The sequence below is a fragment of the Anser anser genome, assembly GCF_964211835.1.
Source record: "Anser anser genome assembly, chromosome: 2".
Classification (NCBI taxonomy): Eukaryota; Metazoa; Chordata; class Aves; order Anseriformes; family Anatidae; genus Anser; species Anser anser.
In genome coordinates, this window is record NC_139721.1 from 40,240,551 (window position 1) to 40,312,639 (window position 72,089).

The 72,089-nt window shown below is 41.1% G+C and overlaps 2 protein-coding genes and 1 long non-coding RNA gene across 6 annotated transcripts in view; 2 read left to right on the forward strand and 1 right to left on the reverse strand.

Moving 5' to 3' along the window:
- LOC310894562 (uncharacterized protein) overlaps positions 1-11,029 on the reverse strand; it is a 16,444-nt gene extending 5,415 nt beyond the window's left edge. The window contains exons 1-3 of one of the 3 annotated variants that reach the window (XM_083824810.1): positions 10,974-11,029; positions 1,676-1,858; positions 1,326-1,400 (exon numbers count right to left, since the gene is read on the reverse strand). In XM_083824810.1, coding sequence (XP_083680936.1) covers positions 1,326-1,400; positions 1,676-1,777 — 177 coding nt within the window. In that variant the 5' untranslated portion in view covers positions 1,778-1,858; positions 10,974-11,029. The other 2 variants (XR_014580008.1, XR_014580009.1) reach the window with 2 other exon arrangements.
- Positions 11,030-27,484: 16,455 nt separating this feature from the next.
- BPNT2 (3'(2'), 5'-bisphosphate nucleotidase 2) lies at positions 27,485-48,645 on the forward strand. The gene is made up of 5 exons (XM_083826591.1): positions 27,485-27,997; positions 40,559-40,718; positions 41,663-41,758; positions 43,408-43,569; positions 44,908-48,645. Exons 1-5 carry the CDS (start codon positions 27,617-27,619, stop codon positions 45,183-45,185), a joined length of 1,077 nt encoding a protein of 358 aa, XP_083682717.1. The 5' UTR covers positions 27,485-27,616; the 3' UTR covers positions 45,186-48,645.
- On the forward strand, positions 28,016-39,214 carry LOC310895352. Of its 2 annotated transcripts, none has more exons than XR_014580629.1 (2): positions 28,016-31,313; positions 32,225-39,214. It is a non-coding gene; the product is annotated as an uncharacterized lncRNA (long non-coding RNA). The 2 variants fall into 2 exon arrangements; XR_014580630.1 differs by having other exon boundaries at positions 28,016-31,283.
- Positions 48,646-72,089: the final 23,444 nt, after the last annotated feature.

A 72,089-nucleotide genomic window follows, 5' to 3' on the forward strand; every position in this document is an offset into this window, starting at 1 on the left:
TGCTCATTTTCTGTCTCCCTTTCTACAGCATATACCTCTGGAATGCAAGAGGTCCAGTCTGAACATCAGGGAACACTACTGTGCAGTTGACAAAGCAATGGAGCAGGCTGCCCAGGGAGGCTGTGGAGTCTCCCTCCTTCGGAGCTGATTCAAAAGATGGTGTGGTCACCCCCAATGGACATCTTGCACTTTTTTGAAGGGGCCTCACTTCACAGTGCAGTATTCCCGTGGGTGCATGACACACCATTCATCAGTGGGGGCTCCTCAGCCTGGAGTGGGCAGCTCCCCTCTAGGCTTGCAGGCACTGCCGCAGCCACCCATTCTAGCCCTGGCACAATGAGATGCAGAAGGAGCTGGGGGGCAGCTTTTCAGACTGGGGCACCGCAGGCCTGTGTGAGATATAGCTCAGAGAAATGATGGGAAAGAAGAGCAAGCGAAGAAGTAACTTCTTTCTGCCAGGGTTTCTTCTGCCCTTACGAGAAATATTTCAGCAGATAGCCCTCCGGCAACCTTCTGGGCTGTGAGGCTTTTCTTTTGAAACTTGTCTTCCCCTGTATTATTCTTGCAGGAATTTTGTTTGATTAACCTATGCACTTTCCATTTTTCCTTATTATGTATCATCTGGTGTTGGGAAAACCAAACACACAAGATACTAATGCTAGGAAGAGGCATAGAAGCTACTTGAACTCTGCTTCTTCTGTACCCAGTGTCCACAGTGCAGAGACATATTTCTCAGCATAGGAATTTCTGTCTGAGAAAACAAAAACTACTGCTTATGGAGAAGCAAGCACCTGCCTTCCTGATATCCTCACAGTAGACACTGGAACAGACACATTTTACCATTCTGGAGAGGAGAAGACCCCATATATTTCAGCCTCAGCTTTACACCAGAAACTACCCTTATACAAAAGACATGTTGTTACACTGTTTGTGGATCTGACATCTCTCCCGTGTTTCTGCTTCCACCACTGCATCTCCCCCTGCTTCTGGGGACAGGCCGAGCAGAGGGGATGGTGCCTCCAGAAATATGTCTGCCTGTCAATCCATACCTGTTTCCCCCTCACAGATGCTTTGCTCTTCCAAACAAACTAGAAAGCAAAAGTGCGTGCAGAGAGATGACTTCTTGGAAGTAAAAAACTGCTAAAACAAAACCTACCTGAAGCCCTACACCGGTTTTCTTCTTGACCATTTCTCTCAGTAGGAAAACATGTTTGTCTTGTCTTGAATGCTCATAAGCTCTGTTTGCACAAGGTGTCCAGGCAGTAACACACTAAGAATACAACCAGAAGCCCCAGCCTGTCACAGTCCTCAGTCCATCTTCATACCTGTGGGGTTGTCGAGTACTGGTGACTTCTCAGCAGAAGGTCTGAAAAAGTTGCCATCTCCTCCCCAATATTTGTCTGCAGTTCTCAACAAAAAAAAAACACTCCATTAGCACATCCACCTGCACACATAAAACCATTGCTTTCAAGCTATGTGGCTGAAAATATATCCAACGTCCTTTCCTATTCATGAGCCTTGCTACAACTACAGAAAGTTGTAGCAGTGTGGCTGCTCTTCCAGGAAGCACCTCCACAAGTATTTGTTCAAGGGAGATTTGCTCAGCAAGGTACCTCTGAAAAGGAAAGGTCTGATGGGCCCTCAAGGCTATAGCCACTTGGTAAATTCAGCTTACCTTGTCAGGGAACTCCATCAGTGCTTCTTGTAGGAGCAGATTGTCCTCAGCTGGGCTCAGTAGATTTGGTGCAACACAGATGGTGAGGTTGCTGGAGCTCATTGTGCTGGCTGAGGAGTTTTGGCTGGTGTTGTGAAGCAATGAATGCAATTGCTTGAGGAGGATGAGACTGGCTCTCAGCAACTTGTCAGCCACCCCGAGGGAACAGGAACATAACATTCATAAATTAGATATTGGCAAGATACATCACCAAGGCTTTCCTAAGGTACATGGAAGCCAGCAGCAGTGTTGCATATTTTTCAAGGTGCTTAGAAGCCAGCGTTCAATGCTTCAGTGCCTCAAGAAGGCGGTGTTGTTTCCCACCTCCTGATTTCACCCCAGCCCACTCAAGGGAAGCCTTCAAGCCTGGTCCACAGCAGAGGGACTGCCTTCACAAAGATGCTGTCCTTTCTCTCCCCTTTTGATATGAATTGTTTCTGTGGAGTAATCTCAAATGCTCTAGGAAGTGCCCTAACTAAAGGCATTCCTGCAACCACGACCCACACCCCCCAATTCAAACCTGCCAGAGGAGGTCTTTTGGAGTCCGCTTTGCTTAAATATTGTCTAATGTGATCCTGTTCCAAATGATCTAACCTCATCCTCTTTCACTGAAGGTCCATTTTCTTTGCTCCAGACTTTCTCCCAGGTCTCCATGGCCTGGATTTCTGAAGGCCAGTCTTGCTAGGACCATCATTGCCCAGGGAGATTGGCCTGAAGTGCTGGCAGAGCATAATGAAGGCCAAGAGAGTTTGAAGATGGAGCAAACTAAATTCATAATTGTGATCATATGATGGGGTCTTGTGGCAATGGGGAGTTGGGCACTGAAACTGTTTTAGGTACCCTGTCCTGTGTACAATCCTGTCTTCCAGTGTTAAACAATTATAAGTGTTCACTTTTCAGTCAGCAATTCAGTGAGGAAGATGCGGTCTGGCTTTCAAATCAGCAGGAAGGCCATTTTGCTGGTCAGCAAGGAGGTCCCTAAGCCACTGTGTTTCAGTCATGAGCTTGTGTGGCTTTCCCGGGATTCTTCATGACCGTACCTTTGCCATCCACAGTCACTCCCAACATTTTGTTATCTCTTCCTGTGACACTATGATGAGGATTAAGTGTATATTTACTCTAGCCATAGCAACCGTCAAAAAAAGGAAGGCTATGTCTTGTTTTGGAACTGGTAGAGAGAGGATGAACCTTGGCAATAGAGTCCAGTCCACGTACAGAATCTCTGCAGAACTCTATATTTATATTTATTTTCTTAACCCCAGCTTTTTAATGCCAATTTTGTACGTCCTCATATAATGTCCAGGTAGAAGGTAGAAGAAAACAAAAGGTAGAAGAAATATAAAGTCCTCTCCGCAGAGGAGAGAAACGCTAAGCAAAGCAGACGCAAATAGTGCAGCACAGGGTGCTGCAGACATGTCCTGCACGCTTCCCACTCTTCCTGGGATGCTTACACTGTTGGCAGAAAGAGCAAAGCAGTCCTGCCTGCTCAAGCCACCTATGTTCTCTCTTTAGCTCAGAATTTATGAAGCACAATAAGTCAATGTTGCACCATTTACTTTGCCCTGAAACTATCCTGGAAAGCAATTACAGTGAAATTTGCCTGGAAAACATACTACCTGCTATGTTCACTGATTAAATATTTCTGTCACATGAGAGAGCCAGAGTATGAATAAGTGCTGTAACTCTTTTAAAATAAACCTACACAATTTTATGATTGACAGAAAATACATCAGCCCATACAGATGCTGAAAAATGTAAAATTATAGTAGGCTTATGCAAACTGCATGGTGTGTTTGAAAAATACTCAGCAAATTTTCTGTAAAACCCACAGGACACCCCAAACTACACCACAGGAAGAGAGAAAATTTTAACTAATTTTATAGGTGATATGTAATCACAAATCAACAAATTCAATTTAGATAATAAAAGCTCCCTGATGAGTATTTTTAAATAAGTCAAAAAGAAAATACAGTGAGCAAGAACAACTATAGCATTTAACAGGAAAGCAGGTTCTTTTTTTAGAGGTGTTGTAAATCACCAGTGATTAACCTTCATATAAATAATGTATTAATAAGCCAAAACCTGCTCTCTCATGATGCATAGCTAACCCTTACTTAAAAATTACATATATCAGAATTTCAAAAATAGTAAGTCAGAGAAATTGAAAACGTAGAAAAAGTTTATGCAGTGCAATGAGTTGTAACGTAACGCTTTGTTCAATTCCATATGTCAAGAGAGTTGGTTGAATTTTCACACCGACAATACTTGGGAGATAAAGGCCAGAACTTTTATATGACATTGCTTGACAGATGTTTTAGAAATTTAGGGGGAAAATCCATATTTTGTGTTACATATACAGTGCTTCCCCTTTTTATTTCTACAAGCTATTAAAAGGCATTCAAGCAGTCTCATTTTTCATTTGAATGTCACATCTCTTCATGATGCTGACGTTACGTGTAACATCGGATCAGGTTTTGCTCTCACACAGATTATTAGACAGTAGATTGCATAGATTAGTAGACAGCAAATAGTAGATTATCTGCATTACTTGTGCTAACATCAGTGAAATTAGTTTGCTTTTGTTCCTTGAGCCAAAGGACATAAATCGAATTGATCTATTGAACTCAGTGAACTATTGATCAGCACATTTAATTCACCGTGTTCAAAAAACAAAAGGGTATACAAGAAAGGCATATTCTACCTTGACTACTACAACACCTGTTTTAGGAGTTATGAAGTTAAATAGTCCATGACAAAGCCCTTTCCCACCCCAGCCCCACCAGCAAGGATTGGAGAAAAAAACATTAAACTTTTAGAGCAATAAGGTTTTTAATAGCCTAGTAAATTTCCCTATACCATTCCCATTCAATGAGCCACTTTGTCTGACTTTCTATTTCTACCGAGTACCAATACAGGATTTCTTCAGGAAAAATTAAACAAACAAAAAAGTTGTTGTATAGCCTATAGTTACCTATGATATGCTATGGAAGATGTAGAATTCCTCGCTAATACAGAACTTTCCATTTACATCTAAAAACATATAGAGTATTGTTACTTTACAATCTACAGGCACTTATCTACACACAGACAAATCTGTGATAACAGACAGAGTGGTTGGCAACTCAACTCCACCCCAAAGGTAAGAAAGGCTCTAATTAAGATTCCCTGTGCAGCTTTAATGAAGCTTCTTTCGGTACACTTTTAATGACATGTCTATGTGGTCACTCCTTTTCTTGAGACACAAGTACGCTTTGTGCCTAGGATGAGCCATGATCACTGACAGGAGATATTTAGTGTTTGTGCTTCCTGCGTTGCTCAGCGTGCATCCCATATTTTCTGCATCACATTGAATAAGAGCATCTCTGCTCTGCCCATTCCTGTCTGTTCTCCTCTGCACTAGATTTCTTATCTCATCTGTCCTAGGCCCCACCTTTAGTCTTCTCATCTTGTTCTCAATTTTCTCATCCAGGCTCAGCCTCATCAGGTCTCAGACTCCCTCGCACCCATTCCAGGTCAATCTATATTGCATTTGCTTCTGCAGATGCAGCTTCTGCTAGCATAGCCAAGCTAGCTTTATGATAATTAATACAGGTAGCATTGAGTGAAACCAGGACTGAAAACCTCTTAAGACACTGAGTAGACACTTATTGGGCACCTGTGGCTGAACCCCATGTTGGCACAGCATTCAGTGCTGACATGGCACTGATGTCTGTGCACTGCCTCTCCCTTTTGCTAGTGCCAACCGCTCCCAGCCTCCCTCTCCACAACTGTTTTCTCTTCCATGGACCACATCAGTTTCCATCTCTTCTGCATACAAACTGGAGATTTCTTTTTCCTCAGTGCTGCCTGGATGTCATCATGAGAGATACTGAGACGTCCTTCTCTAGACAACAGCAGAAATGGCAGTAAGATTGCTGTTCATCTCTGTGTCTCCTAAACAGTTCTGATTTCCCTTTATGGCAGAGATTTCCATTTTGTCTCAAGACCAAAAATGTTGACCTGTTCAATCTAGTTAACTTTCACATGTGTTTCTCCCCTGACATTAGCTAAGAATCAAAAGCTAAGATCTTGTGTGACTTTGCCTTGATATTTTGGGGGTAGACAAACCAGAAGGCAGATGCTCATGACAAACCATCAAGCAGAGGAGAAGAGCTCCATCTCAGACTGCTCCCAAGCCCTCAATCAGCTTTGAGCATTGCCCAGCTAACAAACACATGCAAGGGACTTCTGCAAAAATGCAGTGCAAATGGGAAAGCTCAGTGCAAATGAACACTTTGTAATCAACATCACTGCAGTAAATGCTTATACTCAGTCTGACATAAGCTCATTTTATATTTGCTTACCCAGGATTTACAGTGTCAAAAATAATACCAAAATACAAGACTTCCTTCAGCTTTTTCATAGAGTTAAATTTCAATCTCCAGTTTTTATTACTTTGCACTCATTACAATTAGTCATGCATGTTGCTTTCATAAAAGCTATATCCAGGGAAAAAAAACCCTCCCTAAATAATCTCTAATTTAGTCCCTTAGAAGGAATTTGGCAGCCATTTCACATGATTAAACAGTGATTAAGTAGCTGCCCAAAATTGAGAAGCAAAATGCTTCTCGGTGGCCTCTGAAGTTTTCTCATAAAGAGCTGAGGCTTGTGTTATCCCTGTTACCCAGGGAGGAAGCCAATCTGCTGCATGGTGTACACTGGAAATAAGACTCCACACTTTCCTCATTTTCCCATCATCTGCAAATGTGGAGTATGTCTGGCTCCACGTTTTATTGTTTTCAAACTCACCCTGTGAGGAGCCCTCAGGCCGTGTTTCTGTTCTCTGCCATGTGTTAGTGCTCAGCCTGGGCCAGTACAGATCAAGTTGATGCTACTACCCTGGTGGGTTGCCTGTGCCTATTCTCACCAGAAGACTGATATGAACAGTTTCCATCAATCTGTTTATCAGATTTGGGATTCAATTAGCTCTTTCATTTGAAGTATCTGCTTCACTTAAAACTGGGTTTTGTTTATTTTTTTTTCTTGTGGTTAAAAAAGTTTTTGGCAGGTTTCAGCCAAGCTTTGGGGGATTTTTGTTTTTCAGAAGCTTTTAGGCTGATATACATACATATGTCTAAACCTGCTGATAGTTTTTTTTTTTTTTTTTTTTATAAGAGGAAGCTGATAATGATTTTTGCATCCAGCTACGCATTGCGTGGGTTGAGGGTATGGGGTTTTCCCATTAATTTTTATTCGCAAAGAATATATTTTTCTCCATCTCTAATTTGCAAGTTGATATGCTGTTAACATTATTGGGCCTGCTGTTCACTCCAATTTGTGCTTGACCTGATGTACACAGCGGGGCCTCCTGGTATTCCCCTGTCAAACCCAGCAGGACTCTGTCAAGGACTGTTTGCATGGATTCAGTTGCAGTGATAATGCAATGATTGAGATCAGAAACTGGTTCACAAGGGAAGTGTAGGGTTTACCTAAAGGCTAACCTGCCTGCATTTAATGAACTGCATGACACAAAACTGCCTCAGGAAATCCCATATACAGAGGAGAAAAGTAACTCAAGCCAGACGTGTGCATGGTATCATGATATCCTGGAGAACCTGGGAGCTATCTGCAAGAACTTTGTTATTTATGATGTAGTTAGCATTGATGTTTCATCAGCTCCATGATACATACTAGGAAGTTTCTACTCCTGAAATCATAGCATTAAATGCTATAATTTAATAGTTATTTAATGATATGAGAGGTTACTTATGACATCAGGTAAAAGTTAATACAGACAGATTTGTATGTTTATCCAGAAAATGAATTATTCTACCAATTAAATCATCAAATACTTGTTTATGATTTTCAGAATTCTATTTATAGGCAGTTAGATTTTTAATTGCTAACCATTAGGTTGCTGTTCTCACACTATAAACTCCTCTGCAGGGAGATAAGAGTTTCACATACAGTAAGACAGAAATTCTACATACAAGGCATAAAGAGGGCATCATTAATTTATAGCAATCTTAGTCTCAGTTTCTTTAATTCCCTCTGCATGAATGCTACCTATGCAGGTTGTTCCTGACTTTGAACGAGCAAAACATTGATCTGAGAAGTAAGGAAAGAAGACAAACTAACATTTCAATGGCTACAGAATATGACAGATTTACCTGCAGTCTGCAATCAGACACCAAGTACCTAAATGCCAAATAAATAACCTTCCTACTGTTTGCTCTGTTTTTTATCTAGACAGACTTCCCGATGAAAATCTTCATGGCCTTGGTTTATCTGCTGAACCTAGGAACAAAGATGTTATGCTGAAGCCAGTTATAATTGTGATTTTTTTCTATGGCTAACAAACCCGCCAGGCTACTAATCCCAAGTCAGCAACATGACTAGATGGTATTAAAGTCAGTGTAATTGATAGGAAAATATTCTCAGGGGTACAGCCAGGGGCTCTGGCTTCGGCAGTGGCTTCTACAGGTCCGAGGGGAGAAAGGGACCGTGTTGTCTCCAGGCAGGTTGAAGGAATTGGTCTGAGTTTAGTTCAGTTCCTTGTTTGAAGGTGCCTTTTGCTCTTTCTCTGGGGGGTGGAGGTGTAGAAAAGAGAAAGCAAAACTGAAGGGAATGCACCCAGCCTGCAAAAATCTGCTGGGGAAGGGCTACTTCATTCTTACATCTATTTGGCTCAGTGTGCTTCACCAAGCAGATGGGAGGGGTTTTTGTTCTGGTTTACACGTTGTGTGTGCTAAAATCCTACCTGTGTGGAGACGTGGAACCATTTGGCTGATGCCTTCAGACAAGAGATGGCACGGTGCTATCTCACAGCTCTGGCTGACGCAGGATCCCTCCCAAACAGTTTGAACAATTTTTGCATAAATATGTGAAGGAAAGATACTGAGGTGGTAGGTGGGTGAAGTTTTCCTTAGGGACATGGTATAATGTGAGTAGAATTCATTTCAACTTACATTAGCTGTTTAAGAACTAGCTCGTCCTCTGGGTTGCATGCATATTCAATAGAGAAAAAACGAGTTGCTTAGGAGAAGCATTCACTTGATCTTATGAACAAACAAATGCAATCCAAAGGTTTCACTCTGCTTCCACTGACAAGAGATAGAGCATAATTAATGGGAATTACAAAGTTAGGTGAGATGAATCCCACAATTGTTGTCTCAATTTGAAAAATGTGTATGGATTTGATATGGCTCTCCAAAATATAAGTTGGCATCATGAGGTACCTTGAAATCAGACTGCAGGGTGGTGAACGCAGGCATGTTACCTTGTCTTACTGTGTTACAAAATACACTGTCATGCTTCCTAGATAACTGAGTGCAAGATCTTTGCCCTTTATAAAATGCACGTGCTTAACTTCCTCTGTAACATGGAGCTCTCACTCCTCACTGTCTCTCACTATCCACAAAACACTTGGCTTCAGGATAAAGCAAACTAGCATCATTTGTCTCTGAAATAGTTTTGCATTCCTACAAAGAAGCAATGATCCTTGGAATTAGTGCTAGAAAATCTAGGGGATGTGTGAAAGGGAGCAAAGAAAAACACTCCTTACTGCTGCAATCAGACTCGTTGCTTTCAAGCAGCTTGACCCAACAGCAGCTTGGAGTCCAGCTCTTCCCATCCCACTAGTATTATCTACCCTGCTCTTCTGCTGTTTGCTTTTCTCATCCCCTGGCTCTCTCACTGCAATTTTCATCTGCTACTACTTAGTGGCAGTGCTGGCAAAAGCCTTGCACTGAACAACTCCCTCTTGGCATGGGGGCCCTCCTGCCGGTGCTCCACTTCCCAGCTGCTTTGAAACTGCAAAAATTAAAGGCTTGGCTGAACCACACGCTGAGAATGCCAGCAGTTTGGGGGGCTCCAAGTAGACAACATATCAATAAACTGTGCTAAGTCTCAAAAGCATATTAAACGCTAATGGCCTTCCATAACATAACAGCTCTGACAGTCTTGCCTGAGTTGGTCTTCTCTGCCTGAGAAACATCAGCATCACTTAATATGAATGAGGAAGTTATATGACATTAAAACCACAGCTTCCAAAGCCAGATTCTGTTCAGATCGAAGGTGGCATAAATCTGAAGTAATTTCATTGTTATCATACCCTAGGTTCAAGTCAATATAACAGGGAATAAAATATATTCCAGCAAGCACTGCTAGCCCTTACTTTAACAACACATTTTAATTTTACAGAGAATGTTAACTAATGCAATCTGAAGAGGAAGATGGAAATAGAGTGTGGAGACAAGTCACTTTCAAACGAATGAATATATAATGTCTCCCTGTGAAGCAGCTTGCAAGCAATGCAATTGCTCATCCAGAATAGGCTTTTTAAAAATTTTTAGCTAATGTTAATTTAAATACCATTTTAATAGCTTTGAAAGAAATTTAATACTTGATTAAACTTTATTGTGATTAATTATTCCAGTATTTCTTAAGCTTGATGTATTAGATTCTGATTTCACTTGCATTTTGTTTTCTACTACTTTAATTTCATTAGCTTCAAAGAAATAACTCCAGATTTTTATAAGGAAAACTTGGAAAAGAAATAGGCTCTGTATAATTTTAAATATCATTAAATTGTGCATGATACAACTGTTATTCACACCTCCTTTCATTTATTCTGAAAACAGGAAAAACATAGCAACTCCACTGAGCTGAACAGCATGCAGAGCATGATTTAAGCACTACTAAAATATAGATCTAAACAGGTGACTTTCATGTGATTCATTTTCTCTTTTATTGGGTAAACTGTTAAATAACCAGCCCAAGAGAAGCCAACAGGACAAGTGAGTTAAAAGGAGGCTTCTGGGAGACTGGTTTAAAGCTTTTACCTTTAACCCTGCAATCACATAATTTCATTAGAATAATAAAAATTAAAAGGTTAAATCATAATAATAATAATGATAATAATAAACAAACAAACCACAACTGAGTGCTTTTGGTTCTGCATCTTGCATTTACAATGAGACCTACCAGCCCTACTGAGCCTCAGCAAAGATGCTGAGCGGAGCCTGCATGAGTGAGACTTGTTTTCTCTGGAGTGAATGAGTGAATAACCCTTTTCTCAGGTGTGACTAAGTCTCTCAGTCACTCCAAGATCTCCAGATGGCAATGTTACCTAAGTAACATTCAAGAATGATGCTAAATTTGCCAGGTGCCCACAGATATGTAGAGAGACATCTGTGTTTCAGTGATACTTCAGCACTAGTTAAAATTATCAGCAATAACTATACAGGAAAAATAATGCTCCTTCGTGGATATTGCTTACCACATCTCTGACTGGTAAGATATTGCCATTCAGTCTTCACTACGTGAATATTCTGGAGGCATTCAGAACATTGCCCTCACAAATTAATGATGTCCTCCTTTAGAAGCTCAGGAAATGAAGCACGATTGGTCACACGGGAAATACAAAGTGCTCAACTGTGACCACAAAGCTCCAGTGACTTATTTCAAACCCGTGAAACACACGTGACAGACAGGAACACGGTGAGAACCAAGGCTCGAGCGCACAAGGAAGTTTTCTCAAAGACCCAGAAACATCCAGGTGCACTTGTTCTTGCCCAGTAAAGCATATAACATAATTTCTAAGCTCATGGTGTCTATATTGGGAGTTTACAGCTCTATGATTTTTCAGTGCATTGGTTAATAGACACATGACATTCTGGATTTGTAATACCTGACAGGTTGTGCTGCCATGTTATACTTCAATACATTATATATCTTTCTATATATACATACATAGAAAGATTTTCTTTGATTCAGAGCAGTTAATGAGAGAGATTCCTGACGTAAGAAGCTATGCCATAATATGCTTGAGGCTTGCAAAGTAGAGAACTGGAAAGGATTAGACTTTAAGGGACAAGTTCATGCCTGAGTCTGCCCCCAAGTGCAAATGGCCAGGGTGTCCCAGCAATGGCTAACATGGAATGACTCCAGTGCATGAGCTCTTCTGTTGTTCTACCTTCTCTGACAGGCAGTTTCCAAAAGTATTGTATCAATATTTAAAGCTCAGCCCATTCTTGGATGTAACATTTTGTCCAGCAAAGCATACCGTCTTCACTGCACAACACTATTTGAAAAAGTTTTAATAATACTGATCCTATAATTAGTTTAAGAAATAGTTAGCATTTTCCCCTTTTCTTTAGGTTTGTTTTCTGGCCTGATCTCCACTTACTCAACTAATTTTTATTTCTGTTATTGGATTTCTTTAGCAATTCAATTTCCCATCAAATAGAGCTCTTATACACACCATTAAGAACAGAGGGTTAGTTACGTTGCATTAGGAAAGAAGAACATTTATTGTACTACACTAACAAAAACATTCAGTTTACCTCTTTGGTCAGTTTAACATCTGTCTTTACAAAAGTCCCATTAATTTACAGCCTGTGATTCATTTATTTTTGCTAATCCTTCTGCTGCTTGTGAAGGGTTGTAGCATGCACCACAGCCCTAGATTGTTAATGTTCCCATCTTTTCTCTGCTTTTAATCCCTCTCAGTGGTGGATGTTTCAGATGCCACTAACAGATTCCATTAGTATTGACTGTTTACCACACCAAATGCTTTATGTGCACTGTCAGATCTAATCGGGTGTGTGCTTGAACAAAATCCATTATTACCTTTGCTTGTACTGCAAAGAGCGAGACTAGTAAATTTTCTTACCTCACGGATTACTGAATCTTTTTGATGAACGGTGCTGTTTGTTGATGGACTGAGATTTAAATTATTACGAATCCTGAAGAATTTTGAATGATACATGATAAAGGGACTCTGACTAGATCCAGCATCTCTTGCCTGCCCTGTGGAGCAAGTCTCATAGCACAATGAACAAAAGCATCAACTATTCTCTGTGTAATACATATAGACTTACAGAGAGAGAGAGAGAGATCCCAAAGCTCTGGCTAAACCAGTTTGAGCTTAGGCAGGGTAGTGTGACAAATTTAAACATGGATATGGCTTATAATATTTCCTTTTAATTTTCTTTCTGGACAAATCCACCTCTGTTCAGCTCCATCATCAGCATGTTAAAGTGTTTGTTAGGATTGCATGTAGCCCTCTGGTGACTGCGTTGATGGATGATAGCTTTCTGCTGTGGGAAGAGATCGAGTGCCTAGGGCTGATTCTTTCATACGTGTTAGCATTTTTTTTGACCATGAGGTTTTGTTCATATGCCAGTATCTTAGCAACAGCAGACAGCCTGATCAGTGAAGTTCACTGTTTCCTCCCTGGGAAATTAATACAATGGTGACATTCCAGTTTAATCCTCTATTTCACTGCATTTTGAGGTATAGAAGATCAATTTATTTAGTGCTGTACTCTACAAAGCATCCGCTTCTGGAGCAACCAGCCCACAAAGGATTTGAATAATGTTGCTGTGATAGGGAAAGCAACCGGTGCACTAGAAATACAGTGCCAGTTAACACATAGCTCTTTGGTAGGCTGGTAAGTTCATAACCTAGGGGGTTTAATGACTTAAAATCAGGGAACAATAATAAACAAGGTAACCTGCAACTTGATGAAATATAGGCCAATAGTTTAAAATGCACCTGCAAAAAATTAAAAGTTCAGGAGATCATATATTACTCAGGGTACAGTGGAATAGAAATAAGCTCTTTTGGAAATTATACCTGTACAGCAATATGACTGCAAATACATTTGGCACAATACTATTTGAATTGTTTGGAAGACAGTATTCAGATATATATCCATGTATTTTTTGCTTAAACAAAGGTTAGAAGCCAAGTATAAGGCTCCATTTCCTATGACACTGTTGGCTCTTCTGTTTAAGGATATCTCTTACTGTGTTGGAAGGCACTGCTCTAATGTAAAATGGAAGTATAACATGACTGCACATTTCTAGATATCAATCTAAATGTTTAGCATTAAAAAAAAGGAAAAAAGAAAAAAGAAAAAAAAAACAACAAAGAAAGAAAGAAAGTGTTGAGTGCTATAGCTAGATAATATTGTCTTTAGGGTCCTACTTTAAAAAACAGGCTTCTCCCTACTTTCTCTTCAATATCTAAAAGTTCAACATTACACTGCAGGATATGCTCTGAAAGCCCAGTTCTGCAGCCCTTACTCACAGGAGCAGCCCCAAGGAAGAAACCTGAAAAACACCTGTGAAGGTTGCTCCTCTCATGAACACCAGACGGAAGGAAGGAGGGAAGGAAGGAAGGAAGGAGGGAAGGAAGGAAGGAAGGAAGGAAGGAAGGAAGGAAGGAAGGAAGGAAGGAAGGAAGGAAGGAAGGAAGGAAGGAAGGAAGGAGGGAAGGAGGGAAGGAGGGAAGGAGGGAAGGAGGGAAGGAGGGAAGGAGGGAAGGAGGGAAGGAAAGTATTGATTCCAGGCTGATAGGTTCTTGTTCAAACAAGCATATGGTGCATAAAGTATGCTTAATATCTGAACAGCACTGCCAGTCTCCTGTTGTTCAGATTTTCCAGATCTATAGTCTGGAGCCATGCATTCAGTTGTATTCACGCCCCAATATTTTTGTGCAAGTTTCAACAACACTACACGTCTGTGATGTTAATGCAAGAATCTCACTGCTCAGAGACCTGCAGAGTATGTGCTAACTGACCACAGCAGACTTGCACAGGAACCTGGTCAGCATCACTCTCTCTTCTGAAACTGATACGCATTTGATGGCTCCTTGGCTGTTAATTTTCTGCAAAACTCAACATTTACACACTGCGATTGAAGAGAAATTACAAGAGGCCTTACTGGCAGTGTTTTAAAATTGCTACGGAACTCTGAAGACTTAAATGTCTTCTTGATCATGAGACCACACACTGAAGAAAGGATTAGCATGAGATGCAACGTGTTTTATCGGGGTGGCTGTATATAGATTCTGACGTTCAGAGAGCTAACTTGTTCTTCAGGAAACATTTACTTACAAGTAAAAAGGAGATAAAAAAAAAAAAATGGGATTTGAGGGGGAAATCCTTATTGTGTTAGATTCAATGTGCCTGAGGCCTTGGCTCTGTAAGTGCCTTGGATTTTTTTCAGTTTATTTCAGAGAAACATTGTAATTGGCAGGAAATTCGCCGAATTTTGTTTGGAGAGAGTTATTTCTTAGAACCAGAAGTCAAATTGTGATTGGAGAAAAATAAATGAGATAACAGCATTCTTTTCTGTTTACAAATAATTAACATTTCTTTTTGTAAATGATATTTTTATTAAGATTAAGAAAAAATAATATTTTTATGAGGAAAAAAATCTTTTTTAATACTTTTGAAGCTCTTTAATGTTAAAAAATATTTAACAGTCAACAGCATTTCCTTTGCCTGACCAGGAAAAAATGTTTGAGCCTTCAAAGTTTAGTATATCTAAGAAATATTCTTACTCTTAGTGCTCACAAGAATATTTATAATAAAACCCCATATTTCTATTCCAGAATCATAACCACATAGAAAGACAAAATGTCAGACTGCAATATTCCAACAAAATGCAGTTGTTTGGGAAAAAATATCAAATTTTGTAAAACTACTTTTAAAAAATGTTAATGACTGATGCAATGCCTGCATGTAGTGCTACTCTGTTTACCAGAATATTTTATTTGAATACATGAATATGCTTTTTCATGGACCTGAGAACATTGCCTCATGTCTGATAGCACATTTTTTGCAGCTGTGGGGAATGAGAACCTGAATTTCTGCTGCTTATATCCTCAGCCCATTATTTCCAGAAAAATCTTCATGGAGCAACTTACTCACATTCAAGATACATTAAAGGCAGGCAGCCAAAACTTTGAATCTTTTGAAGCAAAAGGATTTTTTGAAGCAAAAGGCTTTTTGACACAAAAGATAGGCAAACATGAAACCCTTTATTTACAGACATTTTGTTGATGTGCAGATACCACAGTAGTGCACAGTGTTCTTTAAGAAGTGGAGAGAGAGACACTGCCTACATATTACCAGTAAAATAAAAGGACAGATGCCCTATCAGATGCCCACAATTAGCCATACATAACAATAACAATATTATCACAAGCAAAAGGATCACATTTTTAACAGTCTGTTACTTAGGAATGTTTCAGCAAAATGTTTTTCAGAATTCCCAGTGATATCTACAGAGATAAAAAGTTTCCCACAAATAAATATTTGAGAACAGCTGGTGATGCTATTTTACTCTCTCCGCTCCCCTACTACTCCTTTTTATCTGTCTGGTCTTACAACTAAAAAAAGTATTAAAAGGACAAAACAACAATTACCGTTTCAGTTATGTGTTCCCGGGTAGTCTAAATCTCACCTGTAATTTTCTCATTTTCCTAATTAAAGTCATAAGAATTTACAATTTAAAAACATGTATTGGAAATTAAGTACTTCAATCAGGATCTTACTAGGAAATAGTGGAGCATAAATATTTCATACAACTAGGACCAAAACTACCATTATTAATATTACCATTAATAACAAGGTAAACCAGTGAGGACTTGATTAAGGATTTAGAAGATACGGAAAATGATACAGGTGTGGCTGAAGGGTAATGCCAAAAGCAACTAATTACCATGGGTTTCAAGAAGAGACTTAGAATGTGATTAAGCTGGTGACCATTTAATCTCACTTCTTCATTTGTGAATATACCCTCCCCAAACCTTACAATGAGTAGGAAAACCATCATGGAATTTACAGAAGATGAGAATGGAAACTTTAACGTGAGCCTCGTCTTTAACCATTAACTGGATCTCTGTCATGCTGACCATCTTCAATTCACATCAAAACCAATGAGAAATGTCAAGCTGCATAACAGAGCCTTGTGTGGGGAGCGCGGACAAGTAGTTCTGATATGGCACTGCAAACAGAGTCAAAGACAGCCCCCTTACACATCCATGAAAAGACAGACAAATCCAAACCCAGGCCCAGCTCTGGATACTGAGCTGCTGGACAGCTAGATCTACAGCAGCTCTTCCAGTTTGTAACTGCTCCAAGTCCCACAGGCCATTTGCACTGACAATCCTCATTACTATAAGAGAAGATCTGGGGGCTACCTCTAATGGAGGAGTCCTCCAAACTATGTGGAACCAGAACAGAGACCTTTTCTCCTGCAGGCAGAGAGAAACCACTCAGCCATTGTATAATTCTTATAAAAGCTGTCTTTCGTGTGTTACTAGGAAGTGAGCAAGTAAAAACAGCATGCTCTGAAGTCTTCATAATGAGCGAAGAGACCAGTAGACCAGCAGAGGTAAGACACATTGTCCTTAGCAAGATAAGAATGAAACATAGGTAATTCACCTTTGATAATTATGTGGTGCACAGGCACCAGCTTCTGCCTGCCAACAAGCCTCCCTTTGTGTTTCTCCTGGCATTAGCCAGCACGTTAAGTGCTTATGTGATCTAGACCTCCAGCCTATCTCAGCAGTCGTATTAAGGAAGAGTAAACTAGAGTCAGCAAAGTCATCGTGCTGACTCCTTTCTCTTTAAAGACTTGGTTTGAAAAGCTGCCTACTGCTCCTCAGAATAAAACTTTTGTATAATGGGGGCTGGCTTGCTCATAGAGAATATCAATGTAATAGAAACTCCTGTACACAAACTGCACATCAGTTTAATGTAATAGTTATGTTTAAATCATCATTGCTTACAGGAAAGTGAAATTTGCTCAAATAGCTGGCCAACTAGTACCTGTAGAAATATCACCTCCCCAAAAATAATCTAACAAGGACTTGTTTCATTAACTTCTCACAGAGCACAAGAATTAAATTAAGTAATATTGGTTCATCCACTTTTCCAATGGGAAATCAATCTCCGCTTAAAAACACGATCCTCTCACATAGAATTGTGTTTCCAGCCACCCTGATGCTACTTTCCAGTTGGCAGAATAGCAGCAGTGGTAGCAGAATAAAGGTAGCAGCTATGAGATTTTCAAAGAAACCCAAGAAAATACAGCTTGTAGTTTCCAGGGAACTTCAGTGCCAGCTGGTTGTCTATTGGCCTTAGGCACACAGAAATTCAAGGTGAGAACTAACTGGCCTACAGCAGCCAAGGGAAGCAATTTTATGCAGGCTAATTTAATATTCATATTCTTAATGACCTTTCTGTTAAAGCCAAGACTACAAAGTCTATTACTCACTTAAGATGAGTCTACAGAATAATAATAAAAAAAAAGATTTAAAAGTAGTAGATGGGATGTAGAACATTATAATATTATCTCTGTCTATAGTCTCATGCAATGTCACCAGACTTTCTACCAGTAGAAACTCTGGACTGTAAATTACTTAAGAATCGATTTTAAGTTTAACTGATGTATACAGGATAGACACTTGTCTCTAGCTTTTGGTTAAGAATATGTATAAAAATAAGCATTTTCTACTTAACGCTTTCTGCTTGATATTGCTCTCTAATGTTCACAAATAAATCACTGATATCACAGATGGGATGATTAATGGTTATTGAGATGAGTAAAACCGAGTAATTATCAGTAACATCTGGATTCCCTCAAAATAATCTAGTAAGGTTTCCCATTTCAGTTTCCTCTAAACCTCAAAACTAGACTGCTGGCCAGTTTAAGAATACCAGTTATAAAAGTTTATAAGCATTAAGTATTAAAAAGTATTAAAGTATTGAGTATTATAAGTTATAGGCTGAGAATAATTTTGAAAAAACTACCATAAAATCATAAACTTTTCAACAGTGTTCTTCATGATCAAAGATAAAAATAATCATTTTATTTCAACCTGCATCAACATTCATCAAAATAAACACATCACTTCAATACACCATAGTAAACTTCCCTCATGCAGGTGTTAAACAAGTTTAAAAGAATAGACTAGAGGACCCAAATAATTGCTCATTGCCACAAACTAGAGAGAAGTTTAAGGGATAATGGAGCTTGTTCAAGCTCCAGAACTTTCAAAGCAGAACTTTCCCTAAATTCTGATCTATTAACCCTTCATAAAAAGTTCATAGGCAAAGTATGCTGCGAGGCTTTAGGGCAGAATCCTCTCCCCGCCTCTGCAGAAGGGTATCCACAGTGAGGAGGCACTAGCCACTCAGGTGTTTCTCATCAAGCATAAAGCATGAGTGTCTTGAAACCAGATGTTAATTTTGAAGGCTGAGGCCAGGAGTTCTGAACTATCCTAGGCTTCAAGACTTGTCTTCTTCAAATAGATTAACCGTGGAAAGCCCTAGATTTGAGGTCCCTTTGAGGTCACCATCCTTAGACGCTCAAAGAGGAGCACAGGCACTTTTGTTAAGGGTATTAGCACTCTCTTGTAAAGCTATTTTGAAGCTGCAATAGGAAGCATAGGAGGCAGTTTCACAACGCGGGACTTTGGAGTCCATACTTGGGAGCCTCACACCAAGTCCATGGCATGATATGCAGTGTCTCAGGACACAGCAAATCCATTTTGCCATCCAAAAGAGCAGTGTAACACTTAATCTCTGTGCCATGCCAAATATATTTTTTTTTCTTTTTGTCAGGCTAGCTTGCAGATGAATGAGTTCTCTGGCCCAGTTCCCCATGTGGCTTCACTTACATGAGCCTGTGCGGAGGTGGTGGAAATATACTTGGGGACAGCATGTTGCAGGGAGGGTGGGTGGTCTTAGACTTGCACCAAGCTAAAAAGCTCAAATGGGCAGTGCCACACAGGGACATAAAACTGCTTTAACCCTGGGTCAGTTCACTGTCCCAGTTTGCACTGTACCTCCGTGAATAACTATGTTGGCACAACTGAGAGAAGATGATGACTGTGGGGCCAGAAATGAGCAGTCGTGGGCAGGAACTGAAGGGAATAAACACTTCAGCTGCGATTGCCACTCAGCTACTAAGCAATTGATAGTGTTCAGTGTCATTTCTGAAACTTTCTGCAGTGCTGGAAGCAGCGAATATGCATTCTTGTTTTGGGTGGATAGAAGTATGTGAAGAAACTTCACAGCTCTGAAAGGTGCCTCTGTCAAGCAGTGTGGTGTTAAAATGAAGCTCTGACTGGCTGAGGGGATTTTACCACCACAACCAGTTCTGGGAGAGTCTGCTAGAATCCACTGGCTATTAAACCTCTCTCATAATATAGAAATACAATAGAGTTTTAAGGGAGTCTCTCCATAAAGCTGTGAAATTTGGTATTTCATTGCCTTGCACTTACACAGTCATCTTTTTCCTTTGTAAACTAAATGGATGTTTCATTTTAATGGATAATTCCAATTCATATGTAAATGCTATTCTAATTTGATAGCATTTATAGTCACTTTATAGACTTGAAGATTTTGCATTAAAGACCAGAACTGACTATCAGGTCATTTAACATCATCTCTTTTTCTTGGACCCCTAAATTTTACACCACCTTGAACCAAGAAATTTATTTGATCAAAGTGTAGCTTCTGTTTGACAGTTGCCACAAAATCCCTTAATATTCCTGCAGTTCAGTGTCTTCCCCTGGCTTCCCCTTCCTCCTGGCTCTTTCCTAGGATGAAATGCCAGTGCACTGTGGTTTAGGTTCTCTACAGCTTTGGAGTTCAGTCACCAACGAAATTGCAACTAACTTCCACACTATTTAGAATCCAAACAAAAGGATTTCTCTGTACGTCATCTAAAATTGACAATCACAAATGCTAAAGCTTTTTGCACCATGATCAAATATAAAAAGAGGCCCCTCCTCATATTTCCTGTGACTGCAGTCTTCTGCATACCATATGCATGTGGTATCTACAGAGCCTCTTTCTATGTATCACATAAGCTTTTACAGATAAGCTTTCTCTCCTAATCCTCTAGAGATTCCACACAAATTCAGTCTTTCCCCTTCTAAACTTCTTAATTTCATACTTATTCAGAAGATATTTCTAAACTTGACTCCTTAAAGACTTTTTCATTTCCTTGGAGATATAAACATCTTTTTTTTTTCAGACTATCTTCTCAGCTTTGTACATCACTGGCCTATTAACAAATCTGTGACTCAATAAAATAGTAAAATTCCACCCCTTCCCATTATCCTAAACTAAGTTTGACCATACCCTAAAGACAGCATAAGGTCTTACAGCCTCACATCAAACCTTTGCAGTTAGATGAGGCAAACTGCTGATCTGATTTATAAGCACCAAGACCATTAAAAACTGTTCCAAACATTTTGGCAAAGCGGCTTTGTATCAGATCAAGCAGTAGCTGTCTGTATCGGAATTCCCCAGACCACCCACAGGTCCTTGCAGGCCCCTTCCCATTCCCTTCCCACTCCTTGGCTCCTGAGGTCACGACACCCGGCTGTGGCTGCTCTCTCCTGTAAATGCCGGCTTGGAGCATCTTCTCCCTTCCTGGAGCCTTACCACCACTGTCAGCTCTCTTTGTGTCACACTTTGCATGCCATTTTTGCGGCGGTTTTACTTAGTTGGGCAACTGATCACCACAACTGCTTTCTCACTCCTCGTCCTCAAACAGAAAGGGGCAGAAAATAAAATGGAAAGGGCTCAAGAGTTGAGATAAGGACAGGCAGATCACTCAAAAATTATCACCACGGGCAAAACAGACTCAGCACAGAGTGATTAATAAAATTTATTACCTATTACTAACAAGCTAGAGCAGTGAGAAAGAAAGACACAAACAATCAAAAAAACTAAAAAACCTTCCACCGAACCACCCTCTTCTACCTCCTCCCCGCGAGCAGCGCAGGGGAATGGGGAATGGGGGCTGCAGTCAGTCCCTGTCGCTTCGTCTCCGCCGCTCCTTCACGGCCCCTCTCTGCCCCTGCTCCCCGTGGGGTCCCTCCCACGGGATGCCGTCCTTCCCGAACTGAGCCTGCGGGGGCTGCCCACAGGCAGCAGCTCTTCAACAACTGCTCCCACACGGCTCCGTACCACGGGGTCCATCCCCCAGGAGCAAACTGCTCCAGCACGGGTCCCCCACGGGCGGCAGCTCCCCCCAGACCCCCTGCTCCTGCGTGGGCTCCTCTCCACGGGCTGCAGCTCCGGCCCGGGGCCTGCTCCTGCGGGGGCTCTCCATGGGCCGCAGCCTCCTCCAGGCCACATCCACCTGCTCCACCGGGGGCTCCTCCACGGGCTGCAGCGTGGAGATCTGCTCCGTGTGGGACCCATGGGCTGCAGGGGGACAGCCTGCTCCACCAGGGGCCTCTCCACAGGCCGCAGGGGAACTGCTGCTGCATGCCTGGAGCACCTCCTGCCCTCCTGCTGCACTGACCTGGGGGCTGCAGGGCTGGTTCTCAGCCCTCTCTCTCCCAGCTGCTGTTGCACAGCAGATTTTTTTTTCCCTTTCTTAACTCTGCTCTCACAGAGTCACAAATAACCTCACTTATTGGCTCAGCTCTGGTCAGCGGTGGGTCCCTTTGGAGCAGGTTGGAACTGGCCCTTATCTAACACGGGGCAGCTGCTGAACTCCTCACAGAGGCCACCTCTGCAGCCCCCCACTACCCAAACCTTGCCACATAAACCCAATACAACTTTGCATCTGTCTTTCACCTTGGACACCTTCTCTTGGACTGGGCTCTTTTGCTTTTCCTCAGGCGCTCTCCTGAGCCACAGGTATTGTATTTAATACTCTCAGCATTACCACCAAGCCAGAACCAAGCCATAGCGCAGAGCCAGCATTGCCGTAGGCAGCACGCCCTGGGCGCAGCTCAGCACACAGAGATGCCCAGGAGCGAGCAGGCAGGAGGGCAGAGCAATCTCTCCTGCCCGTCAGACAGTGAGGAGCTTTACTGCACTGCTGCTGGCTGAGCATCTCAGTATCAGCGTTAACTGGACCTGGAGCAATGCAAGGAGACAGGCCAGGGGACCACGAATGTCCATAACAGCTCTAGTTCTGGCAGTGTGACCTGCTGCAAGCTCCAGGAGCTGGATCCTCTCCTGGTGAGGAACTGAGATGTAATTCCCACATGCAGCAGAGATTATGATCCTTTCCTTTATTTGGACTTGGATGCATTTCTTTTCCACTAAGCAAAAGGAAGCATCCATAGCCATGGACCACGCTGCTATGGGGAGAAAATCTTTGAGAAAGGTTGGGCTACAGTAACCTAGGAATTCGTCAGTTCCCACAGCACCTCAAGTTGGATCCCAGATCAAGACCAGATAAGAAATTCACTCCATGAGACCTTTCCTAACATAGTAATTTTCTCTTCTTGATTTCTGGGTATGCAGCCAGGCCTTAGCCATTTAACCGATGCAATGATCTAACACAACAACCAGTATGCTTCACCTCCAGCAGTGCCTAGCCATGTTGTTTTCATCACACTCCAGACTCATCCTGCAGCTGGTCCCATGCATTTAACAACTGTCCCATAGTCCTGCACCATAAACACTTTGGCATGGGTCCTATTAGCTGACATTTTGTTGAGAACGATGAAAAACTGAGCTCCTGTGTCCACAGAGATAAAGGAATAGTCTATCCATCCCAGAAGAACATGCTGGATAAAATTGAGCAAGATGTCACACAGCGTATCTTTCTCAGGGACTACAGTTGCACATCTGATTTCACCTAACATTATGACCTACAAAACTGCACTGTAGCTTGGTTAGTATTAAACACCCTTAGGATGTTTCCTGATACAGTGGAATTCCTTGCAGAGCCTCTGTGGGAAACTCCTTCTGCCAAGGCAGTCACTCTATTTGTCCTGGAAAGCCAGTAGCTGTAACAGCTTCAGGACACAAACGGTGGTCCTGGCCATGCATGCAGACACTCATTGTCCTGAGCTGACTCCAACATTGGTGCCATATCTGGTAATATTGGTTTTGTCTGCAAATGGATGTTCTGTTTCCATTGCACTCTTCTCACCTACACACCCACCACGTACAGATCCCTCCCATCAGCAGTAAACAGTGTGCCCGATGGATAACCTACGCCAGGATCCATTAAGCCCAGAGCCTACAGAAACAGCAGCAGTCTGCACCTCTGTGGGCACCATTCCCCACTTCATGCAGCAGGTTTGAATAGTAGCCTATAAAACCAGGAACAGATAAAAACATATAAAAAGGTATTGCTTTATTACCAAGGCTGTGGAGATCTGTCCCTGAATAGCTCCAAGGATGCTTGTTACTTCAGATAGCTAATCCATGGCACTGTGAGGACAGGGAAGAGACTGCTGTTCTGCCGATAGGAAATGACGAAATGGGCTTTCATGATCTTAACAGTGCTGGATTGTTCTGTGGTGGCCATGGGCAGTCACAGTAATTTCATTTCTTACTAACAAACATAAAGGTGGTGTGTGAGAGCGCACAGATAATAAAGGACGTCTATTCAAGTCCCTGCAACAACCATGGAGCCCTTCTGTACTTCTCTTACTATTTCACTGTTGTCTGCTACTCTACATATGCAGGCCCTATGGCTGGAGTTTTCCATGTCTCTCCTATGCAAACCTCTAAGCACTTGGTGGTTTGGTTGAGGAAGAGTGGGTAGTAAAAGGCACAGCAGAAGTATTAGCCCATCTCTATTTGGGATACCCTGTAAAACAGAAACATATATCTATCCTCTTTGCCCTGTTTTCTCCACCTTCGCACTTCAAAAACATTGAAGCATTCTGCTTTTCTTTTACATGCTACTTTAAACAAAGACCTTAAAAAATATCCTTGAGTTTAGTACATCTCTGCACAACCCTCCTGAGGTTCTCATCCCTCAGAGACAGCCAGGATATAAGAAAGAGCTAACTATACCTGGGGCTGCTACTGCAAACAAGATTGGGTGAGATAACGTTACAAGCAAAATTACTTGGCAAGAACAGGAAATATGAGGGCAAAAGAAAGGAGAGGAAAAGAAGGAAGAAGCCAATTATATAAACCCAACAATGACTAGTCAGAGCTCCCCATACGTGCTCTGTGCCAATCAAATGTTCTATGCAAGAGAAAATCTCCCCACACTACACAAGACTTGACACTAAATAGTGACTATGGGCTTCCCTCATGGACTACCTTCCAGCTCTCAGAGGCAAGTGAAGTGGCTGCAGCTGTGCTCGCGCTTGCATAGCAGGTTCCCCTCGGGTCCTTCGGTCCCATCCAACAGCCATCTGCTCTTTCATGGCCTCTCAGAAGCACAGGCACAGCAGATCTTTTTCATGCGCTGCAGATCAATCTCAGCTCTGACCCTGAGGGACAACCCACCTTTTCTTCAGATGGCTGAACAGATACTCCGCTGGCACGCTGCAGCTGCAGGCACAAAAAACGAACACTCAGCGGGGTTGCCCATGAGTGACTTTGTAAACCATTGGGGTTAGGCAGGAGTCACGGAGAAATGACCAGCAACACAGCACTTCTGTGGCTGTCAACGGACCCTGTTAACCTGCTCGCATGGCTGGAGCTGTGGAAGATGCGGGCATCACCTGCTTTTCCACATGAGTCAGCGCTGATGCTGGCAACGCAGCTGTGGCAATATACTACAGCTTACAGTGCTGTTGACAAAAAGCTGCCAGTCTGGACAAGGATAGGAGCTCTCTAGGTGTATACATTCTTACCACTGACTATAATTTGGAGACACAAAACTCCCTGTGCTCTGCAGTGCTCTCCACACAGCTGTCACATAAACACGGAGCTTTGTATTATGGTCATGACACTCTCCTTCTCCCCCTGGCAATGGTCAGGGGTTCACAGTATCTACACAGCCCTCTTCATTGTGCTCCTCAGGGCTCCCCACAGGGTGTTCAGGACACTTCTGTCAATGCCTTTTCTCTACCAGCACACGGCCCTTTCGTTTGTCAACCTCCCTCGCTCCAAGCATGACCAAATTCACCACCACTCACCTCGTCACTGTGGTGGTGAACAGCACAAACATCACCCTCCAAAAGTTCTGGGAGTCAGGCTGCATTATATCCTCATTGCTTCTGTGTCATGCACAGCCTCTGCTAGATGAACTAAACAGAAAGCCGCGCATTTCACTCCCAGCACGCTGCAACCCGTTCGAGAAGCTCTGCTGAGCCCTTCTACAGCGACTGTGTCTGTGGGAGGCTAAAGGGGCCCACTGCTTTTAGCTCATCAGTGTGTTGTTTGGGTCATTAAGGTCAGGGCTGCCTCCACATGAAGCTGGCTCCTAAGATTGCAGCTGACACAGTTCCCACAAGTGTATATATCTTCAGACCTGCATCCTCAGCTCCTCTCCAGTTAGAGCATCTTTTTTTCACTCGGTGATGGAACACTTCCTTCCAGTGGATGCAATTTTCCTATCAAAAACACAAATGTGTTTGTTTAAAAACTTGGTTTGATTTAGGCAAAAACTTTTTTTTTTTTAAATGTATCAAATTATTTGGCCCAGAATTAGTGTCCGAAATAATCTTTTTGTAGTTTCAAAAGGAACATTTCCATATTTTTTTTTCTTTACCCTTCATATAAAAGGATAAATCTCATTTTGCTGCAAATAAACCAAAACATCATTTTTCAAGTTTATCAACAGTTCCTGCCTTCATCATGGTCTCTAGAAACCCATCTTACAGGTTGCAAATGTTAAGACAAGCTTGCTTAAACTCTGTTTATGCTGCCAGGCCAGGAGCATTTTGCAGAGATCTCTGCTGTGTTCTGGAGCCCAGCTGGTGCGAACAGCACCCTGGAGAAACATGAGGAACCCAAGCCAGGGATCTTCAGAAGGTAACATGGGATGTTCCAGATTAACACCTTTGAAAAATTATGTCTGTAATTGCAGGGTAAGATTGTTACGGAGAAAAAGGATGCCAGCAGATTGTTTGTTGGTTACACGACTGCGCTCAGCAATAGACATGGTGAATTCGGAAGGCCAGCAGAGGCCAGCAGTACATATACTGCCGTGGAAATAAAGAGCCCTCTGTGCATTGTCCACTTCACAGTTTACATTACCGCCAATATTTACAAGCTATATTTATTGCAGGCATAGAAATCTTTGCAGCAAATAATAAATCCTTTACTTTTCTATACCTCTGGAAGGTCTTTGCCAATTCAGCGGGTTAAAAGGCTGTGTATTTTACTTTCTTTCCATTAAGTACGAAACCAGCTCAGAAAGTTCCAATTTAAAACAGTGACAGGTTGTCTCCTTCTCCTGTTTCCTCCGTCCACAGTTGAAAATTCCTGTTCACTGACCATGCGAACTGTTACTGACCGCATCGTACAGCAGAGCTGCTGGCGGCTTTGCCCAGCATTTTTAAAAAGGCGACAAATTACAAGCACGCCTGCTTTGTTAGCCTCACGTTCTCTGCTCATCGCAGACGCAAGCTTACTCTTTATCAAACACCCCCAGTGTTTCTGCATCGTTTATTGTCGTTCGTTATTACTACACAAAATGCTGAAGCATGGAATCAATGAAAGGAAAATGAGCAGTATATGCTTAAAGCCCCTCCTCTGCCAAAAAGAAAAAAGAGAATGCATGAAAGAAAATCTTAAAGCGCATGGAAAGGTGGAAAATGAGGATGTTCTAGTGGCATAGAAAGTTAAATCCCAGCATAGCTGAGTAAAACCCAGCTCCATGGAACCCTGTTTCAAATGCAAAGCTGTATTGCTCCTTTCCTTCGTTGCTAGCCCCTGCACCTCGGGGAGGCTGTATGACAGACACCGTGTGACAGAGATGCCAGCAAAATGGAAGCGCAGAGACGGCGACGATAATGACAACTTCACTTTCCAAAGACAACCTTTACTGGGGTCTGAGCTTTCACATTCTTGGGCACGGACGCTTAACACTTAAATAAATAAATACAAAAAGCACACGGGGCGGCAGAGAAAAGCCATAGTGCGCTCCCCTCACAGGCTCGCCGCAGGCCCCCTGCCTGCCAGCGGGATCACGCCTCCGGGCGGGGAGCGCCCACCGGGGCCCACCTGCGGGTCCCATCCCGGCTCTGCCCGCTCCCCCCCGGTCCCCCCCGTCCCTTCGGGCCATGCTCAGTGCGCTCGGCGGCGCCCCGCCTCCGCCTGACCCGGATACAGACGGGCGCCGCCTGCCCGCCGCGGTGCGGAGCCGGCCGGCCCCGCCGAGCGCAGGGAGCGGAGCCATGGGGCCGCGCTGAGCGCCCGCCGCCCGCCCGCCCTCAGCCCCGGCCATGGCGCCCATGGGGATCCGCCTGTCGCCGCTCGGCATGGCCGTGTTCTGCCTGCTGGGGCTCGGCGTCCTCTACCACCTCTACTCCGGCTTCCTGGCCGGCCGCTTCGCCTTCTTCATGCTGAGCGAGCCGGCGGCCGGCGGGGCCGAGCCCCCCCGCGGCTCCGCCGCCGCCGTGGACCTGCGGGAGCTGCTGGCCGTGTCCGTGCTGGCCGCCGTGCGGGGCGGCGAGGAGGTGAAGCGGGTCCGCGAGGGCAACGTCCTCAACGAGAAGGCGAAGGGGAAGACGCGGGAGGGAGCCGAGGAGAAGCTGACGAGCGGAGACCTCCTGTCCAACCGCAGGATGTACCACCTGCTGCAGGCCGCCTTCCCCGGCGTGCAGGTGGGCGACCCGCCGCCCGCCCCTGCCCCGGCGCGGGCACGGTCGTGTTTCGGGTGCCTGGCTGGGGATGGGGAATGTTACCGTGATACCCCCCCCCCCCCCTTTTTTTTTTCCCCCCTTCCTTCCTTCCTGCTGGTTTTGTGGCGGTGCCACCTCAGCGCTCGCCCCGCTGCGGGTGGTGGGTTGCAGAGGGGTGGTGGGGCAGCGCGGGGGGGCTCAGGTGGTGCCCAAGTCTCGGGGGGCAAAAAACCACTCCTCTTTCTGCTCCAGTATAATATAGTAGTGCCACCTCAGCATGTGTTTGGGACGCCCAGGTGTGCATGTGCTGTTAACTTATCTTCCTAATTACCCTTCCCACCAGGCGTCCTTCCCACTATGTTATAGAGCCAGAAGTGGGGAGAGCATATAGAGAAGTTGAGGAGCGTAGTGCTGCGATACCTGCAGCTCTTTTTGGCTCTTTGGGCGAGCAGGTAAGCCAACAGCTGTGCCACGACACAGATCGCTGCCCACGTGTGCAAAATGGATTCGCTTTCCCTGCAGAGGGGTATGGCCCTCTCTGCCCTTGTTCACCTCCAAAACTTGGGTCTAATATTTCAAATTGCCCCCAAACCAGAAGCAGACTTAGGGGCTTTTTTATTTTTTTTCTGCTTTGTTTCTACTTTTCTTTTAGTAAATGGGAACTTTTTTTCAGTCTTTTAATGTTAAATCCCTTAACTTGTTATTGATATTTGAAATTGATGGCAGACTTCGAGTTTGAAGGGTGCTGATTGCATGCCTTTCCCAGACAGGTTGAGAGAAAAAGGAAAATAGTTAAGTTTACTTAAGCAGAGTCACTATTTAATCAGTTTTCAGTGACTTTTTGGAAGTTCATTAGGGTGTGGTTGTGTTTTTTAAAGTATCATAGAGACCACATTGAGTATGTAATCTAAAAGAAACACCAGACTGATCGGTATTGGAAATAAACCTTATAAGTACTTAGCCTTTTTCTGCGAAAAGATTATAAAGGTTATATTTCAAAGATTGCTGGCTTTTCTGTCAATGGCAAGCCACCTTCAGAAGCTCTACATTAAAAAATGAAAAAGTATTGTTCCTGTTTCTATTTTGCTATTCAGCGCCCTCGTGGAGCTTGGCGTTATGGTATAGCTGTATGGCTGCTTGAAATTACACGTTTTCACCCTTCTGCAGAAGGAGGGGCTTCATTCCTTTAGGTATAAGGGTTCTCTGTGTTACTTGAGAAGGTTGGGGATTTGTTTGGCAATACTGAACTGAACTGCCTGCTCCATGTCTGTGGTTGCCTGCACGATCCCTGCTCGGGTGAGGGTCTGATGTGGGTCTGTTCCTCTCAGGGGCATTAAGTTTGACTATCTTTTTAAAAACTTTGGACTCCTTTTGATTTTCCAAGGAGCTGGCTTGTGCTGCTAGTCTTCAGAAAGTATTATCTATTTGTAAAGCACGGATATGTTCAGAAACACAATATGAAATCAGAAATGCGAGTGTGTGCATGCATAGAGCCTGATAAAATTCAGGCATATGCCTTTCTTCCCACCCCCGTGCCCTGCCCCATTAGACTGAAGGAGCGTGAACATTGAGGAGAACGAGGAAGAGTCTGTCTGAGAAACCTTTCAAATGATTTAAAGTTGCTAAATCTGACAGGTCAGCTGTGGGATGTTTAGCAGCACATGATCTGAGTAATAGCACCTTATCTCATGAGGCAAGTACGAAACATCCACCAAACTGTATGTGCTGATAACCCACACTGTCTTGTAGCCTGTAGCATGCTGAAGGTGTGTTCAAAGGTATTTGTCCAAACAACCAAAAAAACCCTTTGTGTTTTACTCTATACATGTTGTAGTATACACTTTCAGGTGTGAAGACAAGGTTGTCTCAATATGTAAATCCATCATATGAACCTTTAGCGTGACCTGCCTAAAACTGCTGCTATTTCACACAGCAGACCTACAGTTTGAGTTGGTATGAATATGAGGATTGTATGGGATTTCCCAAGGCACCTTTCATGTTGAAGCAATAAAAGACTGCGGTAGATGTCATACTTTATAACTGCAGCCTTATCTCCGAGTACAGAGGGACACTCCAGCATAAAAAAAAAACATTGCTGAAGTCAAATAAAAGCTCTCTTTTCTTCTTGCTAGAGATGCTACTGCTCACAAAAGAACGGATAAACAAAAACTGAAAGAATGCAAAGAATTCTGAGGGTAAACTTAAGCAAAATTTTTATTTACTCGCACCATGGAAGCCTTGAGCCTAACGGGTATCTCAGCATTTAAGCTGGTGCCAAATTCTGGCTTTCCAGTGTTTAAAAATAACTAGGGGGAGAAGTCATTTGACTGAAATAAACTGAATTCAATGAGCAGTCTTGGATATCTTGCATTGTCCTGCTTGGCATAGCAAAAAACACATGCAGTCTGTCAGAAGCAGATCCTCTCCAAAGGCTTGATTATTAGGAGGAGATAGGAAGGGTTTGGCTTCTTTTTCTTCTAGAAGCTGAAATAAATCTGGGAGGATTCTCACAATCCTTACAGTTGTGGTTTATAAAAAAGCGTTCAAATTTTGAGGGGAAGAAGAGGAAAAAATATTGAAAAAGACAAAAGCAAAACATTTTGCAGAGCTGTTGTCTCTATGGAGGAACAGAAACTCTGCAGCATATGTTACCTGTTATGTTTCGTATAAATGGATGTGTTTGCATCAGTTTATAAGCAAGGCTTTCTACAGCAAGGTTAGATGATATAGAAGAGTGGCAGATCAATTTGGTTTTATGACTGCATAGTAAATTGAATGGTACCAAGGACTGTCATTATACCCATCAGAAACAAGTGTGAGGAAGGGGCAAATCAGTTCTTTCTAACTCAGGTATTACCCAGTGTTGTCTCAGGACAGTCAAGATCCAGCAGTGGATATTTGCATGCATCTCCTATGAAACAGGTTTGTGCAGTTGATTTTAAAATACACTTGAAATATATGCAGTGGTTTCTTTTGATAAAGTCATCCACTGCAGTTACAGTTACAGGCTTGAGGTGTTTCCTGCTCCTGCACTACAATGTTGTCCTCTGCTGTTGTGCTGAGAACAAGTTGGGGGTCTGATCCAGCTAAAATTACCTCTTCTGCTTTTTCTTTTTTTTTTTTTTTAAAGTATCTATTTTGGGTTACTTCACTGCTTTCTTGTTTGTTTCTCCATGCAGGCCCATCTACTCCTTGCTCTAGCATAGTGGTGGTGCAATGAGAAGGGCTGGAGCAGGAATCCGGTGAAGGGATTGAGGTGATGCTCAAGGTAGCCCTGCTGCTGGGTGGAGAGAGTCAGGTGGGAAGGCTGTGTTTCCAAATCCGGTTAGAGACTGGCCAGAAACGTGATTAAGTTCTGTCCAGAAGAGCTCTGGGTTTGAAGAATTGGTCTCATGGTGCAGGAACTTGAGTTGCGTTGCCTGCTAAAAGAGCTTCTCTGAGTGCCACGCATCGGGGTCTTCCTTTCTGACAATGTTCCTTGCCCTGGGCTTGGTATCTGAACGCATGTAAGGTAGGAAATGTAAAACAAAAAAAGATTTAGGAATACCCTGGTTCACTTCATGCTGCAGCAATACCTGCGTCAGTACATCTGCAGGAGTGACTGGCGAGGGAGGTGCATACTCCTTAAAAACGACCTTTGGTCAAAGTCCCTCTGTGCTCAGGCTGTGGAAGAGCCGGTTTTAAAGTGGCACAAACAGTTGTGCTGTTTTGCTTCTGCACTATGCTATCCCGATTTTCATAGATTCAGTTTTATTGACTCAAATGAATTTACCACATTCTCTCGCTTTTCCAACAGTTTGTGCACATTTTTGACCAGCACGTTGATGCACGTTCTATAGTTGTGCCAGCTATATGTCTTGTTTTCTAGTGTAAATACTAAGCAGAGAAACATTCTTCCTTTCTTTCTGGTTTATTATGACTGCGATGGAAATCAAGTTTTCTCTGTCCCAGCCTTTTTCTTCAAGCATCTTCAAACAGTCTTGGCACTGCCTGGAACCTGGCTGGTTCTTCTATCTCTTTCCCAGTTAAGACAGATGATAAATAACTCATTTCAAGTTTGTGCATGATAATGCTGAAATTGGGCATCAGTGTTTGAAATGGAAATTTAAGAATATGTCATTTTTACTTTTAATGAGTTGTTCCCCTAAATTAATTCAATTTCTTGAAGATGAATGTCTCTAAGCATTCTTTTTTTTTTTTTTTTTCCAGCTACCAGAAATATTTTCCAGGTTTAAACCTGCTGTTTGCAGATTTTTGGCCGCAGTGTCAACTATCGTAGTTACAAAACTGGAATTTCATCTGAGATTGCAAGCCGCATCTGATACCGATTCAGTGGGAGGAGATAGATATGTTAAAGAACTAGGTTTCAAAAACAAAACTCATGCTGCTTAAACTTCAGAAGGATTTCAGTGCTCTGCAAAATAAACACAGTCATTTGTCTCTTCATGTTGGAAGAAAGGCGTACTTAGTTCTTGGGGCTTTTAACAAAATTAACATTCTTTTGACCCTCGTGATCTTAGCAACTGCCAACAGGTTCATAAGTAAAGCAAGAACTGTGAATGTTAATCTGAAATTCATCAATAGGTGTTGTCTGGGCATACGCCTTCAAACATGGCTTTTAATTGATGGTAGTTGACTTTTGCAGGCTCTGTACCTAAACTGAAATGAAAGGCCGTAACTTTATGGCAATGGTTTCTGCGATTATCTTTCCAGGTATAGCTACCAGTAGTGTCGGGAGACCCGAATTCTGTGCTGCTGCAGCCGCTCGCAGGCAGTGAGAACTTCGCAGCCCCGTTGTGTTGACATGCTTCTCCTCCTCTCTTACCTGGCTGGTATCTGAAGCTGAGAAGTGGCAGGGTGACCCTTGCCACAAGCCAGACGTTCCTTTTTTTTTTTTTTTTCCAGCTTGCATCCGTACAGAACTGTAACTGCAAATCTTGCCATCTATCGAAACAATCTGTGAACTAATGAGCGAGTGGCTTTATTACTTCTGGTTTTACGTTTTAGTTGTTCAAAAAAATTACTGTTGGAAATTGTGTGGCTTCTGTGATCCATGCAGTTTCCTCTGTTGCCTTTCTGTTATTTTTACCAACTTTACCAATTTCTATTCATCATAAGTCGGAAGAAGCAGATCTGTCATCCGATACGTCTTTATCTGTTAGTTGCACTCTGCTTCCTGCTGGCTTAATGACCACAGCCATGTAATGAGTTCCCATAAGCATTAACCGAGCTTTTTGACACTTAGGCTAGTCCATATTTGTTCTTGTGCACCTTGTCATCTTATTCGTGAGTCAAACCACTTTTTTCGTTAAAATTATTGAAGGTGTAGTTGACAGTAGAGGAAAGTTCAAAACTTTTTCCTGTCTAGACTTCTGAGTCTTTAAAAATGCCTGCCTCCTTTGTCTGTGTCATGGCATTATTATAGAAGTATTTGTTGTCTTCCTTTCAAATGAGAGCCAACATGTGGCTGGCACTTTATGCCTTTTACTATTTTACATATTTGTGTACGTTACACATTTATATAAAAATATATTTTTATAAAAATTTATATTTTTTTGTTACCTTTTAACAAGCAATCTATTTGGAGAACCATGTCGTTCAGCAAAGTTCTCTGTCTCCTTTTGTGGTGAAATGTACCCTTATAAACTCAAGCGTAATCTTTCTGAAAGGCATGAAGAAGTTCACATGTAAAAGCTGTTTTTCCTTTCTGGTATATTGTGGTAAATTAAAGGAGAGAAGGAACCCTTTCAATAGGAAGCAGCCTGATTTTAGAGTGTCAATTTTATTGAATAAAACGGGATTTTTTGACTGTGCTGGCAAGGCTAATATTCTAACTGTTTGAAGCTTAAAAGTATCTTAAGTATGTGAGCTTTTGATTTCACTCGTGACCTAACAAACCTGGCTGAACACTAGCTGGCAGCCTGGAAAGGTGAAGAAGAAAGTGGTATTTTGATATCCAAGTTTGCTTTCTTTTCAGTGTCAAGTAGTAACAGAAGCTTTCAGGAAGCAGTCTTCATTTATGGTGGAAATTGCTACTCACCACCTCCAAATTCAAAAGATTGAAGGGAAGGATTGCAAGTGGTCATTGCTGCCCATGAGCTAAGTCTTGGTGTGAATGTGATTGCTACCTTCTACAGCAGATTCTGGAGCCTTGTTTCTTAACCAGTCTAAGTAGACATCGGTACTTTACTCCCTTACTAGGAATATGGTGCTTTGTCTGCTTCCTGCGCTCCTGGAGAGCGCTCTCCTATCGTGCTGCTGCAGAAGGTACCTTTGGGTATCCCGCCTTGTTGAGTGGGTGGCCACTTTCAGAGGTTTCGGCATCTGATCAGTTCATGCAGTTTGCATATATACATATATACGTATATAGCATATATACAGGTGCTGCAAGGAGATGAGGCAGTTTTCCCTCCAGTATATTTTGAGGGAAAAGTCAGAAGCTGAGCAAATGAGGGTGAAATGGACTGGCCATCAGCGCAGCGGGTGTGAGCACCCGTCGTTCTTCGGAGCAGAGCGATAGCGGCGCTGAGAGAGAAGAGGCGTGAGGCTGCGCAGGGGTTTGCTTGGTGTGCAGGGGCAATCCCGAAGGCTGCTGGTGGAACTGCTTTCCCCTGGGTGGCAGCTCCTCTGAAGCATGGACAGGTAACAGCAAATCGTGTTCAATCCCATGCAGCCACACAGCAGCAGGTCAGTGAGCCTTGCGAGGTGTATGGTTATGGGTGTCCTCTTGCTGGCTGGTTCCTGGAGGGCATACCTCCAGGTGTCCACAGTAGACATCTGGAGTTAGCCAGGAAGAAGGTGTCAGAATGACTGTTGCGGGGTTATTGCTAGCAAATATTTTTGTTTACTGATTTACTTTCATCTCTCTGCTCCGTTCCTCTATCTCCTATCACTTGAATACAAATAGCAAAGCTTGAAGCCTGGGTGTGTACAACGCATATGTTGTGTAACGACTGATGAAGTGGCTGTGTCTGTTACACAGTTATTAAAATGTCTATTAGTATTTTTACTGATGTTCCCATGTGCTGTTTTGCCTGGGCGTCTAGGCTTTTCATTTTCATGGTCCCATTCAAATCAATGGACTTACCCATTGAGTTGATCTCTGTCCTCGAAATGTAGTACCTACCCTTGTATTCATATTCTGATTAGTGAGTATTGTCTTTTGTTGTTACCTGAACTGTTTTGTTTACCTTGAGTAGCTCAAGTAGCTACTTTCCCTTTTATAATACAGGTGGGATAGTACTTGTGTTCTGGTTTTGTTTTCTATTCTAATAAAAAAGCAGCGAGATTTGGATTTGAGAGGATTCAATTAACAGATGGGGATACTAACACTTTCAGGAGTAAACATATATGCTACCTCATCTCTTTATCAAGAGATTGGATTATTTTTGTAGATAACAAGTATGTCGTATTTGGATGGATAAGGATGCAGGGAAGGAGGAAGAGTAATTGAAATAAAATCCCACATGCTTTCTAAGAGAAGCATTGCGTTTTCAGGTATTTACTTTTAAAAAGAAAAGAGCTGTGTATCTTAAAAATCTTCAATGTATTTGAATAGAAACTTCGATTTAACTTCTTCAGTGTAGATTTTCAGTTTAATTTCTCTTTGACGGGCGAGTTCAGAGGCAGAACTACTTCCGTGCCCTGCCCTTTCAGACCGTGCAGCCTGAGGTTGGTCACCTCGCCCCAGGCATGCAGCTGGTATTGAGGTTTCCTGGGTGGTGTGTGGCCACGGAGCCCCTGTGAAGAGCTGGTGGGGAGTAGCCCCACACAGGACAGTGAACCCCTGTGAGCTTCCCTAGTCTGTATGTAGATAGGACTGCTGGCTGCTTGCCCAGAGCGTTGAATTCATCCGCACTGCTCTGTAGCATGCTGTGGAGTTGTCTGCCTTCCTCCTGAGCAAGCAGACCCAGGTTTCCCTCTCCAGCATGCAGGAAGATAGTGCCTTCTGTGCAGTAGATTAGCTTCCTCAGGCTTCGGAATGCTTCTGTATTTTGGAAGGCACACCTCGGTCTGATCCAGGCATTGCTGTTGAACTTCTGGCTCCTGAGACCAGCACACCTCACTCGTAACAGGATGCCTAAACGTTTCTGACCCATTTTTAGGAGATTCTGCACCGGCAAAAACCAGCCAGATTGCCTAATTCATGAAGTAACTTTTTTGTTGACATTTCAGCAGTAGTCTGTTCGCTGATCTACATATGTTGTTTTAAATCTCTGTGTCTGATGTGGCTCTTCTTTGGGAGGAGGGCTTTCCCTTCAAACATAATTGGGGAAGATTATTGAAACTGTTAAGCTCTGTGTCAGTGGGCAGCACGCAGAACTTCCCAAGACTGGCTCTTACTGCTTGCAGCAATTAGGTGGCTGACTCCCGATAGCTCTTTATTTTTGTCTTCTGCTTGCTGCCTCAAATTCTTGCGTGATGGGTTCTATTTAAATCTGACTCTTAGGAGTAGGGGTATTGGGTTTGTATGGCAAAGTTTTGGTAGTGGGGGGGTTGCAGGGGTGGCCTCCATGAGAAAAGTCCAGAAGCTGCTCCATGTTTGATAAGGGCCAGTTTCAGCTGGTTCCAAAGGGACCCGCTGCTGGCTAGACCTGAGCCAATAAGCGAGGTTGTTTGCACCTCTGTGAGAGCAGAGTTAAGGAAGGGAAAAAACCTGCTGTGCCATGGCAGCTGGGAGAGCAAGGAGTGAGAACCAGCCCTGCGGGCATAAAGATCAGTGCAGCAGGAGGGCAGGAGGTGCTCCAGGCACGCAGCAGCAGTTCCCCTGCGGGCTGTGGAGAGGCCCCTGGTGGAGCAGGCTGTCCCCCTGCAGCCCACGGGTCCCACACGGAGCAGATCTCCACGCTGCAGCCCCCCCGTGGAGGAGCCCCCGGTGGAGCAGGTGGATGTGGCCTGGAGGAGGCTGCGGCCCATGGAGAGCCCCCGCAGGAGCAGGCCCCGGGCCGGAGCTGCAGCCCGTGGAGAGGAGCCCACGCAGGAGCAGGGGGTCTGGGGGGAGCTGCCGCCCGTGGGGGACCCGTGCTGGAGCAGTTTGCTCCTGGGGGATGGATGGACCCCGTGGTACGGAGCCATGTGGGAGCAGTTGTTGAAGAGCTGCTGCCTGTGGGCAGCCCCCCCAGGCTCAGTTCGGGAAGGACGGCATCCCGTGGGAGGGACCCCACGGGGAGCAGGGGCAGAGAGGGGCCGTGAGGGAGCGGTGGAGATGAAGCGACAGGGACTGACTGCAGCCCCCATTCCCCATTCTCCTGAGCTGCTCGGGGGGAGGAGGTAGAAGAAGATGATGGATGGGAGTGGACAGAAGGTGTCCTTAGGGTTTTTGTTCGTTTGTTTTTCTCACTGCTGTAGCTTGTTAGTAATAGGTAATAAATTTTATTAATCACTCTATGCTGAATTTATTTTGGCCGTGACAATGACTGTTGAGTGATCTCCCTGTCGTTATCTCAACCCTTGAGCCCTTTCCATCGTATTTTCTGCTCCTTTCCATTAGAGGAGGGGAAGTGAGAGAGATTGTGGTGGAGCTTGGCTGCCCAGCTGGGTAAAGCCACCACCGTCGGCAAAGTTATCTGTGTGATGGCAAGTGTACAGACTTGCAGCCTTATAATTATGTACAGTACCACAGCAGTTTGACTGAGAGTATGTTGCTGGAAAGACTTTGAAAAAAACATTTGGCATTGTGGTGGTCTATTTACCATAGCTACTCTTGATTTCTGAGTGAAGACTTGACAATATAGTCAACATGTCTGTATCACTTCAGAAAATACTAAAACGTAAGGTCACGGCCTTTGGAGGCTTCCAACAAATGAGAATGATATGGAGGAACTGAAAATCAAGCAGTAAGGTATGCCATCATCTTGACACAAAGATTTGTTTTATTGTTATATTCTAATTCATTAGAAATAAATGAAGAGAAGTTCCCAGCTTTAAGGGCTGGTGATCCTCTATAAGGCAACCATGTCGTACAAAGCCTGTAATGTAGGTTCCTAACAATATATTAAAAAAATCTAGTAACCATGTGGGGGAATGGCTGTGAATTTCTACTTAACCTATGACTGATACTCAGCTAAGGCTACAGAGTAAATGGTAATATGAATGGGAGAACTAGTGGCCCACAGAGGAAGAGACCAGCAAATGGAGCTAGTATCATGGGATCTCTGCAACCACATTGCTATCTTTTTTTCCTCCTCTTTTTTTTTTTTCCTGGTAGATTATTTATGGCTGTTGAGAGAGACCGCTAACTAGCAGTATAAATGCTGCAACGTCATGGCCACAATTACAAAATTTGAACGGGTAGAAAGTCTTTGAAAACAATGCCTTTCAGATACTTTGAGCCTTTTCATTTTACTGTAATGTTACAACAGGTTTAACAAGAGATATTTTTTTTCCTTCTTAGGATTGATTCCAACCCTCTTAATTTCTTGGAGACAACCTTAATTCTGTTGAGGATTTTTTATTTTTTTAATGTGACTTCTTATGGTGGTACTTGATTTGCCATGGTGGAACTTGAACTGCCAGGAGCTTGTGTTGAGCTTGCCAAGTCTGTGGAACCACTCATCTTGATTTTGAAGGACCATTACCCCCAGGGGAGAAAACAATTATCAGGTTGATTGTACAATGACGGATGTTTAATTTGTAAATGTCATGGCAACTTCAAGGGCTCTGTTTGGCATGCAGTGCTTCAAATACTGGTTTTACATGAAAAGACAGCTATGGCGTATGGCTGGAGTTGCTGCAGTTCTTCTTGCTTCTCTTTTTTAATTCTCTTGGACAAGGTGGCCCTTAACCCTTTGCTAATAATCTGTTATAGTTGAGGTGTGATGTCTTTTCTTGTCATGATGTGAATTAAGTAAAAATCCTGCTGATACAAAGTCCGTTACATTCAAACATAATCTGATTGTTTCTTTATTTTTCTTACTTTTCAATGTCACTTGCCTACAACATCTATAATAAGTTATTTTAGTCATAGCATGTTTATCTGCTCTAGGAGTCAGACATCTGTATCTAAGCTAATAGTCTAGACTCTGTCTGCAGTAAGTAAGGGGGAATAGGTGGTTGTAGGTGTGTAGACACTTTGCATCCCATACATGCCTGTCATTTTGCCTTGACTGGACATCAGAACTAGTCAATACAGGATCCCTTTAGAGTTATGCTAGATTAAACCCACCTTTAAAATTAGCAAGAGTAAAAAAAAAACAAAACCTTATGTTTATAATTTCCAAAATGTCCTAAAAGTTCAGTGTGCTTGCAGCCTAAAAAGCCAGCTGTATCCTGGGCTACATCAAAAGAAGGATGGCCAGCAGGGTGAGGGAGGTGATTGTGCCCCTCTGCTCTGCTCTCGTGAGACCCCACCTGGAGAGTTGCGTTCAGCTCTGGGGCCCCAGCACAAGAAGGTTGTGGGGCTGTTAGAGCAGGTCCAGAGGAGGGCCACAAAGATGATCAGAGGGCTGGAGCACCTCTCCTATGAAGACAGGCTGATTGGGGATGCTCAGCCTGGAGAAGAGAAGGCTTTGGGGAGACCTTGTAGCAGCCTTTCAACATATAAAGGGTGCTTATAAGAAAGACAAAGGAAGACTTTTTACTAGGGCATGTAGTAGTAAGACAAGGGGTAATGGTTTTAAACTAAAAGAGTGTAGATTTAGATCAGATAGAAGGAATAAAACTTCTGCGATTAGAGTGTTTAGGTACTGGCACAGGTTTCCAAGTTAAAGCTGTGGATGTCCTGTCCCTGGCAGTGTTCAGAGCTTGGTTGGACAGGGCTTTCAGCAGCCTGATCTGGTGAAAGATGTCCCTGCCCATGAGCGCTTTCATTCTGTGATTCTATGAAATACTCTGATCAATAAGAAAAATCATGAAGCTAGGCAACAAGTGACAGTGAGGTTAAATATGACATTTGACTGCTGTTTTTAAATGTTCCTTGTGGGACACCTAAAGACAGATAAGAAACATTATTAACTTGTTTAAAAAATAACATACATCTGACAGTTGTGTAAAGGTTACATCCAGGTGAGTTGCTTAAATTGCTAGTCATAACTCAATTTCGGAAGCAGGAATGCAACCTAGAATTCTTACTCCCTGAAGTCATACCACAGTCTGCAAAATATTTATTGCTAAAGTGTCTGTGCATTTGAATCTGCATTTACTGATCTAGGTGTGATATTTGATCCCAACTATAGCTCCACACTGTACAAGTGTCCAGAATTGAACGTTCTGTTTGTAGTCTTTGAAGCAACTGCATTGAAATTCTGGTTAAAAAATGCAATTCCTACAATGAGATTGTTCCGTAGAAAGAGTTGCAGACAGAGAAATGGTGTCCAGCTGTGGTGTAGTTCACAGCAAAACTTTGAATTCTGTTTTTTCATTGTTTGGTGTATGCTGTTGGTAGCTTTTCACTTCCTAAAAAATGTTCGTTCCTAAAACAGTTCATGCTGGTTTAGCTTGAGGTCAAGGGAGAAAGAAAATGCATGAACACACCTGTAATTTTCCCAGTTCCACAGCTGCTGCATATGATAAACTAATGTGCCTACCTTTGTTGTCTTATCATAGATAAACTCTGAAGAACGTGTTGATACAGCTGATCAGGAGACAGTCTCTTGGGATCGCAGTATACCTGAAGAGATAAAACAAAAAATACAACCGAAAGAGGTTCCAGCAGAAAGTGTTACTGTCTGGATCGATCCATTAGATGCTACACAAGAATACACAGGTAGCTGATTCTTGTTGACAAATCATGTGTGTAATTCTGATGTCTGCCTTTTATACTGGAGACAAAATAGTAAGTATTTAAAGTGGCATCTCTTGTTCAAGTGTGCTATATTACAGCTAGTGGGTATAATTGAACAAATTGTATAATGAAATATCAATAGCTGTCAGACTGTAGCATTTACTTTTATGTGTGCCAACTCTGATAGCTTTGGTATTCCTTCTAACTAATTGCTAAAATAAATGGTAACTGTTGTATATGGATTCTGTTGGAATTGCACATTTCTTTATTTCAATTATTACTGTGGCAACACTAAATATCTCTTTTTTTCTTGTTTCTTTCTGTAAAGGGAAGGATAAATTAAAATATTAATCTTAACTTGGGATAAAAAGATTTCTGTTACAGTTTTAAAAAATACATAATTGAGTCTCCCTCTTCTTCGTGTGTTTTAAGATGTTGAATAAGCAGCTTAGGGCAACGCAACTAAAATTCTAGCTGATAAATACTGCAGAACAAACACAACTAGATAGGGATTTTTTTGTGAATATTTCATTGATACCATCACCTTTTCAGGTGAATGTTCTTCAGTGTTTGAATTTTTCAGCTTTGAACCAATAGACGATAGGGTAAAGGGCATGAAAGGGAGAATTTAAGGACACAGATTTCCATGAATGTACATCTTGTAGGAGAAACAATTGTTAGCATTAACTCTGGTAGGAGTATGGGTACATCTGCTGAACAAGAAAAGTTTCTGGAAAGCTCGAAAGCCTTCAAAATCTTTTGATAACTGCAAGGTTATTTGAAGATACAACAAAGTTACATAATTGTAAGAGTTAGAAAGTAGGCTAGTCTTCAAAGAGCAATGTTTCTGTAATGTTAGGTCTGCTTTCTTTTTTTGTCCTTAACATCTTTCTGTGAACCTGCTTCCTCTCTCATTTTGCCCACAGAGGATCTTCGGCAGTATGTCACAACGATGGTTTGTGTGGCTGTAAATGGTAAACCAGTAATAGGAGTGATACATAAGCCGTTCTCAGCATATACAGGTACCTTTATGCCTTCATGTATATCTGACTTCTTCAATCATAGTGTTAATTAAAATGTAATGTTTGAGAGAATGTCTGTAGATACAAACGAGGAAAATAGTACCAGGGTGCAAAAGAACACTGCTGCAGACCTCAGAATTAGAGCCGTCAATGTGTTCTGTGCTGTAAAACCACAAAGGAAAATGCTGCCTGTGTTTAACATAAAAACTAATGCCTTTAAAACAAACAAAGTAACTGAAAATATGCTTAACAATTAAGCTCCATTCATTAGGAGCACTTAGAGCAAACCAAAGAAAGTGAAGCCTATGTATACTGATTGCTCTTACGTGTGCTGTTAGTCTTTAGTCTACTTGGTTCATGCAGCATCAGAACTTGGATCCATAAAATTACAGCTAGGAACTGGTGTTTATTCAATGGGGATATGGCAAATGGCAACTATTTGTATGTATCAGACAAGACTAACATAGCCTTACTGAATATCTGACATGCTTTTAACGCACAACCCTGGCCTAATTAAATTTTTAGTACTAATGATGTATCAGTGAGAATGGCTAAAAGTTTGGCACTCGGTGTGTGTACTTCTGAATGTTTCAAGGTAGTTTTAGTGTTCACATCTTCTATACTATACATTTAAAACAAGAATTTCTCTTCTTGTTTTTCCCTTAGGCAATACTGACCTCTAGAGTTGTAAAATTATGCAGTAATTCTGGCACAGAAACTAAGACTATATTTCAGTGCCGTTTTTCAGCACCATAATTTTGAGAACTTAACTCCTTTAACAGCAGTAAAATGTGACATGTTCAGACATGGCATTAGATGAAATGCAATTAATTCTGTCATTCCATGTGAAGAGTATTCATTTTCCAAGCTGGAAGTACCAATATGTTGTGATTAGGGTTGTTCCTAGTAGTACCACACCAATATACAGCAATAAAAGGCAGTTACTATTGTTAATACACATAGCTCAGTCTGTTGCCATACAATCTGGCCCTCTACTGAGATAAAATTGCTGGTTAGCCTGCTAAGTAAATGTCAAATTAGTGGTTAGGGGATGCCAACTTCCAACCTTGGCTTTGAACCTCACGATGAAGCAAGTGGGAGGCTGCGTATTCTAAATCCAGTGCTCCAAAACACACTATCAGATATTTTCACTTCCTTCTTCATTATTATTCTTCTGAGAAAAAGACTTAAGGTAACACTTATGCTCCTCCATTTTCTCCTTTGAAGGGCAGGGGGACTTTTTGTTTTTATGAAAGTGTTGTTTGAAGAAATATTGGATTGGTCTGATGCAGAGTCATTTTCTTAACTTTAGTGGCTTTCCAATTGCGAGTTTTAAATATTACTTGGGATTTTTCATTCTTATTCTGACTTTGGAATTATGTCACAGGCATTTTCAGGCATGAAGTAATGTCATACACACTTAGATTTGTGCATGTGTGGGGAGGAGCTGTTTCTTTTTCCCCTGTGCTCCTGTGCACACATGGACACGTGCCTGTTCCTTGGGTCAGCCCTAACTTTCACTGTTATGGAGGGAAATGCAGTTAGAGAGAGGGATCACTTTCATTTTTTCAGGTAGGTATCCTTTTATCTCTACAAAAGGCAGTCTCTGTTAAGTGTAAAGCTTAGCAGAATTTGTTTTTCTTTTCTAGCCTGGGCAATGGTGGATGGTGGGTCAAATGTAAAAGCTCGTTCCTCCTACAATGAGAAAACCCCAAGGATTATTGTATCCCGCTCCCACGCAGGAAAAGTGGAGCAGGTTGCACGACAGACTTTTGGAAATAAGACTGTGATAATCCCCGCTGGTGGAGCAGGTTTGGTTCTTTAAACATCCTATCCATTTTAGTGCTTTCAAATGATCTAATGGGATAGCTGTTACTAGATGGAGTGGTACAACTGTGACATCCCCTCTTTCTCCTCTTACCTTCTGTTCTTCATGTTCCCAAAAGCAAGCACTAGGCAATAGGGACACAGTTTCTCCTGAATGTAGACATGTAAATGCAAACCTCATTCAAGTTTTAGGCTATTCACAAGTTAATATGTGAATCTAATCCTGGATGAGCAATGTTACTTTGGTCCCATTGAACACACTGATGTGCGTTCAATGAAGATACTGATTCCTGTGTGTAAGGAAGAGGGATGTGTGTGACCAAAAAAAGAATCACGGAAGATAAACAGTTTGTTCTTAATTAACTAGTAGTACATTAATTAAATAATATTTTAAGAAAAAGCCATTGAAGATTGGTACTATTTCTTGCATCTATGTCAAAATACAAAAATATTGTCACTGAAGTCCACTGTTACCTGTCCCATATTCAGTCCAAAGAGGTTTTAGTTATGTTTTGTTTGATTATGCAATATTCTCTTGTATTTTACTGGCAGAATGCAAATATGTGAGACACCAGTGTGAAGCAATAGCTGTTTGTAAGTCTCACAAAAGCCATGCAGTACTCAGATTTTACAGAAATGTATCTTTCTTTGTCTTTAATGTGAAAAGCTAGAGAAGGTTATCTTGCACAGGTTCTTGATAATGAATCTAAATGAATTTTCTTTTGGTAGAGGAGATGAAAATGTAACTGATTATATTAGATCTTTTCCTGGTCTTGACTGTATGAGAAGAAAAAGATATAGCTTAACAAAACAAGAATATTGGTTGAACAGTTGAAAAATAGAAGAAAAAATCCATAAAATAAAGAATGCTGTTTGGAGCAGTGACTTTGTACTGCATAATGTATGATGGAAGAAAATGGCCCTGAGCTAAGTTGTTGTAATAGACTGGTGTATGCATCTTCTATTGTAATAAAAAGACAGAAAGATGGTAGGCTTCAGCATAATGTAGAGATTGAGAAATAAGTAAGTGAACGTAACAGCAAAACTATGTTCAAGTTTATAGACTCATCTAGAGACTCGTTAAAAGAACAAGACTTTGTAAGACATTGGTAATGGCCGTCTAAAAAGAATCTTGGGGGTCTGTTTTTGTTTTGTTTTATGGGTCAGATGGCAGGCAGGTTATTGGTGCTTCCACCATTATACTGGACTGGCATGATACAGTTCATGACATCACTTTCCTGTAGCTTGCATGTGTAGATTTATCCTTTGTGATGGAATTGGGAAACTTGGTTTAACTTTCTTATTCCAACCAATTCTTGTAGGTTATAAAGTGCTGGCCCTCCTTGACGTAGCTGAAAAGAATCAAGAAGAAGCTGATGTGTATATCCATGTCACCTATATTAAGAAGTGGGACATCTGTGCTGGAAATGCGGTGTTGAGAGCATTGGGTGGCCATATGACTACCCTGACTGGTGAAGAAATCAGTTACACTGGCTCAGATGGCAATGAGGGGGGACTTATAGCCAGTATCAACATGAACCATAGAGCACTGATTGAAAAACTTCCAGATCTGGAAGAAACGTCACACAAACTTGACTGATGGAGAAATCCAAGTCATGCTTTTGTAAGCCTCCAGATGCTCTGACTGAAGAAGCAAGTGTGAATACCTGCTGGGAAAGATGCGCAGCAAAGCAGTTTGGTGTGGGTTTGGGGACTGCATTTGCATTGGGTTTCTTCAGTGGTGGTATTTAAAAAAAAATAAAAATAAAAACAACAACACAGTAATAATAATCAGAAGTAGGAAGGGCACTGACTGCCTCACACCTCAGTTTCCATGTCTTTTTTTGACTGTTTTCATTCAGTTCTTATATTCAAGGTGCATATACAATATATATTTGTGAACATAGGTGAATTAAAGAAAGATCCAAATTGTTTCATAAAATAACCTCAGTAGTTCTCAGAGGAATTTCTTGAAATCTTTTACATCTTACTGTAGTTTTAGCAATTCTGTAATGAATTAGGTAGAAACAAAGATTGATTTATATAGGCATTTGATAACTAAAAAAATCAGGAGGAAAGACGGCCCTGTGTTCTGTATCCCCTCAACAGAATTCACAAGAAGGTTGACACACATTTATATACGGCAACAGTTTATCTTGGACAGAGTGGCACTCTTTCTGCTTTTTAAGAGGAAACAAAAATGTTCTGTACTATTTTGACTTTTTTTTTCCTGAAGATGTAAACCAGTTTAATTCAGATGAGTTGTGAATATCAGTGTTTTATTAATCAGTGTAATTATTTCCATATACCTTTTTAAAAGAAGGCAATGTTTCCTTGTATAGTTTTTAACAGTTAATTCTTGTCCTTGATGATTTCTCCGTACAGTGTTGAAGATGCATGCTAGATCTTCCTCTAATGTAGGACTTGTTCATCATTTGGCATTTGTACTTATAGAAGCAACCTCTTCAGTACCTGTTTGTTTTGGTTTTCCTCATCGGATAGAGTCATATGAAAGGAGTTTGACGGAAATAGTAAGTTGATTGGTTGTTTCCATTTACAACCTGAAATATAAACTAGCATTTTTTTCTAAAACCCCAGAACTAACTTTCTGTTTTCTTAGGTTAAGGGGCGTTCTTTTCTGCAGAAAGCTCTTGAGTTATCCCAAATAGCTTGTGGTTACTCGATTCATGGAAATTTACACATACATAGAGCATTTCTCTTAAATTGAATCTGTTAAAGCAAGTTTGAAGAACAAGTGGCCCTTCAAGTACACCAGAGTCCACAAAACCTTACTGAAAAATGCTCTTTGTCAGTCCACTTTACATAGAACAGAACATGGGCCCTTTGATACCAAATGACAAATTGTTGTACCTCTAAAATAGTTAGACTTCTATCTGCAGAAGCATAACCACCTGTGTTGTTGTTCTTTGTGCCCCTCTGAAGGGATTTCAGAAAGTTAAAACATACCTGTTATTTTAATTATCAGTAGATAAGCTTCCCACCTCTTCTTGATTCTTCAAATATTTGTTTGAAATTTATTCAGTAGGAACATAGGCTATTTAAAATAAATTATTTTTTTCATTTTAACTTCTTTCATCATACTGTTCTCATTAAAAAGAGGTTTTCTTCCTTATGTTAAATGTTAATAGTGGAGAATGTCAAAATACCTCTTTTAATGCTCTTCTATCTCATGCTCACATTTCCAAAAGACCTCCTCAGATGTTGCATAATTACTGATACAGATTTTAATTTCGTAAACTTACTGGCAAAGTAGACTGAAGCTTAGTCCTACTAGCCTTTGGTACGGGTAAGCTTTTTTTTTTTCCATTTTTTTTCCCAACATTGATACAATTGCTGCTATTTGAGAATACCTTCTACACATGTAGATAATATACAAAACAACTTAACTTCCCTTTTTAAGTTTAATGACCTGCTATATGGTATGACAAATAAGTGAATGTAGCCTTTAAAAGAGGGGCTGACCTATTTTTAAAAATTTGTTGAGCTTCCAAACCTCAGCAAATAACAAAAAACCAGATATTTATCAAGGCTTTACTAATATTTTGCAAGAAGACTGCAGCTTTTTTTTTTCTTATAATTATTTTCCCTTCAGTCTGATACAAGTGGCTTAAAGCCTAATAAAAAAGCATCTCTGCTGTTTAGTAGTTAAAGAACATGGATTAAAATATAAGCATGAGAAATAGCCATAGCTGGCTATTAAAACTTGTGTGTCACAGAGCTTGGCTGCACAATGTTTAAATAGACGGTTAAAGTCTCTGGGAGGTGGCTGGTTTCAATTCAAGTTGAAAGCATGTTTAAACTTACCTTGTGAAAATGTGACTGCTTTTATTTTGGTTGCAGTTCAATCACTTCCTGCATAAGCTGTGATCAGACTTAGATTCTGCATGAGAAATGAAAAATGAGATAATGTTACGTACACCAAAAGGGCTTACTGGGATTTTCATTGAAGGTACACGGCAGTAAACAAAAATGTTTGCCTAAATTATGAAGGTAAAGATGTTTGGAAGATAAAGAAAGGTACAAAGAAGAGCCCTAGGTTTCCTTTTCTTGTTACCATATGCTGGCTAAAATACTAGTTTTTCATTAGGACGACATATGCTTATTCCGACCTGTTTATATCCTAAATCGCTTTGCTGCATTGGATCACAGTGTTTGATACCTTTCTGCTTCGGGCCCCTTTTTGACCCAATCTCATGTTTTGTGGCAATGAAGGGAAGGTGAGGGGGAGGCGCTTCTGGCGCAGCCTGAGCTCTGGCAGCTGCCCCCCAGCTGGGCCCTGCGGTGCTGCTTGCAGCTCCCAGCCTGGCTGACAGGTGCTGCTGCAGGGAGTGCGGTCAGGCCCCGGTCAGTATCGATTTCTAATATAAATGCAACTCTTGCACAGACCAGCAGGTGTTCAGAAGTGCTTGCTTAGTGCACGTGTGCCAGTGCACTTTGATATTTCTGTGCACAGTATTGACAACCCATGCATCTTATTTCTTTGACCATGTCTACACTCCATTCTAAAACATTTTGCCGCTCTGGCTCGAATGCTTGTTTGGTTTCACCACTGTGGATGCGAGAGAAGCTTATTCTCCGAGCGGTAGGAGGTCAGGCTGTAACAATGTCTCGCTGCCTGGCGAGGGCATTGTTCTGCACCTGCTAGCATTTTCCACATAAAACTGATGTAGCATTTTTAGGGATGCTACTTAAAACAATTGCACAGCATAGGTGGGTCCTACAAAAGTGTCTTTTTTTAAAAAAATTTAATTAAAAAACTTAGTGGTAACATTTGAGGCCCAATCAAGGGAAGTAAGAGAATATATTGTGTTAGCATTGGTTTTCAGATGGTGGCTTTTTTTTCTTTGGGTGGATATTATGATTATGGTAACTGTCACTGAAATCACTCTAAAGCGGTGTGTATTTTCTCTTCGTCATTCTGCTAAAAAGAGTGGATGGTAACATAGATGATACCTAGTACTGTACCAAAAGTCCTGACTTGCATTCATTGAATGTTTTATAAATACATGGACACAGAAATAAAAGGGTTGAATATTGTACTCAACTGGTATTGAGTTTAACCTATTTGCCAGACTTTTACAGGTAGATTTATGGAAGCACTGTTTGTTCTGAACTATAAAGCACATAATAGTAATGAAAATACGAGCAGAGATGATGAATGAACCATGTAGATGGAGCTAAGAAATCACCTAGTGATGTTGTTTCATATATTTGCTTTTACCTTACGGTCATTAAGAATAGGCTAATTGACTTCAGGTGTGGGAAGAGATGTATGTTTTTTGGAAATGGCCAGTTATTGGAGATCAGATATGAAGAGGAGTCAGCACTGTAGTTCATATCTGCTTTTGTTGTTTATAAACAAATGTATCCTGACATCTTTGTAGCATCTTCTTATCTGTTGGAGTCGCACAGCAATGGTGCAATGCTGTTGTAACCTGGTTTAACCATATAAAACAAGCGCCCTGCATCCCCAGAGCAGTGCAGTGAGGAGGGACTGACCTGCGCTGGGCCCCGTCTGGGTTATGTTTCCCTAGATGTGGCTGTGCTGGAGAAATTGTAACAGAGAAGACTTATTTTCCGTTTCTGGCTTTAAATTGCCTTGCTGGTTTCATTTCCCTTTCAGAGGTTAGATAATCATACAGTTGAAATTTACCCACAGATAAATGCCTGTGATTGTAGGCTCTGGCAGGATGAGGGGGAAGGTGCCTCTAACACAGGGGAAGACTGAACGGCTTCCTTTCAAGCCGGTCAGACCAAGCCTTATTTCAGGGCTCTGTTGTACAGACTGAGGTCCACTGACAAAATTATGAATTCAACATTGCCAAAATGCTCATAGTATAATAGCTTAATAACCAAGTGCTAGCACCTGCTGCCAGTCTTCTCACTCCACAAGCCGCCAATGCCTTTCACAGGCCATACCCAGGGGCATGAGGCCTTCTACTTCGTGGTTTTCAGACGTCAAGGGGCAGCCACTTCTCCCCTCTTTGCTGTTCCTCGTTTGTCTATGCCTTCTTGATCCTTGCTCCTTTCTTAGTCCATGCAGACAAGAGAGATGAGAGATCAGAGGTGGAAACTCCCTGAAAGAGAGGACCACAGTAACAAACTATCCAGCATATTTCATCCTGAAGCTGGTAATGTTTGGGACCAAGACCTAAGCCTTGGCCAAGGCCTTACCACAGCTATCTTTTTTCTTTCTTTTTTTTTTTTCCTTCTTTTTTTAATGGTCTGCAGCTGATGGAGCCCCCTTTCAGATAACACTGTTTTCAGCCGTCGGTTGTTGTTGTGTTCTCCCACCCAAAGGATGAGCAACACTGGCATTTTTCCTGTTACCCCACCAAGTTGTGTTACCGTTTTCCAATTGTGTGCCAAATCAAAATGACAATTCTATAAATAAAACTCTGAAAATATTGGACTGTGAGGGTGTTTTTCTATATATTTTCTTTCTGTTGGTTGTTTCTTGTTTCTTTGTGCACCAGATTCTTTTCCCGGTAATATGTCGGACAGCTTCAGCTGTGCTATGTCCATCCTGTGTGCATGGCTTTCTGCCTGAGGGATTATCCTTGTTGACAGGTTCAGCCGTGTTATGGTGAGCGTGATTAGAGATCTCCACGGCTTGTGTTTTCATATGTGTTTTATTCTGAAAGTTGATGGATTTATACAATGGAAAAGTTCATGGAAATTCTCCATGTTCCTTGGATCTGAAGATTTCCTTCCAACTTCATCTCAAAGTCTTCCGAACCATCTTAATTCATTCTGCCTGTCTTTTGTTTCCATGACTTTCTGTTTTCCTGCCAGACTCTACTATCATTAGTAGCCCTTTTTCTGATCGTGCACCATTCTTTGTAAATGAAACTGTGGAATAAGTTGGAAGATGTTCTAATCACATCAGTGTGACATTTTGGGCTGTAGTTGAGTGCAGCTTCAGAGAAGGTGGTTGCCACCCCTACCAGTATGTACAAGAATGGATGGAGAATGATGGCAGGTATCGTCCTGGTGACACTGGTCCTGATTCTCTTTGCTGATTTTCATCTTTTTCAGAAACAAAACTGCCAGGCAGCACCTGTACCAGCACGATCCTGTTAGCACTCACAAAAGCTATGCTTTAGCATTCCAAAAATTATGCCCTGGCACTAACACCAGTTACACATACTACTAAATGGTTTCAGACTCCAAGGCAGAGGTGCTACATGTGGACTGCTGGCTGAGAAGTGTCCTGGGATCACACAGACTACTGAACCGTGCATGGGAAATTTTGAGGGATGGAGCTGGTTTGCTTAGGCCAAAAACACGCTGAGGATCATGTAATAGTTCAGACTGCTGAGCTCTGGAGTCCAGGATCATTTCTCGACTGCAATTGACTTGTATGGATGTAGACTAAGAGTGGCGCAGGAGCTGTACGTGGGTGTTTTGGAAGTCCTTGTTGATTGTATGTGATCTAACCAAGTGATTAGTGGAATATCTGGCAGTAGTTTGGAGAAAAGTGTCTGCTGTGGGGCTCTCAAGCATTTTGGGGAAAGAACAACCCAGAACTTCCCATCCTGCAAACTGGGAGGTGGGTATGGGTGGAGGGGGTTGGAGACTTTCATCCGTCAGTGTATTCTCCCACGTGCAGTCTCAGCAGCAGCCTGCACAGCCCAAGCAGCAGGCTTGTCTAAGTAAGACAAGGCATGTTTCTAGTTGCTGTTTTGTGTGACTGACTGCTGGACTAGCTGATTCCCACGTCTAGTTTGGGAGTTTTGCTGCGCCAAAAATACCATTTTTTCAAGTAGACTGACTGATGGGGGGGAAATAAAAATTGCTCTTTGCTGTGGGTTCTGTTAAGCCGCATGAAGGGCAAAAACACAGAAGGAAGGAAGTTGCAAAAGCTGAGCCACAGTGTTAACAGTTGGTGTTTGCAGGGGGCTCTCAGGCTGGGGTTTCTCCCCCCGAGTTACCGCCGTGGTATGGTACGGGGCTGGGTTCCCAGCAGTGCTTCTGCGAGGCCCTGAGCGCTGTCATGTTGTACGTGTACCTAAAAGCCAGTTGCTCCTTTCTTTCTTTGTGTGATAGTGAGACCGTCCACGTAGTCTTCTCTTAGTCGGTACACAGACATCCCGCACACTCATCTAGTGTCTGAAGGCTTTTCAGTCACACTCTCAAGCTCCAAACATTAATTCAGTTGTAGTCCTACAATAATTAAACTTAATGTCTTACAGGATAACAGTGAGTGGGGTTTGGTGTCCTTGGACATACTGAGGAAAAATAGCTCAGTGTAAACTATTTCTGCATGGGGACATGGTGCAACTAAAATAAATATTTTTTATTTTATAAAATAAATAATCATAAAATTATAATTTTATAAAATAAATATTTTTAATTTATAAAATTTTATTTTATAAAATAAAATGTATTATTTTTTATATTAAGAGATTAAATATTTGTAAATTCTGTACTAAGGGAAAAGCCAATGTTTTAACCTGCTTTCCATAATTTTCTAAAACCTTAGTGCATGTTACAGGTATTTGAAGCGACTTTTTTTTTTTTTTAATGGTAGGAGGAAGGTTAAATCTCTCCTGTATGTGATATTTCCTACAGGACTGAATTTTCACAAGTTTGCTTACTCTTCTTATAAGTCCTTTTCTTACAACAATAATTTTATGCAGGTGTAATGATGACTTTTGGAACCCATATTAAATCTCATTTTAATAGATTTTGACCAAAAAAGGTATGCCATAATAAAAGATATGCCATAAAGCACTGACATTTGCAGCATAATTGGTCTGGTAAATTTGCCAAAGCATTTATTCACTCATTAGAAGACTGCTAGAAATAGGATCTCTAATACTTGACTTGGGGAAAGAAATGCAGCGGCCAGTAGAGGGCTCAATCTTTTCATGAATGCCCTGAAGTACCAGAAAGATACTGGGAACTCTGAATTTACACACCCCTTGTTTGTTCCTGTTCTTTAAACCAGGGAAGGTCTTTCACTGGCTTTGCTCAGTCGGGGCATATGTTTTCAGTTAAGAGGACACCCGCAGAGTTCTGGGGTCAGATCCAGAGGGCGGCGATGAGTTATTACCGTTCAGTTTGACAGCTTGTTGTTATTTCTAATGCATGCTTTTTCTTGTATGTTTTATTTGATTTTGATGACTTATTTGATATTGTAGTGAAAGTGCAAATTTTTGTACAGTGGGTTTAAGCTACTGGCAATATCCTTTCTTCCTTCCAAACTCCATAAATTTATCCCCCAAATTCACGGATGTCTGTAACTAGAGCTTGAAAGTCACGGTGTGAACTTCACGTGAGGGAGGATGTCTCTGTGCTTGCTTATTTCCTACCAGTTTTGCTGCTGCAAATCATAACAATAAGTCCAATTGTGACAAGGGTATATCTAAGCTTTGTGTGATTTTAAGTACACAGCCACTCCACTTGCCACTTCAACTTAATGGTAATTGTCTGATACTGTTAGAGGGGCAGCTCCTGCGCTTCCTTAAGCTCAACTTCTCCTACATTTCAGTGTCATGCAAATAATCTCTTTATTCCCATCCATCATCAGCACGACTTGACCTTCCCTAACTCTGTACCTCCCCACACACTTTTTGTTGGCTTGTTTCTTAAAATTGAGACGTTCCCTCACCGCATGCACATTTTTACTTATTTATGTTAACAAACAAAAGCCTGCTCTGTTGCTTAAGCAATTGCAACACCCCATCTTACAATCATTAAAATACCAAGACTTGGTTCTCCAACTAATATAAATTGCCTTATACGTTTTGAAAGCATTTGGACTTCCTTCCAGCTAGCTAACAGCAGGCTTCTGTTTTGGCCTTCCTTGCACATGAACTATTGTACACTTCTTTATCTGGAAATGTTATGCCTCTCAGCAGCATGCTGAGGCCTCTTGAATCACCTCCATCATACTTATCTAGGCTCTTTCTTGCCTCTGTACCAGCAACAACAACTTGCTCACTATTTTCTCAGCTGTTTGCTACTGAAATTATTTGGATATTTTTATTTTTGTCATTGGCATTTGTTGTCCTTTTGTTCATTTTGCACATGGAGAAACAAAGTCCTTTTCTCTTCCTTCCTTTTACAAGAAGCTTACAGTGCTTTTCTCTGCTACTGTTTACCAGTACTATCCTAACAACATAAAAAATGCAGTATTATTGCTTCCTTCACATTACCTTTTCTTTGTACAACACGGACTTCTAGTGACTGTCACCATTCTGCTGGTGGAACTGAGAAAAAGTCAGTGTCTTACACTCTCATGCACATAAACATAAAATAACTTTGTGCTGCTCTCCAGCTCTGCAGATTCATTCAGTCAAACTTGACTCAAGAAGAAAGAGCTATAACCTAAACTTCAGTTGTCAGCTGAAGGGATTTTGCACCTGTGGTGAAAGCTAAAATAAATAGGTCCTTGCCTACCACAGGTATGATGCAGATTCCAGAACATCTAAGAGCAATATAGAGCCAGAGGGGAAAAAATAATAAAAAATAAAATAAATAAATAAATCCTAATTTTAAAGGAAGAAATCACAGACAGTGAGAGAAATAGATTTATGGGTCTACATTTGCACCTAAATATAATGCTAATGTGGAAATTGTCATTTCTGTGCGTGTGTGTGCAAGTAATTCCTTCTGTTATTTATATATAGCTCTATATTTAAGTATGATACTTAAAAATAATATAAAAGTTAAGTTTCTTAGCTTAGCCATTGTAGGAGATGAAACAATTAAAACAAGAAAGCTTGTGCAATGTTTAAAAAAAATGTTTTAAAAAAAAGAGTCACTTTTTGTTTGGCCAGCTCTCTTCAGTAGAAATTGTGATGCTTTGAATCACTGACAGCAAGCACTGAGTTTTTGTTGAATCATGTTAGTCACAGGCAGCTTTTGCAACACTGACTGCCTGAATCAGGACTACGCACAGCTTTCTTGTGCGTTTGTCTTATGACTGGGCTGGGATGTGTGTGTGTGTGCAACAGAATTTTTTCGTTCTAGGCACTGATTGGGATCATCAGAGAGAAGTCCTTGCTGAGTAACACTCTCTGGATTTCTGTTTCCACGTCTAATACTTCCACCTATGAAAACTGCATTAGGACAAACAAATGGAAAATAATCTCCCCGATGAGGAGTCTGTTATGACCATGCCTGTTGCTGCCTTCAGTTTGGCATGATTTCTGTAGTTAAGAGAGAGGCAATTTTCCTGAGGCCGTATCTGCTGAATCACATGAAAAAGGAAAATGAGAACAGTAACTGCCCATTTCTGAAACTCCACATCTGAGATTCAGCGTTCTTATGAAAATTGCAGTTGAGGGAGAAAAAGTGCATGAATAATTCCTATATTCTTTCGCTCCTATTCCTTGTGGGAATGTGGTTTGAATTTCTGTGGCTTGAGTCCATCTCAAGTCACATGTCCAGGACACTGGGAAGAGGAGAGGGAGGAAAGAGGATGTTATGGGAAATAAAATTCAGATTATATAGACTCAGGTCAAATATTTAGATTGCAAATTCCTTATCAAAATGTGATGAAATTTACGATGATGACATATTGATAACCAAGAAGAAAATTCTGTCACTGGCATTTCATAAAGCTTTGATTTTTAAGCCAAAACAGAAAAATTAGCATGGCTTAACCAAGCCACTTATATTTTCATTTGGTCTAGTTTTCTTTTCACTTGAACTAACATTCAGTAACACAGGAATTATTTCAAAATGCAAAGTTCACTTCTGTACACACCAACATTTCACTGTCATTTGGTTAATATATAATAGACAAAGCACAAAGGGTTTGCTTACATGATAACAAACAATTAACATTTCAATGTTAACTTTCAAAACTGAAAGTTTATTTCAATGTTATCTTTAACAGTGTTATCTTTTTTAAGGGAGTTCATCTTTATTTGTCTGCACTGTCTTAGTTTGTGCTGCCTTTGTAGGGAAAGAATGGGAAAAATAATATAAACTAAAGATTTTGAGGATCGGCAGTGCAGTCTTTGCAGCATCTCTAGAAATGTTTTTCTCTTCTTGGAAAAATCCTAAATTTCTCTATATTAGGTATTAAAAATCTTGACAATAGTAGACTTCTCTTTTTCAGCCATTGAGATTTTTTTTTTTCACCTTCTCAAAGGTAAGGGTCTGAACAATATTACAATATCATATTCTGTTCCTTTTGCTAACACTTCTGCCTTCAACAAGTACAGAATGAAAATGGACGAAGAACTACCTATCTGAGATCAATGTGATCATAAGCTTCTTGTTTTAAGTGTTTCATTCTGGTAATCCTTTAAAACAAGCACCTTTCCAATAAATTACCTGAAATATACAGACTCAGTGTCATGGTGTTGGAAATTTTCTGCCCAGACAGTATGGACAGAGAGGCTCAAGCTTCTCCTGTGTCACCATTATGGTGCCCTCAGGATAGTGGATGGAGCATCTCAAGTCTGAAGCACTTGGAATGATGGACTACACCCGTTTCCCACTGACTCAATACGGCCATTTTTTTTCTAAAATAAATAAATAAATAAATAAATGAGTAGTAGACACAGGCTGTAGCTGCATTACATAGAAATTGAATTAATTAATTAATTAAATAGGTAGAAAATAAAGTCATCCTCAGTGTAAGCAAGACACAAGATGGGCTCAGAGCATGTTTCCTCTTCACACCCCTTGGTGGAAACCCTTGCTGTTCAAGCAAGTGACATTAGTTTTGTCTAAGATTTTTCTCATGTCTTGAAGACTTTCCAAATCCACTTCCAGGGTGGATTTCCTCAGAAGTACCTTAAAAGAAAACTCAGTCTGGGAATTTAAAGAAAAACTAAATCATGATGTTCCAGATTTTGTCTGGACTGTGTTTTTGGCAACAGTAATTAAGGAGCTTCACTTCTTTGTGTGGGCAATAGGTACATTTCTGAGCATTTTTATCAATAAAGCTCTTAGCCATCTGAAACTTCAGAGACAATGCTGCTTTTCTGTTTTGTCATAGAGCCCTTGAGGATTCCAAGTACTGTGCACACAAAAAGGAAAGGAAGCAAGACTATGAAACAATTCATGTGACAGTGAAAGGAAATGTGAAGAAAAAAAAAATAAATCTGTTTCCAATTTCTCTTTTTGCGAGGCCTTAAATGACTTGTAGCTGATCTAAAAATCAAAACTTTTCCAAATTGCCACTTTCTTTTTTCTTCTCGTGAAGCAGAAAGAAATCTGCATCTTAGTAAGCAGAAAGTAGAAAGCAGGGAGAGGATTATCAGGGAGAGGTTAGGTGAACTTGAACAGCCTCAGGTCTTTCTTCATGTGCCATAGACAGTAGAAGCAGAGGCAGGAGTGCATTTATCCAGGAGTACTGTGTGTCCTCCACTTTGCACAGAAGGGACTAAATTGCAGGGAATTAGCAGCTCTTTGCGGATATATGCCTGGAGACTGGGACTGACCTGGCTTAGGGGTTCAGAGAGTAGTTGATCCTCCCCTGCCTGCATTTGGATTTAGAAAATTGTGAATTACATTAAGAAAAATAATTTCAGAGTCCAGCGTAATGGCAACTTGAAAATTGAACATGAATTTATACCTCTGTTGATCTTAATATGCTCATTGCTGTACCCTTGCAATGAAGTTCAACTTCACTTACATTTTTACTGTTGCAAATCACGGTTTTTGAGTGAGCTAATGTATCACGTGGTCCTTGAATAAATGCTAAACAGACATGTCAGAAAATGATATTCCTTTTTTTTTTTTGAGTTGAATTAACAATCCTTTTCACAGAAAAGCATGTTTATCGTGGACACCATAACAAAAGCCAATGACACTATCTCATTGCAAAAAAATAAAATAAAATAAAAATAAAAGGTAAAACACGTGTAGGTGTATTATGGATCATGGCTAGCAGATCAAGGACAAGCAGATGACAGTGAGACCATACCCAAAGACCATGCCCATGGTTGCCCCCCACCTTCCTGCAAGAGAGCTGTGGAGAAACTGGAGAGTCTCCAGGAGGAGGCAGCTAAGAAGGTCAGGGTCCTGGAGTGTATGGTGTACCCATGAAACCTGAGGAAGTCAGGCTTATTTAGCATGAAGAAGAGGAGGCTAAGGGGCCTAATACAACAGCAGCTTGGAGAGTAGCTACAGAGATACCAGGGTCACACTCTTGGCAGCGGCAGGTGGTTTAACAACGGGCAGTGGGAATAAATTGCAGCTTGGGAGGAGTTTTAAACTGGGCGTTTGCAAAAACTTATTCACTCTGAGGATAGTATGTGCTGATAGAGGTTGTGGAGTCTCCAGGTTTGGAGGTTTTCAAGATGTGGTTAGACGTGGCCAAATCTAGACACTTGTAGCTTAATGCACACCCAAAGGAGGTCTGAATGAAATCTTCATAGCATACCTGAAATCCAGGATTTTTAAAGGGATTTCTCACTGTATTACTATTCACCTTGTAGTTTTTTGTTATCTTTTAAAAGCAAATTTTTTGTCACTTGTTATAACAGTACCTTGTAGCTAAAATGAAAATAAATAGGAGCAGTACACATAAATTTCAGCCTTTTACAAAAATAGGCCCTTTTTATTCTCTATATAATTGAGTTACTTCCACAGATTAACAAAGTTAAGACAAGCCAGAAAAGAAAAAAAAAAAAAAAGTGAGAAAACAGGCAAAACAGCGAAACTGACACTATTTCTAGATTCATCTGTTTCTTAGCAGAAAAAGATGGAATCTAATAGATCTTTCTGCGCTATGTGGACCATATGTCCTCAGCAGAACACCTCCAGTTGTTCAGGCACAGCCCTAAGAAGGAAAGTGATATTTGTCCCTGCAGTGGAGAGGCTGCAAGGCTAATTTCCACTGGGGCATTTTTATTTTTTTTCTCTGTTTCTGTGAGGCAGATGTAATGGAGAAAACCTTCAGGTCTTTCAGCCCTCAGAAATACCCCCAAATGGCCTCATGTCTTCTCCTAGCCACTTATAGGAAAGGATGGCTTCAGACCTCTCCTCTTCACATCACCTTCCCTCCATCCCTTACCCTAGCCTTGGCACGAGGAGCCGCTCTGCAGTGGATTGGGCTCGGTGCCCCACCAGCCCCAACCTTTCACTGCCTTCTTGTTGCCTCAGGCACTCCCTTGACCCTGTGCAGAGCTGTTTAGGCTCCCTAAGGCAACGCAACAACTCACCTGACAAAAAATAGTGAAATGGTTCAGGTCAGGGCCAGGCAATCACTCGGAAGGAAGATGCAAGAAGGCAGCAGCTGAATTGCTCTTGCCTGCCGCCACACTGCCTGCTCGGCTCTGACCCGCTGCTGCTTTGTGCTCATGGCTCCTGAAATCCAATTATAAGATCATATTCTTTCTCTATTTCTATTGAAGTGAAGAAGAAAGGTATTGCTCTTCTGACCCCTATGTTATATCAATCTTGGAAAATGTTTCAGCTTCATCTTTCTTGCCAGAAGAGTTCAATATACTAACAGTTAGGAAACAACCATAGATCATCTTTATAGCTTCATGACTAGCCTTATAAAAAGACTTAAGGAAGATGCTTGGGTAAGGGGGTTTCTGCAACCCTCACACAGCGCTGCTCTTGAAAAATCCCAGGCTGTTCCCTGAAGATGTCATTATACTGATTGACATTTTGGATTGTGATCTGGCAGCATGAGTCTGGCAGGACCAGAGAAAGGAGCTTTGGCTGCCTGTCTCTCATCTTCGGCTTTAAGACATGATATGAAGCTGGGTACTGATGAAATGTTGGGTTCTGACTTTCACAGAGAAGTCAGAACATAAACAAAATGGGTTGCAATGAGAGAGATTCAACAAACTCGTTATATACACATCAGTCTGAGAAGGTACTTTCTTTCTGTACAACTAACTACCAGGAAACACAACAAATGACTGGCTTTCAGTTCAGACATCACTAAAAAAGATTATTTCTAATTTCCAGCTTTGCTCATTTCTGATTAAAGCATACAGAGATGTCCACCATACTATCTCAATCCCATTTGCCACCATGCAGTGTCAAAAATTGTGCCTTTTCTCCCCTTTCATGCCAGGTAGTGATTTCAGAAGCATTTCTTTAACGAGGTATAACTGAACTGCCCCATGTGTTGCAATTGCAAAGCACATTTCTGACTGGCCACTCCTAGGCCAGTTTTCAGGATATTGTTCCACCTCCATCCACCAAGATGCTGTAACTGCATCGTGTTCTTTTCCATCTGCTTTACATCTGTGCCTACAAGAGCAAGAAATGAAAACTGTGAGCAACAACAGCTGGAACAGCACATCTTCTTTTGTAAATACCGTGTTTAGTGCAAATAAGATTAAAAAAAAAAAAAAAGTGAAAGCAGAAGATGTAGAAGAGTAAGACATTAAGAGGTCTGCACAGTGACAAAATCTTTCTATAGATCACTGTAATGAAGGTAACAAAATTTCAGCTAGTCACTGGTCTATATATTTAAAACTGATGTTTCTCCATTTTTAATTATGTACTCATTTGTATTATTAGAGTACAAATATACTAAGTTTCCTTAGATACAATAATAATTAATTAATTTTCAGGCTATGGTCATATGCATTTGCTGGGGACATACTTTCAGATTAGTAAGAGAAATTTGATCTAATGCATTACATAGAATCGGCCCCCTGAAAAGAATTGCAAGTATTTTTACAATTCAGAGTCAGAAAAGAGCAACAAAATTAAAATATCATCTTTGAAATTTGAAAGAAGTAGAGATTATACAAATGCATCAGTTACTTAAATTTTAATTCTTCTCGCAACAACATAAAATAAGCAGACAGTGATTGTCAGTGCATATGTTTGGAGTTGTGTTTAACTGAAGTATTTTTAGTTATCAGGTTTTTTTTTTCTGTCTTCTGGTTGTGCACACATGGCTACACGGTGGGGGATGCTGAAGGCCCCCCACCCACAGCACGAACCCTCCTCCACATGGTTCTTCCTCTTCCACACAGCTGCTGGGCTGCAGCCTGGAAGTACAGTAACAGGAAGCCTTTCAAAAACATGACATGAGAGCGCAACATATGATGACTGAAAGAGTTCTGAAACAGGTGGAAGCTGGGAATAAAAACCAATGTCTGTAAAGAAATGATGAATACCATTGAAAATGTTTATAATAACAGTTACTATTTTATTTTCTTTTTCTCATTGAAATTGTTTAATAAACAGAAATGCAAACCTCCCTCTCCATTCCTTGCTTTATTGCTGCATGGCTAGCGAGCTATCAAACTTTGCCACAGAGGGGAAGTAGAGTATCACTGTAAATCCATGTCGGCAAAGCAACAGCCCTGGCTCACTGATGGAGTTAAAACATTGTCAGTAAAAGCCGAAATTCTGAAAAATTTCCTGCATAAATTTTTCAATTTAGAGAAAGAAAATAGAAAGCTTACTTACCTCTATTCTAAACATTAAGCTTTCCGTATTTCTCTTTCCTTAATATTCACTATAAATGAGGACACCCTACCTGGAAACAGGCTGCTCCTAGACTGGTTCTGCTTTTGGTTTGTAATGTACTGCTCGACTTTGGGAGAGTTTCCTTAGCCTTCTGCTGGGATATCAGGATTACAACATGAAATTAAGAATGCTATTTCAGAAGACAGAAATTATCTGTTAAGCAGGTGCTTTTTCACTGAAATGGCTGATGAGGAAGAATGCAGAAGTTTAATGTCAGTGGAACAAAAGCACCATTAATATTTAAGGAGCATTTCTTCATGTAAGTATTTGTATGAACAGACTTACACATTGCATGATGTTTTCTATAATCAGACTTATATCTTCTGGAACAGACATCTACAGAGGTGAGCGTGACCGAGCACGAGCTCTCTCCGTACAGAACATCTTATTAAAAAAACCTTTCAGTTATTAGGAGAGCCTGCAAGTTATTGTGGTTTAGGTCATGTGCAAAGGAGGATGTAACAGTGTTGTGTAGAAAATATGCACAGGCTTCTTTCTTTTGCTTTCTAGTGACTCTGAGTGCATGCTTCAGAGATACTGAGAACCACCTGAGATGTTAACAGTCTGAAGGGCTGCAAAGTGTTTGCAAGGAGCTGTTTTGCCTTAAGCAAAGGAAAAGTGAATAGAAACACATATAAATCAAGACGGGAGAATAGTAGAAATAAAAAGTGCAGAAGTTATTTCAAGCAGTCTCTGCTACGAAAAAGCTTAATTTGGAAACTAGGTCCTACTAACGCCATCAGATTTACTGACGCCATCAGATTAACATTCTTATTCTTTTAGAGTTACAAGTGTACCAACACAGAAAGCTAAGAATAGCCCTGCTGCCTCTGTGGGGACCATAATGTGCTCTCTGTAAACATAACACAGTCAGTGTTGCAGCCCAAGGAAAATCTCATGTGGAAAACTGTCCCCACTGAAGGGAGTGGGAGCGATTTTTTTTTGCACGGATGCTAACGTGTCCTCTGATGCACGCTGTCCTGTGATTCAGGCACACTACTTAGGGGTTTGCCAATAGGCAGCAAAAGCCTCCCTTGAGACTTTTGTTTAATAATTTGCTTCCCGGTGAAGGCTAACGTGGAAATCAGGATTGTTGGTCTGGGTAGGGCGTTAATTTTTTGCTTCTCCCTGGCTCACACCAAATTGAGGAGAGCCTTTAGGAGCAAGAATTTCATCTTTAAAGAAAGAGAAGACTTAGAACATATCATCTGCAATAATGAGCCAGCAGATGGACTATACTCCAGCCCTGGAGCCCCCTGCCCATGTATTGCTTTGGAGCTGGATTCTCCTCCTAGCCATGGCGCGGGGCAGGGTCAGGGGGTAGACCTGAGCAGGAGATCTGAGAAGGACTGAGGACTTCCATCCTAAACACAAGAAACAGGATCTGTTCCTGTAATCCCCACAGTAGTTTAAGAGTGATTCCTCACTGCATCATCATTCAGCAAAAGTTAGCCTTTTTGTTACCATTAACTGTCTCTCTTTCAACAGCTGTAATGAGTACTTTTAGCCCACGTTCACACCTTTTTCCAGGACATTTCCCAGATGATGTGTATTTCTCTGGCAGGCTGCATTGTAGCATTGATGTCCTGCAAGGTGCAGAAAGTGCTCACCTGGGGCAAAACAGAGCTACAGGTATCCACAATCCTGGCAATCTCCTCTTTCATCATGCTTTCATTCAGCTTTATACCAACAGCTACCCACTTCTGTGTGTGTGAGGGTGGGGGGTTTCATGGCATAAGCAGGAAAAGTAGCCTCCTTTTTACTTTTGCTCCCTTTCTGTCATAATTTTCAAGGTGCCATGAATGCTCCCCTGCATGTTTTTTCCATCTTCCCACTTTCTGTGGAGTCAGGCATAGGGCAGTGCTTTGGGGATTAACATTTTGGGTTTGCAATGTCTTCTTTCTTGCTGCTTGACCAACCTCTTATCTTTTTCTTCAATTAGCCAAGATTGCTCTGCTGATGCAATTGTCCACTCAGCTGGAGTGAAGCCAATCTCACATCACTTCGGCTCTCCTTGATTGCTTCCTTCCCAAGCTCTAATGCAGAACATTGTACAAGAATTTGAAAAGTGATTACAAAGTCCCACAGACCTTCAGAAAGACAAACTTAGTTTTGATTTGTACCCAGAAAACAATTATAGTGAAGATTGTTTTAAGAGAAGAATTAAGTAAGAGTGTGGTAAAGCTTTTGCTTCATGGTTTTTTTTTTGGGTGTTTTGTTTGTTTGTTATATTTTGTTACAAAAGGAGAGCTTTTGTTATAAAAGTTTCCAAACACTTTAACTTCGCTACTTTATTTAGATTGCTTTAATTTTTCTTAACTACTTTTGCTTAGGCAAGCTGTATGTAGAATATCTGTGTCAAAACAGAACATAAAATCAGCTCATTGTACAATACTGGAAATCCTGTGCACTTCCTAAAGTGCAATTGCTACAAAGACAGGAGTTTTAAATAACTGTGATCCCAACAAATAGCATAAATCAGTGTGCATTAAGGATTTCCTGAAAATGTTCAGTACAGATGATAATATTTGTTTTGACTCTGCTTGGATTTCTTATGATTCTAATTCAAGGTGGGGAAAACTTTATTTCTGTGTGTCACAGTTTTTGAGTTACTGTTTCTCTTTCTCATCATCCATTTCTAACAGTCAGTGACAGAGCATCCAGATCTCAGGTGGGTTTGTTCCTAGTTAAGGGTGACAATTGTGCCTTACAACATAGCAATGCAGATATCCCATGCCATGTGAAATTGTGGGTTGTGAGCTGGAAAACAAAATCCTTGACATCTCATGTACCTGCCATAAATAATGTTGTCAGGCCTCTTCAGGTTAGACACATCAGAATGGTGACTTCACCACTATTATGAGGAAAATAAATAAATAAATAAACAAGCAAACAAATAAATAAATAAATGGCTCTAGTGTTAGAATAAAAATGTTTTGTATGAATTTGTTTACTGCATAAAAGTATTACTAATTAGTATAGCTGTTTGATTCATTATTATTTGTGACCTCTACCCATTGGCTGGGTGAATGCAGTGATTTTAGATGGACAGATCTGTGTATATGCTGGTCAAGATGTCAATGTGTTTGGAAGCCTGCTCTTACGTTCCAGCAGTGTTGCACCGCTGTACCTGCTTGTGTTGCACCTCGCAGCACTGCAAACCTTCAGCATTTCAGCACTCACTTTTTATTTATGAAACAATTTCAGGAGGTTAAGCAGTAATTAAGTTTCTGCTCCTTTGTTAGTACAGGTTTTGTTTAATGTTAAGCAAAACCAGTCTAGTAATAGCACTATTTCCCAGAGAGGCCAGCATGCTGTTTCTCTGTAAGAATCACCTTTTTTTCCACATTTACTGAGGAAAGCTCTCAAACTCAGAAGGACAGAACAGGTTAGGATAAGAGAACTGTTTAGGACACGTACCTGAGGGCATTCCTGAAAGCACTGTTTTAACAGACTGTCAGCTCCCCACAGCCCTTCCTTAAGCAGTGCTACCAGCAGCCCCAGTGTCTGACAACACACACTCGTATCTGCCCACTGTGCCAGACAGCCTGTCTCACAAATAGCATTTCAGCTGGTCATGATCGCTTCTCTGCCACCAGTGGAGACCAGTGTTGGGAGAAAGAAAAATGTATGTTCAATAAAATACTAAGTATTTTCCTTTTTTCGAAGAACTGTACAGAATTATCATTATTTTCTCTGCTGTACTAAATTTTCAGAGAGGACTGGTGCTGTTTAGATTTCAGACTTGGTCACCTTTTGCTCAGTTGTGATGAAACTTTTGTTAGGAGCACGGGAGTCATGCAACTTCCTGTTCCCGGCAATTTAGCTTACCTTTTCTCCATTCTGTGCTCTTTTTTTTTAATGAACATTTTCATTTCTGAAGTATTGCTAGTTTTAATTTGCTCATCTTTCTGTATTTGGGGCATTATTAAGAGAGGGAAAGCCAGTTTTTACTTTTATTATTTTACTTTTTTTATGAACAGCACTTAGCATTATTGGGGAAAAGTGTTCTTTTATACGTCTGGAGTAAGGTACTTTATGAACCAAGAAGTAATTAGCAGTACTCACAGAGGACAGGTAACATGCCAGTGAAGTTTCTCTAATAAGGCTAAGCAATAAGTAGCGCAAAGTTCAAACGGATTAATTTTGTAAAGAACAAGCCAAGGAAAAAGCTGCCCACGTACTGCCCTTGTGCCTGTGACCAGCAGAAAGAGCTCTGCGCTGGGTGCTCGCCCCAGGCTGCCCAGCAGGACTGCCCGAGAGCAGCAGGATGGGGCAAGTTTTTCTTTCTGACCTCTAAAGGCATAGGGCCCGTGTCCAACTGTGGAGGACTTCTAAGGAAATAGGGAAGAAACCCTTCTGCCCACCTCTCCCTCAAAGACCTATTGCTGTGGTTTAGCTGAGGATACTCTTTAACGGGACTTCCCCTGTCACCTGGAGAACAGAGGCTGGAGAAAGTCCTGCTCACTCCTCCAGCCTTGGTGCCCAGAATCAGATCCCAGCCTTGCTGGGGAGCCTCTGCTGCATAAACTGTAGCCAGCAGGACTGGACTGGAGGTTGGACACAAGTGACGATGTCTAGCACCACGTTTTGGGACGCGCACCTATGGGCAAAATAACACCCTCTTCCTCTGTATCAGGCTGATGAAGGCTGGCAAAATATCCTATGGAAACTTCAGTCCCCAGATATAAAGCATCAGCTCAGTGACTGTAAAATAAGTAACAAAAGGAAAACAAGACAAAACAAAACTACCCCTGAAAAAGAACCCCTCTAGCTTTACCAAATCAGACGCAATTACAGTGGCCAGTCCAAAATGAATCCTGACATGCAATTACACCAATGTCGAGTCACTTAAAAATTGAGTTAACAACATGTATGAGTCAGAACATTATTATTATTAATATCAATATTTTATTATTGTTCTCTTTCTCCTTCAAGCAACACTAGGAATTAAGAACTATTTCAAACAGATATTTCAAGTCCTGCTCTTTAAACATTCACCAGTATTGTCATTTGCCTGAAGCCTCAATGCCAAAAAAGTTACCATGGGAACAGTTTGTGGTTCTGTCATGCCTTCAACCTCTGTAATCCCAGGGGTGGAAGATTGAACCAGAGTCCTGAACTCTGGCAATTATGCTTTTACTAATGGTTTTCAGCTCGGGGGGTGTGGGGAGGGATGGGACAAGACATGGTGGGGGGGGGGATACACACTGGGGGAAAAAGTATGGTTGAGTGATATTAGTAAGCTTTACCTTCAAGTGTCACTAAGAGCACCACCCTCTTCTGCTAAAAATAATCATGTAGCCACATGACTCTGATTAAGGAGCCATTTGAAGAAAAAAATACAAATCCCCTAGAACAAACCTGCTTTTGTTCCCTAACTGATCCACTGCAATCATTCTTCACCTTGATTAATTATTGCTACTCACAGCTAATGTTGAGAGAGCATTCTGAATCTTTTCATTTCTTCTGTTTTTTTTGTTTGTTCGTTTTGGTTTGTTTTTTTTTTTTTGGTATTTTGAGCTTTAAAGAAAGTTTCTGTTTAAGTCTACAGTACTTTAAATATGTGTTATATGGATAACGTTTAATGCATTAAATGCTTGTGGCCTAATTTAGCAAGAATACGTTAAAACAGAAAGCAGAAAAAACTCAGTCTGAAGATAAAACATGCCTGATGCAAGATGCATAATATATATATATATTTAATAGCTAGAAGGAGATTTAATGAATTATTTAACCTTAGTCATTGAATCATCTCTCCTATTTTCTATAGAAATTTTGAAAGAAAACATGGTGAAAAAAGGGGAAGGGCAGAATTTCATCCTTAATTTGTAAATGTCCTTACTGTGAAATGTGTGCAGTTTATTTTAAACTGTTCTGGCAAAGTGAAAACTTCACTAGGCGAAAGAAAGTCATTGCATTGTCTTTAAAAAACACTGTTTAAGAAAAAAAAAATAAAAAATGGTCACTATATAATATTAATTTTAACAAGTGCAAATTGCAATGTCAAAATGAGCATTCAGAGATCTCACTGATTCAGTCTCAGTACCACTTACAAATTATCTTTTATGCTCTTTGGTTGATTTTGGAAAGTCCTGGTTGATTAAAATTTTCTTCACTCTGAATGGGTGCTGAATACATAGCCTTTGGGCTAGAAGGAACTAATCATCAGTTTAGTCAGTCCCGGATGAAAGAACAGCTCAGAAGTGTAAAAGGTTGTAAAACTCAAAACAGTGAAGGAAAAAAAAAAAAAAAAAGAGTACACATTCTATTCCTCTAGTAATGTCTTAGGTCTGTGTTTTTTATAATTTAAATATTACAGCAACTATCTAGTCTTCCTGCTCATTTATTCCTTTGCACAGACTATTCTATGGAATTGAGTCTGTTCTGAATCCAATTATTCCCAGCTAGCTTGCACAGATGCATAGTCCAAAGAATTGCTTGGAAGTGAAGGTTAAGATAGTACCAATAGTACTTTTCCCATTTTACATTTAGCTTTATTACAATTCTTCTTCAGGAGCCTGCCTTGCTTTTCCTGGGTGAAATCTTTGAGATTTTTAGAGGATCGAAGTGCCTGGGGGCATTGGCACTTGCTAAAGAATAATGGTCATGTGCAAAGAATCTCAAGTTCTAGCAAAACATAAGAATTGGTATCAAAAAGGCCCATATGTATGAATAGATGTATATATTTGCATATATGTGCACATAACTGTATGCATATGTATACATATATATATATATAATGCTGAAGATGAAGATGCACAAATTAGAAACTTAAATGTAGGACTCTCCTATTTCTGTCCAGAGTCCATCTGACAGAAATACATGAGTATATGCCTTGTGGCAGATATGCAGAGTATATGCTTTGTGACATGTATGCAGTGAGTTCAGGTCATGTAGATGTATTTGACTAACCATGCATGTGCAAAACAACTTATTTAAATATACACAGCTGACATACCCAAAATGTGCTGGACCTAGAGGGCATACACTGGGACATTGTCCTGGGACTTCTTCATATCCATCAGCTTAGTCAGGCACTCTGCTCCAGTGAAACTGCAGGATGTGCCGGATGTAACCAAACAAATGGTTAAAGTTCTGATTCTATCCAGACCAAATTTCCAGATCAAAAATGAGGACCTTACCCAAGGAAAGATCACTCACACGGTGACCCTACTACTAGGGCACTTTTTGCTACCATCATCTTGCAGCATGGCACAGAAAGGTCTCTCCAGACCACCTGACCCATTTCTGGCATGTCAGGATGTCCTCCAGTGGATTCGCAACACCCATGTTGGGCATGGCTAGAGCTATTTTGCATCCTACTACTTTGGATGTCATATCTTTTGCTGCACTAAGCTTCCTGGAAGTTACTTCCAAAGTAACTGCTCCGGTGTAGTCCATAGGGCCCTTGGAGGCTGGGGTTGTTCAAATGGACACACATCTTCCATAAGTTTATTAGAAGAAGAAACATTGTCCTCATTATTTGGGAACAGCAAAACAAAACATGGCTCTCTGCGATTATTGAATACAGAAGATTTCGAATGTCTGCAATTATAAAGAAGCAAAACTAGAATATAAAATTTTGCTCCTTCTCTCGTCTTATTTTGCACTAAGTGAATGAATATCATTTAGAGACCAGAATGGATTAATTTTCTTGGAATACTGAAGATTATATTTCATATAAAAGCCTCCAGTAGAGAAAATCATGAGCAGGAGCAAATAAACACCAACGCAACAGTAGCTCCTTTTATGAACAAAGAATAAAGCGGAGGCAAAATTTTGTCCAAGAGCAATAATAATTATGATACCTACCGAATAGTGATTTTGCTAGGACTAACTTCTCAAACTCTTGGAAAGTTTCCACACTCATTCACATGTTACACAGTTCCTGTAAACTGCTTTTGTTCTCTTTCATTTCGCTTCTCCTATGCTCTAAAAGTCACTTGGAAAATTAAAGAGATTTCAGCCTGCTCTAACAATTAATAATCCTGTCATGTTTTAATGGCTTGTCTTATTTAGCCCTCTGTGTATGTATCCTTGCATAAACAATCCTAAAATATGATTAGTTAAGAACAACAGGCTTGTTAGTCTCTTTTAATGACATTATGTGTTTCCATTTCTTGTCACTGATTTTATTAAGTCTTTGTGGAGATGCATTAGCAGTAGCAAGCCCTCTGACTAAAACAGCCTGGGAAAGTGGTTCACATGCTGTCCTGCATTTAAAGCACCTTTATAATGTGAAAAAGCATAGCAATTGGAAAAATCTGGGAGGCTTGGGGACGACAACATAAACTGTTTTATATCAGGCCTGTTACTGATACAGTGGTTCTGTAGTGAGATAATGCTGAGATGGAGTTCCACTGAAACTGGTTAAATTGGGTGGATTTTAGGCCCATTTTGATCTCCAATATAAGTCCTGTTGGAAGGAAATACTTGCAAGACTGTTGGTGATCAAGCATAAGGGAAGATTCAGACGTTGCACTAGGTTTCCCCAAATTACGCTGAAGGTCACCCTGACCAGTACCAACACCAAGATAATAGTTTTCCTTTCCCTGCTTTCCTCCTCTCTCCACCAATGAATTTAACAATAAACCTGCTCTTCTTAGGAGTGGACTTTGTGCACTGAAAACTGGAAAAATGACCACTTTAATTCCTGTCTGTGCAGTGGGATACCTGGCAGGAACCATCAATTTTTCTTAAAATTGTGGGAGAATTTTAGATACAAGCTTTATGCCTTCTTTTTTTAGAAAGAGCTGTCAAGATACAATGCAGTGTTTACGAACATTATTTTAAAGTTTAAGTAGACTTATTATATTGTTTCAGTTCAGAGTAGATTTACCTGTGTTCTGTGTATGGAGGTTGACAGTTTTTGTCTTCCATGTTTGCAGCTCTTAAATGAATCCAAGTGATACAAATACTCTGTATTACACTGCAAATTGCACTTATTTCTGGGCTAACGTGGGGGTACATTTTCTAGAAATGAGCAGGAGATGACCTGAGGGATGGCAGTAAATAAAGCTTTTGAGCTCAACCTTGACATTCAAAGCCACTTGCAGATTTTACTTCTCTTCATTGTTCTGTTGCAGAAATATGAAACAAAAATGTAATATAAAATATGGTAAGATGTTAAGTTGTTTTAATTTTAAAAGTACCAGTCTAGGGATGAGAGTAAAAGAGAAATGTGTTTGACTGTTCTTGGTCTGTGTTTTCGTTTGAGTCAAGAGGATGGTGTATCTTAAGAGAAGCAGAACACAGTATTGATTCCATTATATTACTTCTAAACCATTACAATATTGTATTATAGTCAGTAGTTTCAAAAGGGTACTCTCATAGCAGAGTTCAAAATGAGTTCTTGCATCCCAGTTGCTCTCTGCAGACACTTATCTGCATACACATTTGCTTCTCATGAAAAATGTATGATCTGTATTGTGAGAATAAATGAAGAGAAGCGAAGCAGAGAAGTTCCATTTTCAGCTAATTGCTGTCTGTCAGACAGCACGCTGTTTCAGCTCTCAATTGTCCTTTGGTCTCTGTCAGTGCTAATATTCATATTTCTCAAACATCCAAAGCTCCAGTGTGCAGATTCAGCCTGTCTCAGATGAACTGCCCTATAGACCTTGCCTGCAAAAGTTTTTCTGAAGTCAATGTGCAACTCAGTTTGCGCAGCTAAGGAAGCAGTACTGAGTGAGGTTATTTTAGCTTCTTGAATACAGCACGGAATAAAGCATGCCTGGTGATGTGGCAGCTTATTCCACCTGCCCACCCACTGTCTGTGAGAGGTGCCACCCTGCTGGTGCTTCACCAATATGCTATGAAGGCTTTTCTTAATGCAGGACAAATTCTTCAGTGGCAAATGTAGGCTATTTCTCAGTCTTTTTATACTGCAAGAGTTCCCTGCTCTCTACTGGGTAATGTTTTACATAAAGAAATATATCTGCCTAAGTCATAAGTGGAACCACATCCATTTCCTATGCTCCCCATTCATGTGTCAAATGCTGGTGACTTTATGGACCATACATTCATCTAGGATAAATCAGTGCCATTATACAGCAGCTTGTGTCTGTACACTTAATAGTATAAATGTAGTCACGATATCAAGTAGATGCCCCAGGATCCACAACTCAAAGAAGTGCCTGTAAGATATAAGCAAGGACAATGTGCCACGAGGTGCCAACGACTGCCAAGGAGAGAGTCTGGGGGCACACAGAGAGAGCACCCTTTTTAATTAGTTACTGATACACAGTTAGGTTTAAGACTCAGAATTTTTTTCCTAAGGCTCATTTTAACTTTCAGCCCAGACTGTTATTTCTTTTATTATCTAGTATAATATAGCACCAGGTATTATGTTCATAATTTGAACAGGTCTTTTTTTAAAAAAGAAACTCCCTAACCTTTAATTACTGTCCAAAGAATGGAGTGCCGTTTCGTCTCTTCCTTAACTTTCATGTAAAACTAGTCTATGAGATCTTTGGAAAATTATGTCCTGCTGCCTTCAAAACAGGCCCTAAGACTTTCACATTAGCTCAGTACATTGGGAATAGCTACTTTGCATGTAGTTTGCATTATGCATTACTAATAATTTGTTCTGGTGCTATGAAGTACATTCACGGAAAAAATCTTTTTTCAAACAGACAGTTTCATGAGTTTCAAATGCTTTAATATAAAGAGTTCAACATAATGACATTCCCCCTAGTATACTCAACCAATAGTTATTAAGAAAACCAATTTCATCACAAAGAAATTACCGTCTTCTTGCTTTAAAATTTCTCCGTAGTTTCTGAGCTAAATCTTCTACATTAGGAGAAATGAAAAGATTGTTAGATTATAGGGCTGGCATTATACAAACATTTCAGAGTGCCACCCTGCTCTTATTTGCATGACAAGCACATGAGTGAAGTCGTGGTTTTGAATCTCATTTCTGCTCATTCTTCCTACTCCATTTCTGTATTTACTGTCTCAGTAAGTTGTTAGATTTTTCATGTGGCTGTAGAAACTTCCACAGGATCCTGCTGCAAGACATGCACAAAAACCTACTCTAATTATACCTAGTCCTTACAAAGTT

Coding starts and splice junctions, on each gene's coding strand:
- BPNT2 (XM_083826591.1), top strand. CDS start 27,617: ATGGCGCCCATGGGGATCCGCCTGTCGCCGCTCGGCATGGCCGTGTTC. Junction 40,719..41,662: donor TGCTACACAAGAATACACAG/GTAGCTGATTCT, acceptor TTTTGCCCACAG/AGGATCTTCGGCAGTATGTC. Junction 41,759..43,407: donor GCCGTTCTCAGCATATACAG/GTACCTTTATGC, acceptor TTTCTTTTCTAG/CCTGGGCAATGGTGGATGGT.